The sequence below is a fragment of the Amblyomma maculatum genome, chromosome 1 (assembly GCF_055883805.1).
Source record: "Amblyomma maculatum isolate TAMU_Amacu chromosome 1, ASM5588380v1, whole genome shotgun sequence".
NCBI lineage: Eukaryota > Metazoa > Arthropoda > Arachnida > Ixodida > Ixodidae > Amblyomma > Amblyomma maculatum.
Genome location: NC_139344.1, coordinates 29580518 through 29652606, shown reverse-complemented (window position 1 = coordinate 29652606; position 72089 = coordinate 29580518). Strand labels below are relative to the sequence as shown.

General features: G+C 47.0%; 2 long non-coding RNA genes across 2 annotated transcripts; one reads left to right on the top strand and one right to left on the bottom strand.

Moving 5' to 3' along the window:
• The first annotated feature begins 34535 nt into the window (after positions 1 to 34535).
• LOC146202015 (uncharacterized) lies at positions 34536 to 58879 on the top strand. The gene is made up of 5 exons (XR_014703606.1): positions 34536 to 34789; positions 47517 to 47596; positions 48047 to 48127; positions 52227 to 52299; positions 58807 to 58879. It is a non-coding gene; the product is annotated as an uncharacterized LOC146202015 (long non-coding RNA).
• Positions 36892 to 39271, bottom strand: LOC146202016 (uncharacterized). Its single transcript, XR_014701952.1, has 4 exons — positions 38991 to 39271; positions 38831 to 38910; positions 37625 to 37811; positions 36892 to 36992 (listed from the first exon to the last, which is right to left on the bottom strand). It is a non-coding gene; the product is annotated as an uncharacterized LOC146202016 (long non-coding RNA).
• Positions 58880 to 72089: the final 13210 nt, after the last annotated feature.

The window sequence follows — 72089 nt, the reverse complement described above, 5'->3', positions numbered from 1 at the left end:
AGCGAGACACTTGGTATCAGATATTATTGACGGTTCTGCCCTGCGAGGCAGCGGAGGTTGTCGCGCAGATAAGCAAGGAGGACGCGGACAACTACGAGAAGGTCAAGGCTTGCCTTCCGAGAAAGTATAGGCTTATCGCCGAGGCATTCAGACAATGTTTTCGGAACGCTACTAAGTCCAGGGACGAGAGTTACCCTGAATTCCTGTACAATTTAAGTCAATTTGGGCGAGTAGCTAAAGAGCGCTGTTTCCTACAGTGATAGGGACACTGTATTCGAGCGAATTCTTTTGGAGCAGTTTTATAACTGCCTCCCAGAAAAAGAAAGAAATTGATTGCAGGACCGAGGCGACATTAAGTCGGCAACTGAAGCTGCCGAACTCATTGAGGAGTACGCTTCGCGCCGACAATTCAGCAACCCAGCAGTGGATAGGCCCTGCAATCCTAAGTTGAGTGTGAATAACCGTCAGGAAAGGCACTTTGCTAGAGTTGCAAACGAAGAAAGGAAGGCTTCTTCAGGCAAACTCCCTAGAAAGGATGGCAGTGAGAAAAGTGAGGAAGTGACCAACGCGCAGAACACAAAGAACAAGCTTGAGGCTAGGAAGCCGCTCACATGCTTTAGGTGTAATGAGCAGGGTCACATTGCCGTCAACTGCCGGAAAGAAAAGTTCGCTTTCTCGTTCGTATGTCAGTGACTGCGATGAAAACATGAAGCTTTTGGAACCCTACATACATGACCTAGTAGTCAACGGGAAGCCTTGCAAGGTACTGCGCGATTCGGCCGCAACGATGGATGTTGTCCATCCGGCGTATGTGTCGCCTTCCGACTATACAGTTCAGTGTGCACGGATCTGCCAGGTAGTGGAGGAACAGAGTGTGCGCTTGCCAATCGCGGACGTGGTCATCGAGGGCCCTTTCGGCGAGTTAACAACCGAGGATGCCGTTTCAGGAAAGCTTCCTAAGTGCTATCCGTATTTGTTTTCCAACAAATCGGACATGCTGCTGTTAAAGAGGGGCATCCTTTTCGGAGACAGAGTTTTGCAAGTTTTAACACGTTCAAAGGCGCGAGAACTAGCTACACTGCTCATTCCAGAAAATTCCACAGCGGAGGAAACGGCAGTTAAAACAGTGGTCGATGCGGAAGATAGCAGGTCAGAAAACTCTGAGGGCGAGGCATCTCAGATAAGTCAACTTCAAAGTGAACTTGATGAGATGCGGAATGAGGACGTTCTTGAGAGTAACCTCTTGCCGCCAGTGTCTAGTAATCTCAAGAGACTTCTAAATGGAACCCGAGAGGACTTAGCTATGGCGCAAGCCAATGATGCCAAGATACAGGAGGTAAGGGAGCACCACCGCGCCACTAAGACAGCAAAGATTATTTCTTTCAAAATGAGAAAGGGAGTGCTGTATCGCTTATTCAAGGATAAGCGTGTAGTAGAGCGGGACCAATTAGTCGTCCTCCAAAAGTACCGCGAAGACTTACTGCGACTTTCCCATGGCAGCTCGTGGTCATGTCACCTTGGAATAAGGAAATCAAAGCAGAAGCTGTTGCAAGAATACTATTGGCCTGGATGTTTTAAGGACACGAAAAATTTTGTACGGCCATGCGACACGTGCCAGCGGCTTGGAAAGGCGCAAGATAAGTGGAAAGCTCCGATGGTGTTAGTACCAATCATTACCGAGCCGTTTCACCGGTTAGTAATAGATGTAGTTGGGCCACTTCCTGTGACAGAGTCAGGGTACTGTTATATCCTCACTATGTTATGCCCAGCTACAAAGTTTCCAGAGGCTGTTCCGCCGCGCGAGGTGACGGTCGAGAGTGTAGTGGATTTGCTGCTGTCAGTGTTTGCACAAGTTGGATTCCCTTCCGAGGTCCAAAGTGATCAGAGTAGCGTTTTCACAAGTGTCCTCACCACCTCATTTCTCGAGCGATGCGGCATTAAGGTAGTGCACAGCTCGATCCACCATCCGCTGAGCAACAGCGTAGAAAGATGGCATTCTGTTCTCAAACGCGTCCTGAGGGGACTGTGCTATAAAAACAAGCGCGAATGGGATACCTGCCTGCCTGCAGCACTTTTCGCTTTGCGGTCAGTGCCGCATGAATCCACTGGATTTAGCCCAGCCGAGTTGGTGTACGGAAGGTCACTGCGCTCACCTTTGCGAAGGGTGCGCGAAGCCTGGGAGGGGCGCGGAGAAGACCCAACAGAGGTAGAATTCATTCTGAACCTCCTGAATCGCTTACATAACACTAAGGATCTCGTTGAGGTCAGCATGAAGTCCGCCCAGGCTCGTTCCAAAGGGTACTATGATAAGTCAGCCCGTCAAAGGACATTTCGTATCGGGGACCAGGTGATGTTGCTGACAGGTTCAAGGCAGAATAAGCTCGAAGTACAGTGGGAAGGACCTGCTGAAGTCATTGCAAAACTTTCTAACACTAACTACGCAGTGAAAATCCCCGGTAGGCTTAAAGAAGGGCGCATTTATCATTGCAATCTAATGAAGCCTTATGTGCAGAGGATAGCCGTGGTAAATCTAACGTTAAACTTTCCCGAGGAGATGGGCGACAACTTTATTTGCCTCAGCGGGAAGAAAACAACGCTCAGGAGCTTCTCAAAAAGACGGAGCAGAGAGGAGAACTACAGAAATCTCAGCTGTCCGATCTGGGCGAGCTAATAACAGAGTTTGAGGCCTGCTTCGTGGACAGGCCAGGCAGGACTGATTTGACTGAGCACAATATTGAGCTGACTTCAGACGTGCCAGTGCGATCAAGGTGCTACCGATTTTCTCCAAGGCAAAGAGAAATTCTGGATAGGGAAGTAACTCGCATGCTAGAATTGGGAGTAATAAAACCCTCGGAAAGCGATTATGCTTCGCCTATGTTCTTGGTAGAAGCTCCAGGTAAATACCCTAGGCCTGTGATAGACTACCGAAAGCTAAATTTTCTCACCAGGGATCCCGTGTATCCTATTCCGAATATCGAGGAGAGAGTAGAACAGGTCAGTAGAGCGGCCTATGTGACTACGCTGGACCTTACTGGAGGATACTGGCGAGTACCGCTCATTGAACGGGCCAGCAGATACGCGGCTTTCGTCACTCCGACGGGCAGCTACCAGCCAACAATGCTGAGTTGCGGGCTCAAAAATGCTCCATTTGGTTTTTCCCGACTCATGTATAGGGTTTTAAAGGGGTGTGAAACATTCGCGGTGCCCTATTTAGATGACATTGCGGTTTTTTCCAACTCATGGGAGGACCATATGGTACACCTAAGAGCTGTACTGAGCATTTTGCATCAAGCTGGGCTAACCGTAAAGACCGAGAGATGTTGCCTGGCAAGGGCGACCATGGACTACTTGGGTCACAATGTAGGTCAAGGTTTCAGGAAACCCAGCGAGATTAAGATTTCTGCGGTAGCAGACTAACGCAGAAATCTTAACCCTGAAGCAGCTTCGGAGCTTCATCGGCCTCTGCTCCTACTTTCGACGCTTCATCTTGAACTTCGTCTCTATCAATGCTCCTCTGACCCAGCTCCTTGCCGGCAGCTCCGACCTTTCCGCCTGGACTCCAACCTGCAATAAAGCCTTCGACACTTTAGCCGCCTTTTGGTTTTGCCGCCCATTCTACGCCACTTTGATCCGACTGCGCCAACGGGGATCCCCACTGATGGCAGTGGTATTGGGCTTGGTGCCGTCCTTACCCAACGTAAGCCAGGTTACAGCGAGTATGTTGCGGCATATGCTAGCCGAACATTGACGAAAGCAGAGTCCAATTATTCAGTCACAGAAAGGGAATGTTTGGCCATTATTTGGGCCATCGGAAAATTTCGTCCTTGTGTGTATGGCTGACCGTTTTATGTTGTCACCGATCACCACGCTTCGTGCTGGCATGCCTCTCTGAAAGACCAATCCGGTCGCCTTGCTCGCTGGGCTCTCCGTCTCCAGGAGTATGACATTCATGTCATTTATCGATCAGGTCTGAAGCATACGCACGCGGATGCTCTTTCCCGCTCGCCATAGCCTAGTGATACCTCGTCTGACGACGCCTGTGCTTACGATTTGTCGACTCTTGCCACTATCGACATGGCTACCGAGCAGCGGAATGACCCCTGGATCAATGCACTTTTGGATTTTCTCTCAAGTCCTACTCCCGGTCAATCATTCAAGCGCTCGTCCGGCAAGCCCACCATTTCTCCATTTGTGACGGTCTTCTCTATCGCCGCAATTATTTGCTTGATGGACGGAAGTGGCTGCTAGTCATCGCGCGTCATCTCCGTGCCGACATTGTGCTGCGTACCTTGGTGACCCACAATGTGCTCACGGTGATGTGTTCAAAAACCTACATGCGCCTACGTCTGCGATTTTACTGGCGTGGAATGTACAGCTTTGTACGGCATTTCGTGCGCGCTTGCGAATCTTGTCAACGCCGAAAAACTCCTCAGAAGTCCCCTGTTTCGTTGCAGCCGTTAGCCTGTCCTGCTCGTCCGTTTGACCGCGTTGTAATAGATCTCTATGGCCCTCTTCCTACTACTCCCGCTGGAAACCGGTGGATTATCGTGGCAGTAGACCATCTTACTCGCTACACTGAAACATCACCGTTACCCTCTGCCTCCGCAGGAGACGTTGCTTTGTTCCTTCTCAACAACTTGATTCTTCGCCACGGGACTCCGAAGGAACTGCTCAGTGACCGCGGACGCGTTTTCTTGTCCGACGCTCTTGAGGCCCTACAGGAAGAATGCCGCATCATTCATCGCACCGCTACTTCTTACCACCCTCAGACGAATGGCCTGGCAGAACGCTTCAACCGTACTCTGAGTGACATGCTGGCCATGTACGTCAACGACGCGCATTTCAAATGGGACCAGGTTCTTTCCTTCGTAACCTACGCGTACAACACTGCGATACAGACCACCAGTGGATTCTCTCCCTTCTTCCTTCTTTACGGGCGCGAGCCAACCTGCACAATGGACGTGCTTTTTCCCTACCACCCTGATGTTTCTGAATCCACGCCACTCTCGGACGCCGCCCAGTACGCAGAAGAATGCCGTCAGCTCGCTCGTTCGCTTACAAAGGAAAACCAGTGGCAACAAAAACACCATCGTGACACTGGCGAAGTGCCTTCATATGCACCCAACTCCTTGGTGTGGTTCTGGGTTCTTGCCACAACTGTCGGCCTTTCAAAGAAGCTTCTTGCTCGGTATCACGGTCCATACCGAGTCCTTCAAAAAACATCTCCTGTCAACTACGTGGTTGAGCCCGTTACGCCCTCTGCGGACGTGCGTCGCCGTGGACGCGATATAGTTTACGTGGACCGAATTAAGCCCTACTACGATCCGTCTGTACTTACGGCTCCATGAGTCGCCAGGATGGCTCCTTTTCTACGCGGGGGGAACCTGTAGTGTAGCAATATTCATCGTTATAGCCACTAACAAGCGTCGCGTGCTGGCGCTCTCAAGAACGCAGTTGGTCGTTGTCTTTGTGATTCGCTACGCCTGACGCCCCGCTGCGAGTTCTTCCCGAGCAACTGGATCCATCTGCGTCGACTGAATAAACACACCCCTACAATATATATATATATATATATATATATATATATATATATATATATATATATATATATATATATATATATAACTGTGTCTATAATAAAGTAATAGGTTACCAGAACTTGCAAGATTTCTTTTGATACACGCATTCAAACATACATTTGAAACATCGTAAAATATTGCAGGAGGTCATGTTTAGCTGCGACACCCGGTGCATTGAAAAATGAAAAAAAAAAAGAAACGGCACCTGTTGTCTCTTGTCAGCGCGCTTCGCGGGACACCAGACAGAAGCACAACCCTCAATTTTTTTTCTCTCTCTCTCTCTGTGCTCGCGCACCGCTGACTGCATGCGAGCCCGCGATTTCCGCGCAGCCGCTCCGCCGGCGCTCGCTCGGTGGCGACACGCAAGCCGTGATGTAGAGTCGCGTAAAAGAAGCGAGAGAGCGCTGATCCGTCTTTCGTGGGGCGGATTCCGTCGTTCGCCGGACCGGCGGCACCTTGAAACAAAACCCCACGGCGCCGGCCACCCGATTATTTCGGCGAGTACTGGCGAGTTCCGGCTCGACGGAGGCGACGGAGGAGAGAAAAACCGGCTGTGAGCATGAGACTTTAGCCACATTTCTAGACGTTTTCCTTACAGTGTAAAAAAAGCACCTTCTCCTTTGGCTCAAGCCGACAGCGGCCAGGGAAAATTCGCTGCTGCGGCGCTGTCATCTGAAATCAGTGACCTATCTACCTTTAACGATGGGGGTTTCTAACGACCTGGATCACAGCCGAGAAGCCGAGCCATGCCACTTTTGCGGCAGTTTCCTTTCTCCACGAGACAAAAAGCGAAGAAATGTCTGACGACTTCCTATGCAGGCGGTGACATCTCTCAACGGAAACCTTTGTCTTCCTAATTCCACAGCTACTGCAATTCCTAGTTCAGTTATCCCCTCTAGCCAGTGCGCAGTTTTGAGCTCCCGAAGCAGGATCACGTATGAGAATAGAACGAATTACGTTTATCTGTTTTATGAGACCGACTCGGTTCCGCGATGGCTGCTGCAGTACCGCAATTTAGAGAGGTGCGCGATACAAGCGGTACGAGATACCTAAAAAAAAGGGCGACAACCATTCCGCTACTATTTCTTTGCAAGTTTTGCGAATAAGCGCCGTCATTTTTTTCATTCTAGTTTTTTTTTAATATATCCTTTTTGTTGGAGCGCGACAGCAGCCAGAACCGGGCTGGAGAAGGAGAGAAATAACCGCGCGCGCGCGCGTAAACTTGCGCTGAAATGCAGCGCGGAGCAGAAGACAACATGCTTTTCCATGCAGCGGGGAGCAGACGACGCGGCCGCGCATCTCGGAGGTTTTGCCGGGGTCTCCACGGAGGGCGCTGACACACAAGCGGCGCAGAGCCCCCTGGCCCAGGTTTTCTCCCCTATTTAGAAACTATGCTTTTCATGGAACAATTGCCCTTGCCCCTTAAACTCTTTCTTTCCCTCACCCTACACTTAAGGAGGGCACAGGCGGTAAGTTGAGGTTGAGGGAAACCTGGCGTAGTATTGCTTACGCAATAATAAACGAACAGCAGTGAATTTGTGCTGAATAAATTTCGAATAAAATAATCCACAGTTCAACTGCTTATGTAATATTTGTCATGTGTTTGCAGAAACAAGCAGGATTTTCTCATCTATTTTATCATTTATCACTTTGTTGAGAATTAACAAATGCCATCATATCGTGCATTAAATATGTGCGGCAAGAAATTACAACACTTTCTCTTTTTCGTAATTTCTTAACATCAAGTTTCACTTGTTCTGTCTTCTTAAGACAGTTTTCTTCGCAAGCGTATTAATATCCATCGTTGGGGGAGTAATAGCGTGTAAACAATGAGCACAATGCCGCGAAGGAGTTGTTTCATTTTCAGTTGCTTTATTCTCAGTATCCAAAGTCCAGTGTGTTCACATTTATTGTTAACCTGTTGAAGTCCTGTACCGGACTTCAATATGATTTATTCGATTTATAGTAACCGTGCTGTAGTCAGAATAAATTCCATGCATCGTGATGCCCGACGATCGTAACGCCGTATGTTAAGACAGACTCACGCATGAGAGCGTATGACAGTGCTCAATCAGCATCTATAAATCATTGCCGAACTGGCTTTCGCGTTTGGCGCCAACTACGAAATTCCAGAGCAAGGATGCTTACAGTTTTCTCTGTCTTTCTCACACACACACACACACACACACACACACACTTACACACATTTATATATATTGCCACGTGCCTAGCGCCGCGTGACAGCCGTTTTTGGGGCCGACGACGACGAAGCGGTGGTTGGCACGAGCGGCGCGCTGGTGCTGGACTCTGTGACTCTGTGTTCGGAACGACAAGCCGACCTTATTTCTCGGGTCCTCGGCTACGTGTACTTTCACGGCTTCCTCTGACTTCAGTCGTGACACTGGTGGAGGTGCCATCGATGATCCCTTCTCCTGCGGACGACCCTACGCGGCTGCCTCTCGTGACCACTCCTGTTCACCGTACCAGCCGACGGCTCCGAGGCTTGTCCCCCGAGGCCTTCCCTCTTGACGAAGAGACTCTGGCTGTGGCAACGACACCGCCCGCCCGTACCATGACTGTCCCTTCCACCCCTTCGTCCTGTCTCATCCTTCAGACCCCACGTACCCCTAAACCATTTCACGGTGAGCAGTTTGAAGACGCCGAGGACTGGCTAGCTCACTATGAAAGGGTCGCGACGTTTAACGGCTGGGACGACGCTGCGAAAATGCGGAACGTCTACTTCAGCCTTGAAGACGCTGCTCGGACATGGTTCGAGAACCGCGAGGCCACATTCTCTACGTGGCCGGCCTTCCGAAGTCAGCTCCTCGGTACGTACGCCAACAGTGACCACCGAGAGAATGCCGAGCGTGCCCTGACCTCTCGAGTTCAGCGTCAGAACGAGGGGGTCGCAATGTACGTTGAAGACGTTATGCGCCTTTGCCATCGCGCCGACCCGTCTATGAGTGAGGAGAAGAAGGTTCGGCACCTGATGCACGGCGTCAAAGAACAGCTTTTTTCCGGCCTCGTGCGGAACCCGCCCACCACCGTCGCGGCGTTTCTGGCTGAAGCTGTGACCATGGAGAAACTGCTACAGCAGCGATGCAGCCAGTACGGTCGGCTGAATTCCATCTCCACACTACCGCCGTCTGACCGAACCGACTACAATCCCGGGGCAGATATGAGCTCCCTTCGCGACCTCATTCGCACCGTTGTTCGCGAGGAGCTCCAGAAAGTTCATGGATCATTTACTCCTGGCGTAGCTTCCCTGGCCAGCATCATCCGTGAAGAGGTCCAGAACGCACTCACGCCACCAACAAGTACAGTCGTTCCACCACCACCCCCGGGCCCCACCGAGCGGATGACTTATGCTGAGGTCACACGCCGCCCAGCCCTGCTACCTACCCCTTCGCCTTACACGCAACCTCAGGTCGCTGTGCACGCTGCGGCACCGCTGCCCCTTCGGGCAGATCCGCGCCAGGCACCCCGGAAAACTGATCTCTGGCGCGCTCCAGATAACCGCCCTCTCTGCTACCACTGTGGCGAGGCAGGTCACCTGTACCGGCAGTGCCCTTATCGTCAGATGGGCCTTAGGGGATTTTCCCCCGACAGCCCTCGTCCACGGCCTGGTCAGCGGCCTCAGGACATCGCCGAGTACGTCACCCGCCAGCGTACGTCACCCGCCAGTCCGCCACATTCTCCTCGTCGCGAGTCGCGCTCGCCTTCGCCTCGTCGCTCTTCACCCTCTGGGTCACGGTATACCGCTGGACGCCATGGTTCCTCGAGCCCTCATCGGGAAAACTAGCTCCGGCGACCTTTGGGGGCGAGGCCGCCGCACACCGATTCGCTGTAAAGCTTCCACCGCCGCACCGCTCGATTCGCCCCGACGTCGAACGCCGAATTCCTGTCCAGTTTTCGCCGCACAGACCAGATCGCCCCGACGTCGTCCGCATCGCCGACCAGTTATCACCGCCGTGTCGCTTAAATCGCCCCGACGCAGACCACACAACTGCCGCCCAGCTTCTGTCGCCGCACCGCTTGCTTCACTCCGACCTGCCGTCGACATTGAATTGTCCCGACGCCGACCACCCAACCGCCGTCCAGTTTCTCCCACCACACCGCTCACTTCACTCCGAACCGACGTCGACAGGCCCTGGTCTTGGCCGGGTCTCCCTGGACATCCCTATTATCGTCGACACGAAGGAGGTCAGCGCTTTAGTTGATACGGGAGCCGATTATTCTATCCTTAGCGGGCGGCTTACAAGGACACTGAAAAAGGTGATGACGCCATGGAACGGACCAGACATACGTACGGCAGGCGGACATGTGGTTGCACCACTGGGTATGTGTACAGCCCGGGTTACGGTGCGAGGCTGCACATTTGTTGCGACTTTTCTCGTACTACGCGAATGCTCTCGTGATGTTATTCTTGGCATCGACTTCCTTCGTGAGCACGGTGCCACTATAGATCTACCGAACCGCTTGGTAACGTTTTCCGCCAAACTGGCCACTGAAAGGCATGAGTACCGCGGGTCCCACTCCACGCTGCGAGTCGCCGATGATAGCCTCACAGTGCCGCCACGCGCCAGCATCCTCGCCAGAGTTACTTGTGACGAGACACATCACGGCCTCCGGGTTGTTGAGCCTAATGTCTCCCTCTCACTCGCCTTGGGAGTTTCTGTGGCAAGAGGTCTTTGTTTCCTTCGTGGAAGAGAGACGGAGGTACTTGTCACCAATTTCTCCAATGAACATCGACATCTGTTCCGTGGCACTGTCATTGCTTACGTCGACCATCTGCACGAAGTCGCCGAATGTTTTGCTTCAGAGGAAGCTGCACCTAGCACTGAACCGGATGATGCCGTACACGCTGTCGACATCAATTCTAGCCTTTCCTCCGTTGAAAAGAGGCAACTCCGAGATCTATTGCTGGAGTTTCGTGTGTGCTTCACGTCTTCATCTAAAGTGCAGCAAACGTCGGTCATTAAACACCGGATTATCACGCATGAAGGCACTCGACCCATCCATCAGCAGCCCTATCGTGTGTCGCCTCGGGAGAGAGACGCTATACAACAGCAAGTCAAGGAGATGCTCGCCGATGGCGTCATTCAACCTTCAAGCAGCCCATGGTCGTCGCCTGTAGTCCTCGTTAAAAAGAAAGACGGAACACTTCGTTTCTGCGTTGACTATCGGAAACTTAACAGTATGACAAAGAAGGACGTCTATCCGTTGCCACGGATTGATGACTCTCTCGACCGACTTCGCAGCGCCAAGTACTTCTCCTCCATTGACCTCAGGAGTGGTTATTGGCAAATTGAAGTTGATGAGAGGGACCGTGAAAAAAACTGCCTTCGTAACACCAGATGGGCTCTATGAATTCCGCGTCCTCCCGTTCGGGCTCTGCTGTGCTCCTGCCACCTTCCAGCGGATGATGGACACTGTGCTCACAGGTCTTAAGTGGCAGACGTGCCTTGTTTATCTCGACGACGTGATAATTTTTTCACCGACGTTCACGGAACACCTGCGCCGCCTGAGAACTGTTCTCGAAGCTGTCCGGTCTGCCAACCTTTCTCTCAAGCCTCAAAAGTGCCACTTTGGGTTCACCGAATTGAAGTTTCTTGGGCACATCGTGAGTGCTGATGGCATCCGAGCTGACCCTGAGAAACTTGCTGCCGTTGCTGCCTTTCCCGTCCCCGTCCACAAAAAAGCAGTCCGACGGTTTTTGGGGCTGTGCTCCTATTATCGTCGCTTTATCAAAAACTTTGCACAGATGGCCAGCCCTCTGACTCTCCTGACTCGAGATGACACATCATTTTCCTGGGGCGCCGAGCAGCAGATGGCTTTCGACGAGTTACGACGCCGGGTCCAGTCACCCCCGATCCTGGCGCATTTCGATGATGATGCCGACACAGAATTACACACGGATGCGAGCAACGTCGGCCTTGGTGCCGTTCTAGTTCAGCACCAAGACGGGGTCGAGAAAGTAATTGCCTACGCCAGCCGTGCACTTTCCCGCCGCTCGTGCCAACCACCGCTTCGTCGTCGTCGGCCCCAAAAACGGCTGTCACGCGGCGCTAGGCACGTGGCAATATATTGCAGTCCGCAAAATCAAGGTTGTATCAGCCTCTCTAAAAATGAAGGTATTTTAGATCACTTGTCAGCTAATTCCAAGCTTCTTAGGGTATTGCTAAAAATTACCTGAATGCCGTCGTGACAAATTCAGCCTACATGAAATGACACATAGCGTGCGTGTCTAGTTCCAAATATTGATCAATGTAAGATCTCCTTGTGAGGTGGTTGTAGGGCCGCGCCCGAGGATAATCACTTGCAGGTGCGGGTCTTTGCATGCTGTCGCCACCCGCCTGTTTGCTTCTTGTATTGTGGACGCGGTCCCGTAGGGCCGCGCCCGAGGATATTCACTTGCGGGAGCGCGTCTCTGCATGACGCAGGGCAATGCACTGTGGAAAGGATTTAGCCAGCAGCGGCAGCGTAGATGGGGCGGCGGTGGGTGGGAGACAAGTGGGAAGAAAGTCTCCCGAGAGGAGAGGGTTCGACACCCTCACCGGGGAAAGAGTTAAAAGAGTTTTCCCGTGCTTTGTCTGTTGTAATTTGTATCGCTAATGGGGCCTTGGGTTAGAATCTAAGGCCAACTCACGGGGCTGTGTCCATCTAGCATATTTCCTTATTGGAGAGTTGATGTGTGGGGCTGGCCTATGAAAATGACCGCCCCTCTTTGCGAAGGTGCAAAACGGGACGTCATCCAAGAGAGTTCAGTCCAGGCTGAGCTGGGGCTCCATGCGTAGGCATGTAAAACGCGGCTGTTCTGCTTAGGCTCTAACCAGTTAGGGTGAAGAGTAAAGTAGCACAGAGTGTTCTTTTTGTAAATTCATTTCAACTTCCAGTTTTACTCTCTGTATATATATATATGTGTCATGCTGTAAATATATGCTCTACCATCACTTTCAAGTACGCCTCCTGGTCTTCCCTATCCCGAACCACATAACATGAATGGTTTAAAGAACCTTCCGAAAAGCAACGAACGACATAAATTCTTCTGTGGTCACCTCTGTTTAAGAGGCCCTTGCCAGTGATGCTAGGAGTGTAGAGAAGCACCGCTGCAGTGAACGAGCGCAAGGTATTGCCATCCCATATTAGCATGAAGTCTCCCACTTCCTAAAAAAACGTGGCTCAGAAAGGTGATGTCCTAGTAGTCTTTACTGCACTCAGAAAACTGACTGGCATGTGCAATATGGTGCAGGGGAAGCACAAGCAGGAAGCAGCATCAAGCACGTAGGTAGGTTCGTACCTTGGGAGAGTACCATCGTTTACCAAATTCCGCTGTCCTGTGTCAAAAGCTACATAGGACCAATTGGACGTTGTAAAAATTTCACACCTCAGGAGCACCAGGAATAGGCGCACTGTCGGGGGCTGGGCAATTGACCGTCTATTGTCACCACTGCCGCGGTTCTGTTTCACAGAACCGAGGCCTGCTCCTCGGTTATGTGAAACGACAATTATGAGGAAGTTCGCGTGCTAACTCAACAGAAAAAATACACGAAGCCTATTGCTTTAAGATGGAGTTCGCCTCTTGTGCTGTAATTGAAACTTCGGTTGTCTTGCCGGATAACTTAAGGAGTTTAACTATTCGATAGAAAGCTTTCTCACGCATGCGAGTGTGCCAGTGTTCTTACTTTGCCATTATTTTGCCAAGATCGGCTTCACTGTAGAGGTCGACCTTGTCAACCTTCAACGGCTCCTTATCGAAAACATGGTTTCCTGTGCTTGGTACGTCATGATACAAAACGAAAAAGTGATGGTGGTTCAATGCTGCAGAAATAGCGTAACCGTTCACCTGGAATTTTGAACTGACGTAAAGCCGGGTTTAGATTTGAGGAAAGCTACAAAACATCACTTCACACTTGGTTATAAAGGTCTGCACGGGCCGGGCCCGGCCCTTCTACCTATTTAAATGGGAGGGTGACATCGAAATTCAACCCTGCAGAGCGCTTGGACCTTCAGTAAGACCCGCTGCCCAAATTTCATGCAAGCACTTTCGTGGGGTATGGTTAAAGCGGGCTGTAATATGGTAGGTTACGACTCTATGAGAATGTTCTGAGTGTCCCTACATTTTCTTCACACAAAGATGACCAGCTGAGATGAAGCACTTTTTTGCGTGCCGCCAAGGCGAGAATCGCACCAGAAAGTGCCTGTCCCGCATACTGTTAAAGCGTCTGCCAAGTCCGAACAAGAGGAAGACTTCGGGGAAGAAGCCATCTAGAGTTTGCGTGATACCTACACTAGAAAGCGCAACACTACCTTCAGCGCCTCACATTCACTCCAAGACTGACTCAATATTAATAAAACAGACAGTTGAGGGTAAATTGAACCCTATTCCGCGTGTTCATGATATCCCAGTCGAAAAAGACGACAGAAATATCTGTTGTACTACAGAAGTTCATATCGCGCTACAGAAATGTTTGAAGTTTGTGGGCGATTCCTCTGCCCGAGGGATGCGCACGACAAACACACAGTGGGCCGTATGATAAACATCTTTAATCTCACAGGGATCGGGGATCGTCGAAGTCGGTGTCGTCGTCCGGCTGGCTGCGGGTCGTTGAGAGCGCCGGAACGAAGAGCCAGGGACCAAGGAGCCAGAGACCAAGAGAGGGCGAGACGGCGGCGCGTGCCTTCTTTTATAGCCCCCTCGCGCGGGACCGGTTATCCCCGCGCGAGCGGGGAGAGGGAAACAGGCACGCGCGCAGGGAGCATTGGGAAGTGGCGCGGCCTTCGAATGTGCGGCGCGCCACAAGCCCTACATCTACCCCCCCCCCCCTCAGCGTCCGACCCGGGCTCCGCCAACAGCCGGGCCATGTCCATGTCCGAGCCCGGGTCGGCGTAAAATATGAAGGCTTGTCGTCTGGCTCTGGCGGGATGCCATCTCAGCTGGTCCGTGGGACGGGAGAAGCAGCAGGCATGGCGGGACTGTTCCGGCTGGTCCCTTTCCGGCAGCGGCCACATCCTCGGGATCACAGCGCAGCTGGGCTCGGCCACGGATACGACTGGCAGCGGCCCTGAGCTGCTGCTCTACATCGTTGACCCCTTTCGACGTGGCGCCGTGCTGGATGCACATTGCAGCAGGCGTTTCCGCCACGGGCACACCTGGCTTCCTGAGGCCCGTACTCCAGGCCTGGGCAGCGGGCTTCAATCCAACTCGTTGAAGACGGCCAGCATGGCCGCGCTGGTCACAATAATGGGCCACAAACTAGGGGGGTACCCCCTGTTTAAGTGGCCCCTCCTTGAACCAAGCGCTGGGTGCGGTTTCCCGCCCCAGCGACGGTGGTTCATCTGGCTGCTGCAAAACCTTATCAGAATGCATTCTGAAAGAAGCAAAGACGTTAGACAAAGTCGTGCCCTACCTTGGCCTTAGGTTATAGCGTCGGTTGCGAACCGAGTTGCTACCTGCATCGTTTTGAGCTTCCCCCGCTTCGCAGTTATCGTCCTTGCGAAGGTGGTAAGCTTTCAAGTCTGCGACGTGCACTGGACCAGCGGTTTCACCGCTCGCCAACAACCGCAGCTGGTAGGTGAGTGGCGTAGTCCGTGCCGTAACTTCGAACGGTCCAACCCACTTGTGCGCTAGCGACGCGGCGAAAACACGCGCTGCGTTACTAAGCGGGTGCGTTCTTTTCAGCACCAAGTCGCCCGTGTCGAAAACGACGTGACGACGACCTTTGTTGTACTGATCCGCTTGCTCCATGCGCGCGACATCGAGGTTTTCACGAGCCGCGCGCAGCGCTGCCTCAAGGCGCTCGCGGAGCTTTGCCGCGTACTGTGTAAGCGGAGGGGGCGCGGGCCCCGCCGCGTCAAGTAGGGCGTTCTCTAGCGGAAAAGCGATCTCTTTCCCAAAATTCAAGTAAGCAGGTGTCATACCCACCGACCTGTTCACGGTTGTTCTAGTGGCGAAAGCCAGTTCGGACAACCGTGCGTCCCAATCTCTGTGCTGCTCGGTCGTCGCAACCAGCATACTCTTAACATTCCGATTCACTCTCTCGGTTATGTTGCTCTGAGCGTGGTAGGGACTCGTTTTCCTGTGGCGGATTTGAAGCGCCCGACAGGAATCAACAAAGACTTTGCTTGTGAAATACGAAGCATTGTCTGTAATGAGGTCGGAAGGGAAACCGAAACGAGTGAATGTCTCCAACAGTTTCTCCCAAATCCGTTCTGACACAAGCTTTCTAAGGGGGAAAACCTCAACCCACTTGGAATAGTGGTCCGTTATTACCAGGATATATTGGTGTCCGCGCGCGGAGCGAGGGAGGGGTCCCATGATATCGCACGCGACCACTTGCCACGGATAGTTGCTAACTACCGGCTTCTTCATGCCAGCGGGTTTCCCCGCCCGAGGCTTGGCTACCTGTCAAACAGGACATGTACGGGCGTAACCCAGCACATCCTTTCTCATACCTGGCCAGGTCGCGACACGGCATAACTTGTCGTAAGTCTTACTGCCGCTGCCATGGCCTGCCAGCGCTGAGTCATGGAAATACTGGAGGAATCGTTTGCGCAACTTCCTCGGGACCACGACTCGGAAGGGGGATGCAATCGCCTCTTCCTCGTCAAGTTGGGGGATGTAGCGGAGCAGTAAGCCATCCTCGCCCAGCAGATACGCGTCGTACTTGCCCTCAGCGTTCCCGGTGCAAGCTGCACTACTCGCAAGCTCTGTCAGCACCCGCTGGCATAGACCATCTGCTTTCTGGGCCTCAATTAGCTCTTCCCTACTGACCGCTACTCCCCAAGACAGATTTCTCTCTGCCTCACTTCTTGGCAGGCGAGTAGTCGCCGCCACCAGCTGCTGCGCCTTCTCTCTCTCGCAGCACCGCGCGGCAACTCTGTCCGCCTCCTTTCTCTTTTTACCTACGCAGGGAGCGACACTCGCGTCCGCCCTCTCCTCCTCTCCACTAGCGGCGTCGCCGCTTTCAGCAATGCTGGTCTGCGCCTCTTCTGCGCTTCTGCCAGCCTTCAACGGTGCGCGCGATAAAGCATCGGACATGCTTCCGCGGCGGTACTCAATGGCGTACGCGTAACGTTGCAACGTCAGCGCCCATCTCGCGAGTCTGCCTGCGGGGTTTTTCAGCCTCTTTAACCACGAAAGTGCCTGGTGATCTGTCTGCACGGTGAAAACCGCTCCGTCTAGGTACATGTCGAACTTTGACAATGCGAACATTATCGCCAGGCATTCCTTTTCGGTCACGAAGTAATTCCGCTCCGCCGATGTGAGCGATCGGCTAGCGAACGCGACAGGGCGCAGTTTGCTCTCGTGTTCCTGCAACAAAACAGCTCCTACACCGGCATCACTAGCATCTGTCTGCAAGACAAACGGCTTGTTCAGGTCGGGGAGGCGCAAACTAGCGGTGTTCGCTATCGCGCGAGCCAAGGCAACAAAAGCGTCGTTCTGTTCCTTGCCCCAGACCCACTTCGAGCCTTTCCGCAACAGCTGGTTCAACGGCCTAGCGAGCTCTGAACAACTAGGGATGAATTGTCTGTAGAAGGCAACCATTCCCAAAAACCTCTGCAAGCGTTTCACGTCCGTCGGGCAGGGGTAGTTCAGAATTGCCTGCAGTTTGTCATCGTTCGGTCTCAAAGTGCCATCATCAACCACAAATCCCAAGAGGTTCACTCTCTTTGATGCCAACTGCACTTTCTTTGGGTTGATCGTTATGCCCGCACGTCTCATTCTATCAAGAACGGAATTCAGGTGAATGAGATGCTCTTCGAACGACCGTGAGAATATCACGACGTCGTCGAGGTACGCCATCGCGTAGTTGAACCTTGCATCGCCCAGCACGATGTCCATCAATCGCATGAACGTGCTCGGTGCATTAGACAAACCAAACGGGAGTCGAGTAAATTCGAAGAGCCCGCGGTGACAGGTGAATGCGGTTTTCTGAATGTCACCTTCCGCCACCTCAATCTGCAGGTACCCTCTGCTTGCATCCAGGACTGTGAAGAACCTTGCGTTCCCTAACGCGTACATTACAGCCTCGATCGACTGGAAAGGGTACGCAACCGTAGGCGTCAGTGAGTTGAGCTTGCGATAATCAACACACAGCCTGACCGAACCATCTTTCTTTGGCGCTAGAACCACTGGGGACGCCCAGGGACTTTGTGAGGGTCTCACTGCGCCGGTATCAATCATCTCGTCAAGGGCGCTGTCGAGAAGCTGTCTCTTATGTGCGCTTAACGGCCGCGGGTTACATCTGAAGGGGCGCGCATCACCCGTTTCGATCTCGTGCTGAAGCAAGTCGGTCCTGCCTGGTTTCTCTGTGAAACAATCCGAAAACGGGAGTAAAGTTTCTACGAGCCTTCGGCGCTGACTACCGGTTCCCGAGAAGGACGCGATAATTGCTTCTAATGGGCTACCATTCAGTGTCGCGGGGGAGCCCTCTGCCACAAAAGCGTGAACGCTCGCTCGCTCAGCGACGCATTCCTGTTTGGGTGCGCTAACAAAGGGTATGAGGGGGGTGAAGGGGCTGTAGCGATAGCCGTTCTCCCCCATGTCAAGCACAATGCCTTCGCTCGAAAGAAAATCTCTTCCCAGAATAACTGGTATGGCTAAGCCGGGAAGATAGACGAAGCGATGCCTCCGCTTCCTGCCGTCAAAACGCAGGACCAGACGCACCGCTCCTTCTGCTTTTGTTGTCCCTGCTGCTAAGCTCAAAGGGGTTTCTGTTGGCCTGACACGGATGTTACATCTACGGCAAGCCTCGAAAACATCATCACCGACCAATGACAGAGTTGAGCCCGTGTCAACGAGTGCCGAGTAGCTTTGACCAACTAACCGCACTAGCATAAAAGGGCTCGAGCGCGAAAACATTCTTTGCGCTCTACAGGCGAGGGGGACAAAAGCCTCTGCGCCCCCGGGGCGGTCGCCCGGTGACGCGGCGTGGGAGTACATTTCCCCTTTTCCGCCGTGGTTACCACGAAATTCTCCCGCCGACGGCGACAGACTGGTGTTACCAATTATGGCCGCCGGTGGTCCGCGTTTCCCTGCGTACGCCTCGCTTGACACTCTCGTGCCACGTGGCCCGGCTGGTTGCAATTCCAGCAAAGCCGATCGTTCACCTGCCGCGCGGTCGGGGGATGCCGCGTTCCACGAAGCGGTTGGGGACGTATTTCCCCTCTCTCTGCGCCTATGCGGACTTCGCTGGCAAGCCCAGCTCGACGCCGCTGCTCGAACGCGTACGGGTCAAGAGCGCGAGGAATATCGGAGCCTTCCGCTGTCCTTTCCTGCCCAACCGTCATTACGTCTGCGCCCCTGGCGCGCGGCGCGGAGTCTTGGCCTCCGGCCCAGGCGCATCGCGGCTCTAGCGATTCGGCTGACCTGGGGGGTGGCTGGTAGCGCAATTCAGCGAGTAAATCCGCCTGTACTACCTTCGCTTCCTGTGCTAGGGCCTCGAGGTTTGCTAAACCACGTCCCCGCAAATACGGCTTGAAGCGCGGATGGCATTGCCTCATCACGCGCGCGACCTGTTCAAGATCGGTTGCCGTGGGATCTGCCCTCTTGTAGAGCTCCTGCATTGCGCGTACATACTCGAGGTGGCTCTCCTCTGGGTGCTGTGTGCGCAACGCTAGCTCCTCAAGCATCCGGCGTTCGTAATCGGGCGGCAAGAACTCGGCGCGGAAGCGATCTGTGAAGTCTGCCATCGACTGGAAGGCCGGCTGGCAGCGTCTCCACCGCGCCGCGCTCTCAACAAGTGCCACGGGGATTACCTGCGCTAGCACCACGTCATCTGGGGAACCCAGTGCCGTCTGATAATCCTCGAGCTCTTGCAAGAACTCGTGGACTTACTTCACGTCCGTGTAGCCGGAAAAGGAGGGAACCTCTACATTTATCCACGGACGCGAGACTGTCGCCGCAGCTGTGGCTTGGTTGGCGCTAGCCACCGAACCGAGCTGACGGGTGAACACCGACAACACTTCGTTCATCTGCCTCATCAGGGCGACCGCATCGGTAACCTGCGCAGACTCTACCGCGTCCTTTACCTCACTTCCGGACGCACTAGCGTCCGAAGCGGCGGCCCTATCTGGCACGTCTTTTCTCGGAGGCATTGCACTCAACAACTAAGGCCGGCCGGGAGTCTAAACGCGCACGACTACCACCTAGCCCGCATCAAGAGGCTAGTCACAAAGGCTAAACACTTCATAAAACTAACACATGCACAAAAAAAAATTAAAACACAAACCGCCCGACACTAACAAACACACACATAACCCAAGACAAAATAAAACACGTACAAACACTACTATACTACACTCCGTGTCATCTGCACACACGATAGCCCTAAACTCAAAATGGCGTCGCGCCTAACATACAAAGGACCGGCCCGTCGTGTTGCCGTGCGCCGCCACGTTGTCAGAGAAATCGTCCACATGGGTGCTAATTCAGCCCCAGTTGGGTGTCAGTTGTGGGCGATTCCTCTGCCCGAGGGATGCGCACGACAAACACACAGTGGGCCGTATGATAAACATCTTTAATCTCACAGGGATCGGGGATCGTCGAAGTCGGTGTCGTCGTCCGGGTGGCTGCGGGTCGTTGAGAGCGCCGGAACGAAGTGCCAGGGACCAAGGAGCCAGAGACCAAGAGAGGGCGAGACGGCGGCGCGTGCCTTCTTTTATAGCCCCCTCGCGCGGGACCGGTTATCCCCGCGCTAGCGGGGAGAGGGAAACAGGCACGCGCGCAGGGAGCATTGGGAAGTGGCGCGGCCTTCGAATGCGCGGCGCGCCACGAGCCCTACAAGTTACTACAGATATTTCTGTCGTGACAACAGAACTTTTGTTGTTACGTCAGAACTTTGTGTCGTTACGACAAAACATTGTGTTATAACAACAGAACGTTGTGTTGTTACGTCAGAGCATTTTGTTGTTGCGACAGAACATTGTGTTGTTATGTCAAAACTTTGTGTTGTCGCAACAGACAATGCAAAGTTTTGACGTAACGACACAATGTTCTGTCTGTTGCGACAACAAAACTTCGTGATGTCGCCGCAAACAACACAATGTTTTGACGTAATAACACAACGTTCTGTCGCAACAACAAAATGTTCTAACGTAACACAACCTTCTGACGTAATTGTCGCGACAACCCAAGGTATGCAGGTATGTAGCGACGTCAGGTAGCGAGGTCAAAAGAAAAATACTATAATGTGTTCTGCAGTGGCAAGAAATTTTTTTTCGCGCATGTAGAACCGCCAATATTTTCTTGTCCCAAATAAAACATTAGGTTTTTCTTTGTTGCGTATAAACATGTTTATTTCTGTTCAAAATACAAACTTCGTAAAAAGACACTGAACAGTGTTAAAGAGTTCCATGTAGAGGCTAATTTTTTACCAGCCGTATTTTGTTTTCTGCACGACTACCTCTCTGCCCTCAGTCGCCTTCGAACAACCTTAAAATCAACTCATTGTGCCAAAACAGAGTGCGCCTTGAGTGTCTATCTGCTGCCGTGCATGCATACCGCTAATTGCGCCATTCGCGCGCATGTCAAGTAGCATCACGGTGGATTGCCGGCGCAATCACGACTGCAACACTCATGTTTCGTTCTATGCAGGGATTAGCTTCTCGATGAGTGCGAATGAGTTTCACAGGAGCAATCGCAAAGCTATTTCTATTTTATCTCAATCCTTAAGACAATCGGATGAATAAATCTTTCTCACCTGTGAAATCTGCTTCCAAATTCGTAGCGATCTCTTCATATGATCTATCCTTGTTCTCACGTCGATGATACATTCCATCCTTTACGCACTACAAAAGAGTTGACTCTCGTGGAGCATCCTGATATCACACTTTCTTAGCAAAAACGAGGATGGCATATGCTTGCCCAAGCAACTTCCCCGCACGTCCCCAGCACTCGCGCGCAGTCCTTGCTGGCTCGCACCCAGCTCGGCGGGACCGACGCTACTGACACAGCAGATGCATGGGCAGTCTCAGGGGAAAAAGGGGCTTTCTGTAAATTTTAGTGCGGTTGATTTTCCACTGTAACCTGCCCACCTATACGCATTAGCTCGCTACAAGGCACCCATTCCTCCGCGGTGGACAACGGGACGAAGAGACAAGTTTTGCAAACTACGTTTGGGAGTGCTTGCAGGCAAACCGCCTCTCTGGAGGATCGGATTCGGGAACTGGCCAGCAACCGGTTTCCGCCCCTCTCACGCGCGCTCCTCCCCCCACTTCTCCTTCCGACCAGAACTCATAGAAGCGCGCGTTTAGCCTCTGGTGCCAGAAGCCGTTCGGCGGCACAGCTCAATGGATCCATGAACCATCAAGGCCGCTGTACGGTTGCTTTTTAGACCCGCTCCGCACGCATGCGGGCGCACCGAGACGACCGGTTCGGAGGGGCATACAATAGCGCACACCCGCATCCTTCGTTCGCAGAAAAGTTGACTCAATCTCAACTTTTTGCCCGCACGTGCTGATTGCAGCTATTGGTTGCGCTATAGGCGACGTCTATGGCTCCTCCTCCTCGATCTTGCCAGGGCAACATGGCTGCCAGCGGTGCGAAGCGAAGCGACGAGCCATGGAGGAAAGAAATAACTTTCCTTCCTCCATGCGACGAGCGAAGCGTAGATGGTAGTTGTTGCTTTGCCGCAAAAACCAATATACTTAGCGCGCATTGCTAATACTAGTGTTCCTATCGACTGTGATTTGCCCTCAATTCGAATCATATGCGCCACTGTTATCTGCGCTGAGCTGAAGACAGTGATCTTCCAACCGACGAAGTGTACTAGGTCGCACCGGTGTCACGATGTGTTTGTGATTATCGTTACCCGCGAGGATATTCACGGCCGACGGCCAGCGACAGCAGTTTACGGTGATTTTCATGCGCACGAATCGGCTCCTCAGCGCATCGAAAAGTGCCCTTGCATGTTTTGCGAAAGTGTTTACGACTTGAGCGACTGCCTCCTAGCAAGGAAGAGGACTGTCCATGTTTGCAAAGTTTGTCACACACTGTGTTTTCCTAATGCTGAAATTAACTTGGTGACAGCTAATCTGGCACCCCTTCCGCTGGTCGCAGTGGCCGCAACAGAAACGAGCACACGGCGTTGTTTCCGCGACGTGTCGTGTCGATCACCTGTGTTGATCGTGGTCCGTGTATGTGCTACGTTTGCCGAGCCCTTCCCGTGCGAGCGCCGAGCCCTTCGACGACGTTAGCTGCACGGCTTTCAGGCTACTAATATGTCACTGTTCCGCGGTTTGCGCTTTGTGCTGATATGGGTGCTCGACGGCACTGTGTACACTGTGAAAATATCATGTACTTTCACGGCAGCTGTCACTTTGAGAGTACCTTCCTGTTTATTTTTATTTCCTGCTAGCTATGTGACCTATGTCTGCAATAAATATCTGTGCGATGAATCAGTCGACTGAACACTTCTGTATGCGATGGGCTAAATACTTTATCACCATATCAGGTCTTTAAAAAACGTTACTTAGACGCGATACCAAAAAAAGTACAGTATGGCGGGAGGTTATGCTTATGAAAAAAGGCCCACCATATGCAACTGTGTCTCATGATATGGACAGTTTGGTGTACCTAAGGCATGTTGAGCATGAAAACATATTTGGTTAAAAAGAAAGAAAACAATTGAAGAAATTATTGTGATTACAATCTGCTTTCTTCCTGCATAACATGGATGAGTTAACTTCATTGGACAACTGCTTAGACAAATGATGTATGTAGGCTTCACACTGACATGATGCTTTTATGGAGTTGCACATGTTACATCCCATACTTGTTGCTTTGACAGCTCTACTCTCGCCAGACTGCATGCCAACTCAGTTTATTTGGTATTGAGTAGCTGTTCAGCTGCACTTCTTTGCTAAGGGGCACCAATTGAGATATTTTCGATGCCATCAAAATCAAATGTCGTCGATGCTCATGTCCGTGCCCATCTGCTGCTTCCATTTTGCGGTGACGCCCATGATTACTTGCCTACTGAGTGATATCGATAATGTACGTGTGCAAATCTTACAACAATGTAGAATGCATTGGTATTTTTAGTCCTTGTTGCATTTGCTGTTCGTCTAAACTTTTTTGCACCTTGCAAAGTGATCAACTGGGTTTTCTCACATATCAGTTTACATTTGCTGTATGGCCACCACTGTGCATGGTCTCATACCACATTTGCAAAGATTAATTACTTTATCTTTTCATCGTGTTTTGAACATTATCACATAGGTATTGTTTCTATAATGCTGATGTTGATCCACTATGAAAGCTCTGAGGCATGGATGTAACACCTGACTTGTTGACACTAAGGTCACATGTAACTTAATCTGAATTCATTCCTTTTCTGCTTGGATTGGATTTGCTGTTTGCATTCACAGACTCACTACTCTGCTTTGCACCTATGCAGAGTGTTACCTTAGCTTTGCAGGATAAGGTTATATTAGAATGGTTACAATCTAAGCGGGCAGCCTAATTCATTTTGTGCAATGACTAGCAAATGAGCTGCCAAGCCTTGCAGTTGACTTACTGCTAACTATTTTAACATAAGAAAAAGTGATTTGGGAAGCAGAGTGTGTGAGCTGAAGGTCCCAGTGTGCCTCACAAATCATGAATTCACAAAACCATTGTACACAGTCCAATGAACGGTATGATGGCAGTTTTACAGAGTAACAGCCATGTAATTCAGTCTGTTTTACTTTCCTACGCAAATACAAAGAGCCTTAAAAGCCCTCACACACTATAATAGAAACCTCGGTACCACAGTGGCAGTTTTGTTTGCAAGCATTGCTGTGCGTATTAATGAAAATTACATGGGTCACAAAAATACATTTTAACGAGATGTAGCTGTATATGTGAACTTATTTATTTTTTAGTTAAGGTAGTGACACAAACAGCCAGACTGTGTGTTTTTAAACTGTGGGACTCAAGAAGGACATTTCTCTTTGGAAAGTGTGCAAGATAATTACAACACTGTCTTTCATGGAACAAAAATTTGTTCAGTGGAAAATATGCCGGCTTAACTTGTTCTTAAAACTTACACAACACATTAATATGGGTCTCGTGGAGCTGGCAAAAACACTGTAAAGGACAAGGACAGTAGGAAAGAATAAGTGCAATTGTACTATGTAGCAATTCTTGTTCTCCTTGTTTCTTCATGCACTTTCCTCTTTTCTTTTCCCACGAGCTATCCCTTAAGTGCACTAGGATCAAGCCTTTTAGAATTTACTCAAAGTCACGACAGGAAAAAAGTGCAGGAAGCAGTGTGCATGTGTACTTGTAATGCACATTATAGTTAACCATCTCATATACATTGGCTTCAAAGTCCCCGCTGGGGTGGCGCAGTGATTACGGCGCTCGACTGCTGTTCCCAAGGATATGGGATCGAATCCCGGCCTTAGCGGCCGCTTTTCGATGAAGGCGAAAAGCAAGGCACCAGTGTGCTGTGCGATATCAGTGCACGTTAAAGAACCCCAGGTGGTCTAAATTTCCGGAGTCCTCCTCTACGGTCGGTGTCTCTCATAGCCCGAGTTGCTTTGGGACGTTAAACCCCACAAACCAAACCAAACCATTGACCTCAAAGTGCTGCTTATTCTCATCATGATCCCAGAAGCATGCACCCCCTTCCAATACAAAGCATCTGATAGGAGACTACAGGACAGCTTTCACCATATCAGTTAAGACCACAGCTGCGTCATGACCGTTTCACTTGAAGCTGACCCCAAGAGATGCCAGCAAACCAAGCATACCAAGTATCCCGGCTAAATCTAATCAAACCCTAAATTAGGTAGACTGGTCTAGGCTAGTGAAACCCACCGAGAACTATTCAGAGTTGATTGCCCTAGTCTCCAGTGGCTTTCCATTTGCCATGGTTTTTCTGCAGGTAGTAAAAACTAATTAATGACTTATTTATTGGCCCCAGGAGCAAAGCATCAGTTCTAAAGTTGCAGATAGTGCTGAAAAACAGCTGCCCGCAATGGTTGCTTCATGACATAATTTCTATAGCTGGCTTCCAAATCGAGCTATCATATTACTAGCTGCTCACACATATCTCTCACCCACATCATGCAAAGCCACACCATGGAGAGCACTTCTGACAAAAGCCAATTTTGTTGTCTGAGCCACGTTTCGGGACATTGAAGAGGAATTGCTGTCATGCAGAAACTTTATTTATTGGGTTTGTTGCCGTTCAAGACAGAGAAAAATAAATTATGCAAAATAGAAGGCACCTTGGTGCAAACATTTCCGTCGGCTATTTTGGAAGACAGTTTACTACTTGCTTATTGATACTAATTGTTCTTAAAACCAATAATCTAAATGTTAACTCTATATCCTTAATCATTTTAAGGTTAAATAATGAAACACCAGCCTAGGCCAGGCAACTCTCAACAGCCCGCAGCTGGATTATTTCACTGGGCTAGGGCACATCGATTTTCTGAAAGCTGGGACACCTGGTATGTAACACACTGCATGGTCTTTTTTTTCTCTTTTAGTTGTTTTAATGTCACAACCACCTTCTGTTTTAAGTACATCACACAATACGCGAGTATTGATTTCAGGAACTCTAGGATTAAAATAATGTGCTTTATTGCACAAACATTTCTGAAATGAAAATAGACTCATTTAAAAGACATCAATGCTTTCATAAAGCAGCAGCACAAAGGGAGCCCTGTGCAACAAACATAGTAACACCATGGCAAACTGCAGCTAATGTAAATACTTTAATTGCCGTCATGGGCACTAACTACCCTGGCTCTATTCCCACATAGCAATTGCCAATAGCTGTACATGTTTCATGCCGAAATCCTCATGCTTTAGCTTGCATGTTACAGCACTGAACTGCATCCAAGAAATCAATCAGTTCTGAGTTAGCTGTTTCAGGTAACGCCTTGAGTCTCCATTTCCTTTTCACACATCTGTCTCATACTTTATTTTAATTTTCCTTTAGGGGAATGTGGTGGAAGGCAAAAGAGAGCTTGCATTGGTTTGAGGCTAATCATTGGTAGATCCTCTTCCATGATTGTTATCTTTCCCGAATTGCGCTGGTTCAGGCACCAATAGATTTTTTTTTTGTAGCTCTTTTCTGTATTGTATACATGCCCGAACCGTCATATCATTCCTTTTCGAATGTTTCTTTCAGCATTCATAATTTTAACACCTGGTGAATGTCGCCAACGCAGATTCTTGTCTTTTATCCTCACTTCACTCATACACCTTGGCATCAATGGGACCGGTGCGTGCTACTTTTGCAACTAATAGCTGAAAAACGGCTTCGTCTATAGTAGCAATCGTGCTCATCGGTCGTCGAACTATGAATGCCAGTGCTCAATTTAAATTCGACGTAGAAACATCTAGATAAATCAGCGAAGGCATACTAGAAAAGTCAGAAAAGTGGATAGACAATGTGGCGGAAGCTACGAACCATCCGAGCAAAGGCCAATTCAAATGTACGATGGTGGCCATGTAAGCACTCAAGAACTCTACTGAAGCGCTACTAAATTGTAGCTGACGAGACCCCATGAGCACAACAGAAACCAGGCCATGGTGATCCCGAGGCAAGCGAACTGTGCCTAGGTGAGAAGTGATTCGGGAGCTGACAGTGGTGATTGGAAGGATTCAATGTGCCTCACAGTTCATGGGTTCACAAAATATTGTCCACAGCGGAACGGTATGATGAGTTTCACAGAGTAACAGCCAATGTGATTCATTCTGTTTTACTTTCCTACTGAAATGAAAGAGCCTTGAAAGACCTCACACTCAACAATATAAACCTCGCTACCACAGTGCCAATTTTGTTTGCAAGCATTGCTGTGCATATTGTCACGTAGTGGTGACAAGGCCGTACACGCCAAAAAAAGACACTGCCCTTCCCCCCCCCCCCCGTAGTGGTACTGAAATAACTATTTATTGGGGCTCACTTGCGCCAGCAAAAGAACTAAGCAACTCGGCGGCGGCAATAGCAACAAACGTGATCGTCGGTCGTCGAATAAAGAATCCCCGTCACACTCGTCAATGCTCAATTTAAAGGCTGCTCAGAACAATCTAGATAACGTCGCAAACAGCTATCAGCACAAGCTGGAACATTGTAGCAAGAAACACGAGTGGCCGGAATCTTTGGGACAGATCTCGGTGCATCTTGAGCTACAAAGGTGTGACTCGCGACATCGAGCATTAAAAAACAAAGAATACAGAATTGATACGTGATCCAGAATCAGAGTGATAAGGCTGCATGCCGGTGGCTGTTAAAAAACAACAAATACAGTTTTGAAGGTTTCGCGACATTACTCCCCCCTTTAAAAAAAAAATATCGCCTGGATGTTCCAAAACAAAGCAACTTAAACACTGCAAAGTTTAAATACCACACATTCTTTAACGCGCGTAATACGGCTTCAGTCGTACAACATGTACAATTTCAGGGCGTGCGCGTCGCCGTTGTGATGCTGACACTCCGTCGGGAATGATTTCATAGTCCAGTGGTCCGATGCGGCGAATGATTTTGTACGGCCCAAAGTATCGACGCAACAACTTTTCACTTAATCCGCGACGGCGAATTGGTGTCAAAACCCACACTTGGTCTCCTGGATTGTACTCTGCGTGGCGTCGTCGTAAGTTGTGTCGTCCGCTGTCGGTGCGCTGTTAGTCTTTAATACGTAGTCGTGCGGGGCTTCTTCTGCACGCTGCAGGTAGGCGGCGACGTCAAGGTTGTCCTCGTTGGTTACGTGCGGCAGAATTGCGTCGAACGTCGTCGTGGGCTCCCTGCCGTACACAAGCTTAAACGGGGTCGCTCTGGTCGTCTCCTGGACTGCCGTGTTATACGCGAAGATCACGTACAGCAAGATGGCGTCCCAGGTCTTGTGTTCAGCATCGACGTACATGGTGATCATGTCCGCGATCGTTTTATTCGGGCGCTCCGTAAGGCCATTGGTCTGGGAATGGTACGCAGTTGTTCGTCGATGGCTTGTATTACTGTATTCCAGGATGGCTTGCGTCAACTCTGCCGTAAACGCCGTTCCCCTGTCCGTGATGAGCACTTCTGGGGTGCCATGTCGCAGGAGAATTTGGTCGAAAAAAAATTTTGACGACTTCTGCCGCGGTACTATTTGGTAGTGCTTTTGCTTCGGTAGTCAGTGGCCACGATGATCCACTTGTTACCCATAGACGAAGCTGGAAAGGGGCCGAGGAGATCCATTCCAATTTGTTGAAAGGGCAGGTATAGGGGCGAAATCGGGTTTAGTAGTCCTGCTGGTCTGATAGACGGCGTCTTGCGTCGTTGGCACTCACGACATGTCTTCACGTAGTGGGCAACTTCGGCATACAGTCGCGGCCAGTAATACTTCTGGATTCGACGCAACGTGCGCGCAAATCTGAGATGGCCTGCTGTGGGCTCATCGTGCAACGCCTGCAGAATTTCCTGCCGGAGGTTTTTAGGCACCACAAGAAGCTGCGTGGTCTTGTTGGTTGCGAAGTTCTTCTTCAGAAGGAGGCCATTGCTTAATGCGAACAATAATAAATGTCGCCTGAACACACCAGGAGGGGAAGTGGTCTTTCCTTCTAAGTAACCGGCTAGCGCTTTCAACTTAGGGTCTGATCGCTGTTGTTCTGCGAAACTGCTGGCGCTTACCGGTCCTAAAAAGGCGTCGTCGTCATCGTCCTTCGGGGAAGCGTCGACGGGAGCGCGTGATAAGCAGTCTGCGTCGGGATGCTTCCTGCCCGACTTATAGACTACAGTCAAGTCAAATTCTTGAAGTAGTAGGCTCCATCTGGCAAGGCGGCCGGAGGGATCTTTCAAATTAGCCAGCCAGCAGAGCGCATGATGGTCGCTTGCCACCTTGAATGGTCGGCCGTATAGGTATGGACGAAACTTAGAAGTGGTCCAGATGATTAAGAGGCGTCATGGAATAATTGACTTCGGCTTTTGTGAGGGACCTGCTCCCGTAGGCGATTACTTTCTCCTGTCCGGCACTCTTCTGGACGAGAACGGCTCCTAGGCCCACTCTGCTCGCGTCGGTGTGAATTTCGGTCTCGGCGTTTTCATCAAAGTGGCCAAGTACAGGAGTGCATTGCAGGCGACGCTTAAGTTCGTCGAAGGCTTCTTCTTGCGGCGCTTCCCATTTAAAAGGTACGTCAGCCTTTGTAAGCTGCGTCAACGGTTCGGCGATCAGCGAATAGTTTCTGACAAATCGTCGATAATAAGCGCACAGCCCAAGGAATCGGCGCACAGCTTTCTTGTCGGCAGGCGATAGGAATTGTGCGATTGCAGCTGTTTTCTCTGGGTCTGGGCGAATACCGTCCTTGCTAGCGATGTGACCTAGGAACCGGAGTTCTTCGTAGGCGAAGTGACACTTCTCTGCTTTTAGCGTTAGTCCCGATGACTTGATGGCTTCCAGCACTGTCTGTAGTCGTTTTAGGTGGTCTTCAAAGTATTACGGGAAGACAACAACGTCGTCCAAATATACCAAACACATTTGCCACTTGAAGCCTGCCAGAACTATGTCCATAACTCGTTGAAATGTGGCTGGTGCGAATAGAGGCCAAATGGCATTACCTTGTATTCAAAAAGACCATCCGGTGTGATGCTGTCTCCTCGCAATCTCTTTCGTCGACCTCAATTTGCCAATATCCGCTCTTCATGTCCATCGATGAGAAGTACCTTGCATTGCAGAGCCGGTCGAGAGTGTCGTCGATGCGGGGAAGCGGGTAGACATCCTTCTTAGTAATGCTATTCAAGCGGCGGTAATCAACGCAGAAGCATTTCCTCAACTTAATCGCGAATGGCTTGGCATTCTCGCGGCGGTATACGATAAGGGCTTTGGCGCAGAGGTCGGGCGTGTTCGTCCTTTATAATGCGGTGCTTGGCCAGTGGTGTTTGTCGTACCGTCGATGATGACGATAAGCACTCGCCGTAGCTTCGAAGAAGACTGAGAATCTGGTCTTTCCTGCTATCGGTCAATGCCGGGTTGATGTCAAATTTGGGCTGACGGAATCGGTCCGGTGCGTCTTCCAGAGTTTTGTCGTGGAGGGCGAATACATCTTTGAGGTCGGCTAATTCGCTGAGAAAAGCAATCGTCGTGCCCTTGTTGAGATGCCAGTATTCTTCGGTGAAGTTTGTTACCAGCACCTGAGCTTGACCTCTCTGGAATTTCGTGATGCCTCTTGCGGTTCCGACACCTCGTTCTGAAAGCAATTGGATATTTCCTTCGACGATGCCTTCAGCGGTTTCGATATTTGCACTACCTACGCAGACTGTAACCCTTGATCGGGGCGGCACGGTCAATTCTCGTTCGAGGACGGTTAGAGCGATGTGTTGCGTCGAAGTCGTCGTAGCAGGAATGACTTTGTCTGCAGAGAGCTTGATGAGCTTGGATCGCAGGTCGATGATAGCCCTATGTTCATTTAAGAACTCCATGCCTAAAATTACGTCGCGGGAGCACTGCTGCAAGACCACAAAGCTGGTGGGGTAAGTACGCCCATTTACGGTTATTCTTGCAGTGCATCGTCCCGATGGAGTAATCAGGTTGCCACCTGCGGTGCGAATCAGCGGGCCATCCCAAGCGGTGGTAACTTTCCTGAGCTGAGAGGCTAACGGTCCACTGATGACTGAATGGATCGGCTCCGGTGTCTACTAGGGCAGTGACTCTGCGGCCGTCGACATCAACTTCAAGGTCACTTGTTCGCGTCCTCGCATTGCACGTGGGCCTTGGTGTCCGATCTCGGCTCCGTCGTTTCTTCAGGTCATGGCCGGGGCATGGGGGCCGGGGTGGTCGTCAGCGGCGGAGGACCTTCGTCTTTTCGCCGTTGAGCAACCTCACCTCCAAAGGTTGCTCTGTTTAGTTTCCCCTGCGCGGGCTTGGGGACCTTCCGCGCACACTATCATCATAGTTACGTCCTGGCGACGCAAAGCGAGCCCTGTACGGCGATGGAGACCTGAATCGACGGCTTGGTGGCGCACTCTCACCGCTACGCAGATAGTTGTCAATTTCTTGCGGTCGTTCGCCTGGGCGTGGTCGTGGAGCGTCGACTGCAAATCCGCGGAGACCGATTCGTCGGTACGGGCAGTGCCGCAGAATGTGGCCGGCCTCACCGCAGTGGGAGCATAATGGCCGTTTGTTCGCTGTCCTCCATGTGTCGCACTTCCTGGGGCTTGTTGGTCGTTGGTAGGCTTGGCGGGCGGGGGCCAAGGGGCGGTTTTCAGGAACAGGACGGTAGCGGCGAGGGCTCGGAAAGCCGTCACGTCGGGGCGGAGGGCGACGTAATGCAGCAGCGTAGTTCATCGCTGTTGCCTCTTGTGCTGGAAAAGTCGCAGCCTTGAGGAACGCCCAGCGCCTGCTGGACTTCTTCACGGACGACGTCCGCGAGCGTCGCCACCTGCGGTTGTTGCGATTATGGCATCAGTCGGCGGAGCTCCTCTCGCACGATCTCCCGGATGAGGTCCCGAAGGTTCTCTCCGCTTGTAGATGCGCTGGGATAGTGGCTTGAGTAGTCCGGTTGTAGTGGTCGCTCGTAATGGCGCATCCGGTTGTCCAACGTCTTCTCGATGGTAGACGCTTCTGTTTCGAATTCCGCCACAGTTCTTGGCGGATTTCGAAAAAGACCCGCAAAGAGCGACTCTTTAACGCCTCGCAATAAAAGTTTGATTCGCTCACCTTCGGTCTATTAGGGTCAGCGCGGCGAAAGAGGCGCTTCATCTCCTCAACGTACACCAGGACAGGCTCGTTAGGGAATTGAAGTCTTGACTGAAGAAGGGCCTGGGCTCTTTCCTTTCGGACGACGAAAAGGCAGTCGGAAACGCTTCTTTGAAAGTCTCCCAATCCTTCATAGTTGCCTCATGATTTTCGAACCAAACTCGGGCATGTCCCTGAAGAACAAAGTAGACTTGCCCAAGTTTCGCGGCGTCGTTTCAGCCGTGGAATTCTGCCACACGATCGAAAAGGTCCATCCAGTCTCCCTCATCTTCATCCGGTCGTCCATGGAAGCAGGGGGGCTCACGGGGCTGGACGAAAACAACCGGTGCTGTAGGCTGGGCCATTGTCAGCGTCGATGCCTTCCGAGATCGAATGGGGCCAGGCAGCAGACCGTGTTCGGGTTGTAGGCCTTGGAGTCGGCGGCTGGCTCGGTGACCTGTAGATTGGTCCTCCAGGGCGACAGGAATAAGGCTGAAGTCTTCGCTTGAAGGATCAAGCACAGAACCTCCAGCAGATGTCACGTAGTGGTGACAAGGTCGTACACGTCAAAAGAAGACACAGGCGTAGTGGTACTGAAATTAATCTTTTATTGGGGCGGACTTGAGCCCGCAAAAAAACTCAGCAACTCGGCGGCGGCGATAGCAACAAATGTGCTCGTCGGTCGTCGAACAAAGAATGCCAGTCACACTCGTCAACGCTCAATTTAAAGGCTGCTCAGAACAATCTAGATAACATCGCAAACAGCTACCAGCACAAGCTGGAACATTGTAGAAAGAAACACGAGTGGCCGGAATCTTCTGGACAGATCTCGGTGCATCTTGCGCTACAACAAAACTGATAAAGGTGTGACTCGCGACATCGAGCATCAACAAACAAAGAATACAAAACTGATACGCGATCCAGAATCAGAGTGATAAGGCCGTATGCCGGCGGCTGTTAAAAAACAAGAAATACAGTTTTGAAGGTTTCGCGGCAATATGAATGAAGAATACATGGGTCACAGGGCTCCAATAGGCTCTTGTTTATTGTCCAAGTACCAAACTTCCATGTCAATGAAGCGTAAATGCATTGAAAGTCTCATCTGCAGGAAAGCTGCTCGTATTAAGAGTCATTCATGTCTAAATTAATAGGGTCTATGTTATCGAGGCATAGCTGTATAAGTGAACTTTCCCGATCAAAATGCGCGACAGAATTTTGTGTCGTGAATATGTCGCGCGACACATATTTTTGTCGTGCGACAAGCGTCTCAGTCGCGCTTTTGTCGTGCGACAGATACTTGTGTCGCGGGTTCTGTCGCAACGACAAAATTGCCTGTAGGGGTTTCTGTCGCAAAAAAGTCTTCTGTCTTGTCCTTTGTCTTGCGACAAAGGTATCTGTAGTGGGTTTTGTCGTGCGACAAACATTGTTCTTGTCCTTTGTCGTGCGACAAAGAGGCCTGTCGCGGGTTGTGTCGCACGGAAGAAATATCTGTCGCGGGTTCTGTCTTGCGACAGATGTCTGCGTGGGATGTGTCGCATGACTAATTTCTGTCGCGGAATGTATGCCGCGCGTCGCATTTCTTTCGAGAGATGTGTGTCGCGGGACGCATTTTTTTCGCTGATGATATGTGTCGCGCAAGAGACTTGTTTCACAAAACCATTTAACTGAGTGTCTCCGAACAGGCGCTGTCGGACTGAGACGGTCATTATACATTCAAAACTAATTTACCGCAGTGTACCCAGGATAACATAACCATTACATTCACCGCCGTTCCCAAACTCGGAGGGGAAAACTTTATTGATGAGAATTTCGTTTGTTTTTTCTTCGTGAGAGGACGCTTCCCCTCAAGCCGCCTAGGGGGTGGTCGTCGTTCGATGGCTCTCGGCGACCTCCTTGGCCCAGGCCGTGATGGCGTGTTGCCGGCCTGGATCAGAGCTAAGTAATGCAGCCTCTCACTGTTCCGAATCGGTAATCTACAGGCCCTCCGGGGGTTTCAAGGTTTCACATTTAAACAAAATGTACTATAGGTCTGCCCTCTGATCTCCGCAAAGGGAACATGATGGGCAGTACTCGCTAGGATACCATTCTGCTAATTTATGCGGACAAAAGCACGCACACTGCAACAATCCACAATTTCAAACTTCCCGCGGAAGGGCTGCCAATGCTTACCATTGGTTAAAAGTTAAAGAAAACTAAAGCTTTATTTTGGCTCTCAAAAACCTTTCAAAAACCGGTTTAATTTTTGTTTTAATAATTAAATAGCCTCAAATAATTATTGGCGCGTTTGTATTTATATATATCGTCTGCGCCTTCTCACGAGTCACTGCTCCACAGTTACCGTACTACGCAGCTGTTTGCAAATGGCGGTTTGCTTGGTTGAATCTCGGTGGGCTAGGTCGCGTTTTGTGTTCTCTGCCGTATTTTACTTCTACCTGCGTGTCAAGTCGGCATCAGCTTCTTTCCTAGTCCCAGCGAGCGTCGTTAACTAACAGCGGTGGATCCGTCGTCGTCTCGAGTGTTTCTGTGTCGTCTCGGTATACGGTCGGAGGCAGCTAGGGGTGAGCACATCGACAGGTAAGCCTTTCTCCACTTCTTTATGCATTCAAGCGGCTGTTATTTAGACATGTCACCATTGTGAATTCAGTTATTTATATTTGAGGTTTGAAAATCAGTGCAAGTAAATGTGCAGACACATATTCCACGACATGCGCGGATAAAAAAAAATTCATGACTAACTTACAGGACAAAGTGTGCAATATAAACATCGCGGACCCCAAGGGTCCATCAAGAGATTTGCGGGGTTCGTTCGCGCGATAGCTGTAAAAAAAAAATATGCGTAACTATGGCACAAAGTGTGCAATATACACACTGCGGACCCCAAGGGTCCATCTAGAGATTTGCGGGGTTCGTTCGCGCGATAGCTGTAAAAAAAAAAAAAAAATCATGCGTAACTACGGCACAAAGTGTGCAATATAAACACTGCGGACCCCAAGGGTCCATCAAGACATTTTTGCGGGGTTCGTGCGCACGATAGCTGTAAAAAAAAAATCATGCGTAACTACGGCACAAAGTGTGCAATATAAACACCGCGGACCCCAAGGGTCCATCTAGAGATTTGTGGGGCCCGTTCGCGCGATACCTCTGAAAAAAAAAAAATCATGGGCAACTACGGGACAAATTGTGCGCAGTATAAACAACCCCCTCCTCCCCCCCCCTTTTGTGAAAAACAAATCATGAGACAAAGTGCGCAATACCAAGCTATTTGCTGAGTCCGCAACCCCCCCCCCCCCCTACACACAAAGAAGGGTTGCGCGATAGCTGTGGTCTGGCTAGACGCAGTTCTACTGGGTTTTGCAGCGAGTTTCACCCAGTCGAAAAAAAACAACAGAAAATTTCTGATGGTCTGTAGTCTTGTCGTATTTTTGACCTGTTGTCTGACGTTCGTTGTTTGTAGTTCTGTATTGTGATGTTCATTGTCTGTAGTTCTGTATTGTGACGTTCACTGTCTGTAATTCTATATTGTGACGTTCATTGTTTGTAGTTCTATATTGTGACGTTCATTGTCTGTAGTTCTGTATTTTGACGTTTTGTAGTCTGTTGTTCTATACTGTGACGGCATGCAGTCTGATGTCCCGCAATCTGACATTCCGTACTCTGATGTTCTGTAGTCCGAGGGCGCATGTTCATTTCACATACTGTTGTGACTTTCTTCTCTCATATTGTGAGAATATTCACACGTGCAAAATGCAACCACAGCCAAGTGGGAAAAATTAGTCTCATGGGATCATAGTCATTAATTGGGCTATTTTGCAGGCATAGACCTAGCAGCTCTGCACAAAAAAAGTGTGCAAGCATGCCGAAGACATGCGAAACAACACCTGTGAGAAGCCGCCTTTATTTGGAATCCATAAAGCTGTATTTCCAAAAGGCGCTTGAACGGGCACACCTGAATGACAAAAAGATGCAGATATCAATTAAACACCTATTTAAAATGCATTTTTAAACAAAAAAAGTGGTTTCGATGAAGAAAAATTGATGCTGGTTATTTTGAAGGTAACTGAAAAATGAAAGAATTATTTTGTGGTTTTCCATAGAGATTGGCAATGGAGAATGTTGTAGTGACAGGCACAAGAATATTTTAAACCTCATTGTGCTCATTATGTGGACCGGAAATGGACAGCACAAGGCCATTTTTTGTATTACCATTTTATCAAATCATAGCCCGTCTCTCCTACATAAAGCCCACAACTCTAACGTAAGTGGTAGAATGCCAAAGTAGTAAGCCTTCATATCGAGCAATAAATAAATGTTTAAAGAGTTTAACAAGGCTAATTGAAAATGACTGAAAGATTATACGTGTTTAGTCTAACCATTACTGCACACAGATATCCTCAGGACAGCCAGTATGTAATGCCCTTATAACTGCGGCCCATGCAAATCTTTCTCTTCTAGAAAAATCTCCTGAAATTGCAATAGCTTTTATTGCCTACTATAAGCCTATAAGCTTTTATGTTAGAGCACTGCAACCTGTGACACCCGCTGATTAGCTACACCTTGAAAGCAAGCATAACTCCGCTGCAAAAAAAAAAAAAAAATCCTGTGCATACATTACTCTGTCACCCACCGGAAGGAATACACTATAAATCTTACCCTAGAGAAAAATGCGCAGACATTTCTGTGCCAGGTAGTGCGGCATCATCTTGTAGCGCTTGACCACATCTTCTTCGCTGCAGCTCACCTCCTTCAGCAATAGCCAGGTGTCTGCACAAATAAAATCATTAATTATTTTCTATTCAATCATTCATTTGATTTTGCAAAAACGACAAAATCACAATTCGGATGAAAACTTTACATATTTTCCAGAAAATTATTGCTCAGCTGGAAGCATTGATTTACTACTGAAATACTGTTTAGCATAAAATAGAACATTGCTAGGGTTAGCATGCTGAAATACAACTACTGCTCTGACCATGGTCAAGCAACTGCTGTATACATTTCCAAACGAGCAACACATGTTGTTTAGTGTTGTTAAATTTTGCAGCAAATATGGCTTATTTTTTCGTGCTAGCCAAGTTCAGCTATGAAAGTGACTCAAAACTGCTAGCATAATTGTTGGTTCCTAACAACCAACACGCACATTGAGCCAGTCATGCATTGATAATGATAAAACCGTTTTGTGTGATCTCATCAGCCTTCCCCTGCACTGTATTTCAAACAGCAGCCATGCTCCTTAAGCAGCATGGTTTGCAGCTTGTTGATAGCCACAGTTAAACCATCACCAGCTTCAGTTTCTGAAATACCAAAAACAATACAATTACAATTATATTGTATACAGCCACCACAAAACCAAATGAAATCTCTTCTGCAGTTCATGGAAAGATGTTTTCGTTTACCTGACAACTGATGCCACTCCAAAAGGGTAAGGTGGAGGGAACACTCTTGAGATGGCTCTGCTACGAAGGCTTCCTGTCACGCTCCTTGTACTTCAGTCCCCCCGAGGTAAACGGACATCAGCTTGCAGAAGTCGGAATCCGATCGGAGACTGAATTGGTTCATACAATTTCCATGGCCAAGGTGGACCTGTAAAAACACGAATGTAAATGTAATTGATGTGGCTGATTCTTTAAATAAATAAGACTATGCATCATTCAAAAGAAGCACACATTTTGTTATAGTTGTTGAAGAGACAAAAGCACTTGACTGGATAAAGTTTGAAGCAACCAAGTGCAAGTTATTTAGAATATACTTTAATCGTGAATCAACGGAAACGCGAAACGGCTACGACGCTCTGTGTTACTGGTATAGTACACCGCAATCTATTTGCATATGCAAGTCACAATTGCAAGAATTGAAGTGTTTTGCGATAGCATGCCATAAAATGGATTTACACTTGCGCTATAAGAGTATACTAACTTGACCTTTTATTTATTTTTTTTGTTGCGATTATACATTCGTAGAATCCTTGCCCATTCACTATTATTCGTACAAAGCGAGAAATTTACGCGGAAATGCACAACCACGATGCAACACTGCAAAAAAAAAATGAGAGAGAGAGAGAGAGCGCGTGCGAATAGAACGGCAGTAACGTATGCTTTGCGTTCATGCTGTTAGCTGATTGTGCATGCGATTGCGAGGAAGGAGCAAAATTTTCTATTTCGGCAGGGCGGAGTGACGAGCCAATCGACACATGCATTTCTGTTCGCGCGAAGGCTTCGCGCGATGTGTGTCGTCGTCGCGTTCGCGTGAGTTTTCGCGTACATGTAGCTCAGCCAAAGAAGCGCGTTTCGCGATAAGCATGAACAAAAATACAGAATCGATCCGTGCTCTACAAGGCGTTATCATTGAAGATCTGAAAGGTTGGCGACAATATTTTGCGACACATAGCACAGCTCGAGTTCTCCAGGCAAGACTAATAACGCCCGTACTTGGCTGCTGCTCGCGAACTGTAGTCTGGCGCCTTTGTGCTTTTCATGCTAGGAGGCTAGAGGCAGTGCTCAAGATCAAGGTGGTTGCTTAGGGTAAGAGTGAGGGTTTAGAAACTTCATCCGTCATCGCAGCTACTAAAAGTAGAAAAGAAAGACAAACATCACATTACGTACCTTCTTCCGCGCATCACGCTCGTCATGGCGTTTCCGGTTCAGCCTGCTAAGCTCTCTGCTCCATCCCTCCATTTCTTCGTCTGCGGTTAAGTGCAGCGTTACGATTCATTTCACGCTTCAGAATACAATTCAAAACACATCGTAGCAAAGAGACGCTTACCTGTAATATCAAAATATATGTGCAATGTGGTGGGCGCCGCGCGGATTTTCTTCGCCTTCCCAAAATCTTCAACATCGTTCTGTCGAAGTTTCCAATGTCCCGCGGTGAGGACTTTCGCACTGTGTCTTCTCAGATGATATAGCACTTGTGCTCGTTCTCGTGTTAAATGAGTACGAACAGAAACGTCGCAGATCAGCATAAAGTCACCGAAGGAGAAAGACGACTGCACGGGCAGCACTGACGTGATCCGCGGGACGAACAACGCGGCATCTTGCTAACTTGAGTGGACGAGGAGGAAGCGGAGAAAGAAACAAAAAAGGGAGGGAGGGGGGGGGGGGGGGGGGGGGGCTGTGGACTGCCGGCGGAAACGACACCGACACTGTAAGCGTGCGGATAGTGGGAGAAGGAAGAGGGGAGGAGAAAGAAGAGAATGCAGATGGTCGCTCGCGTCCCCCTGCCGCCAACGCGGCATCCATCTTGGCCAACTGGTTTTTCGTGGAGAGGGAGAGAGAGATATGAAGAGTGGAGGGGAAATGGCCGCCTTGCATTCCCAGCAACAGAAGAAGACAGGGAAGCCTCCCCCGGGCTTGTGACAATGGGAGCCGGGCACGGGCGCAACAGGCTCTCTCATGGTCGGATTCGAGAGCGGCGGCGGCGGCTCTACTGGCGGCCCATACACACTTAGCTAGCGCTGGTGAACTGTGACACATTCGAGAATATTTCCTTCCGGAGTGAATGGAGTTAAAATTGTTGTACTTTAATTATCGTAAGGAGCACGAAAGAATTGTGAAAAAGGCCAAGCTTCGCTTCTGAATACGCAATTCACTTTTATCGGGGTCTTTAAATATCACATCGTGAATGAGCTCTATTTGGAAGGTCTTAATTGTGCTTCTTTTTACTATTGCAATCATGATGCATCGCCAAGTAAACAAATCAACATATTTTAGGCAGTTGGAAAAAGTTAGGCAAGCAAAATGAGAAAGTAAAAATTGATGTTTGTCGGTAACATACACCTGTGTTGCCTTAAATCATTGAGCCGTGCATGCTCAGCCATCCTTTTATAAAGCACAAATTCCTGCGGTTTTTCGCTTGACTCGCGCGATACCTTTATTTAATGACGTGATTTTTCTAACCTGTCAATTTTACTGCGCGTGCATTTCAGAGAATTCTGCCTTTTTCCAGACGAGGGTTCATTTTTGTTCGCGTAACATCCACATACACACAGCCGCTGAAGAGCAGGGGCATAATGCAATTGTAAAGACCAAATTCGATGCGGCGTCCTTATGTACGCGAAGCAGCACAGGTAACTACATGCTGCACTGTCACGTTTTTTCTCGTGTTTAGCAGCGGCCTCCGTCACACGATTATGAGGCCAGTTTCACTTTTTGGGCAGCACGTATCTACTATCAGGAGCTTGTAAATTCTGCCGCTGGTATTGCGGTGAAGGGGCGTCACTAAACCTTCGGAATGACAGGTGCACAGCTCAGATATAAATAAAAATCAGCCACGCCTTTGCAGCACTTGTACGCAAACGTTATGTTATCGCCTGTGGTGCTAGCGCACACTCGTCTTCAACATTTTTCTCACTGTTCGTGATGTACACTTTCTACTCATAACTGCCGAAAGCTGCTAATCACCATTCTATATGGACTCTTACTTCCAACGTACCGACGCTTCAATCGATATTGTTATGCGGGAAGTTTACTCAATTTAACATTTTGGTAAAAGAGGCCGGGTCGTTTTCTTTGACAAAGATTTTGAGGTAAAACTTCGTAGTGTGCTTTTTTAACAATATCAAACACTTCGAATTCAGCGTACAACATCGTGATGTAGAGGCAAACGAATTTGACAAGAGAGCAAGATGAACTGTAGAAAACACCCGCTTATGATTCAAGGTGGTTGGAACCTACATTCACGGGAGCTCAGGACGATTCCCAAAAGGAGTCCCAGCAGAATTCAACATGCGGGAAAAATAAAGGAAAAACCCTGCTCACCGAAACTCATCGCAGTGCACAAGAAGGTCATTCAACAACATGGACGAAATTATGTCTACACAACGCCGGAATGAAAACAGCCTCAACGGTTACAAATATCGATCTTTGCATCATTTACCTATGGTCTACAGTGAGGGAATTAGCCTAGGGGAGTGTGCATAGAAGAGAAGGCGTATGCATCGGCTTCTGTACCGATCAAGTCCGCAATGATTTAGTGCTGACCTTTAACGACAGTAGGTCATTGACCACCACAGCCTGCCAGGACTCTTAGTGATTTCCGGCGTAATGATTTTTACTTGCTAATCTTAAGGAAGCGAATCGTTTCATCTGTAAATTCAAGAAAATCGAATTTTTACCGCCTGCTTTATCCTGCCTCCGCAGTACCTACAAGATGCTGGTATGCAATATTATAAGCTTTATACCTCATTGAAATCAAAAAGGAAGAGGCTTTTTATTTTTCTTTCTTTGTTTCTTTCTTTCTTCCTTTCTTTCTTTCTTTCTTTCTTTCTTTCTTTCTTTCTTTCTTTCTTTCTTTCTTTCTTTCTTTCTTTCTTTCTTTCGTTCTTTCTTTCGTTCTTTCCTTGTTCCTTTCTTTCTTTCTTTCTGCGAACTCTTAAATTGTCAAAAAGGGTCTCAGTATTGCTGTGCTTAGGAGGTCCCCCTGCAGGTCATGCTGCAATTAAATCCACCGAAGTTTAAATTGACGACTGGGAATGTGGAAAACAAATGCTATCGCGTTGTTATTTCTAGTGACTGAGACCGAAAAGAAATTCGTTAAGACTATGAGTTAGCGTCCATCTTATTTAATTTCGGCGCTAGTTCCCGCCTAGTAGCAGCCATCCTTTTATCACGCGCATCGGTTATCTCGACATTAGATCTCGATAGCGACGTTCGTCTGAGGCCATCCGCCAGCCGTGAGCATGTGCGCGTCCAGAGGAATCGGACTCCCTCCCTTTGTACCCGGCGCCGTTTAGTTTTTTTTTTTTTTTTTTTTTTTTTAGCGTGTGGTGTTTTTGAAGGTTCACGCGTAGCGTCTGCAGTGGCGATAGTGTGACCTTAATAACTAGTTGAAAGTGTGCACTGCGCCAGCGAAGTGTTGTGAAACTGCGATCCTTTCGAGTGAAGTGCGTCAATGAAAGAGTTTGTATTCTGTATTTTGTAATTTACTTTTTTGTTAAAAAGTTCATAATTCTTTTACAGTCTGTTTTTTCCGCCGTCATGTATATTCTTTAAAACCGTCTTTTTTGGAACAATCGATTCTGCAGTACTTCGGAAGCCGCACCATTCCTACTTTTGTGGGCTATGTTAATGACTCAATCAAACAACAAACCGGAGTGATAATTCTCTTCCTGGGGCAGGACTGTCACAAAGGTCTTTACAAGAAGGTAAATTTATATCAAATTCCGCTAGACCACTGCCCCCGACACATCAGAGCCCTTTGACTGACTGTGGCCTGAATGTGATCAACAGCATAACTGTAAGCTATGGCAATCTTATAATGGGGGAGCTGTATTAGGAGGCACGTGAACGATCTATTTCGCCTAAGGGTACCCGAGAAAAGCAATAAGTTAAGTTATTGCCTGAGGCTGAATTTTCAACACACGTTGCCTTGACCTTGTTGGGCGATCATTTGTTCAACAACATTTATTTTCGCATGGGCTACGCGTATCTAAAGATTCATTCTCAGGGCGACCATGATGAAGGCACAGCAGAACTTCTACATAGTGTAGCGACCATTTCATCAACCTTGCTCACAGCGATTTTATATATCTGGAAATTTGATTTCTTCCATGCCTTAGTTATAACTCCCCTTTTCTCTTCTTCCATCTTTATTTCGCTTTTCTTTTTTTTTATCTTCAGCCTAGTTCGCTCGAGCTCCGGCCAGTTTTTCTACTGCCCACTTTACCAGTAACGCTTCTTGTCGTTTAACCCCACTCACCTTTGTGGGGGTGCCCAGGTAAAGAAAATACACAGCAGAAAACAGCTTTGTCTGCCACCCCGCAACTATCCTTTTCCTTTCCTTTCTGGGGCCATCAGTCCCCTTCCATGTCCCTACCTCGTTTGTCACGTTCCCCAGCCTTCACTCGGCCGGCAGCGTCTTTTGCTTAGTGCCGCCGTCGACGCTCGTTTTGAGCAGGCCCGGAGTGTCGGGTCGGCGGGTATCTTGTGCCATTGATCACCGTGTCTGTACAGGTTTTTGGCCATTTGGCTCATTTTAAAGTTTTTCTCCTTTTTTGCTCTTTTCAGCCACCTTTTATCCCTCAAATTTTGCTCTATGCGGAATAAGCGATCAGGTTTTAGTCGGCGCATTTTGAGTCTTCTCCTGATTGCTTCGTTTGAACAAGCGGACTTTTTTTCTTTTTTTACTTTGATGCACCGCTTGAAAGGTCCTTATTTTCTTCAGAGTGCCGCGCAGACGACCGTGTCGCCTTGCTGTCTTGCAGTCCTGTCTCGTACCTCCCTGCCAGCAGTAAACGTGGCTTGGAATGCCGGTGGCTATTTTTTTTTTTTCCTATTTGAGCTGCCTCCTCTAAGCAAATATTGTAAACGCGCGAGGGGTACAGCGATGGGTGCGCACACAGCCACCGCGTCACGTGTACTGCATGCAGTTGTGGTCCTTGAGATTTGATGGTTCATGGATCCATTGAGCTGTGCCGCCGAACGGTTTCTGACACAAGAGGCTAAACGCGCGCTTCTATGAGTTCGCCTAGCATTCTTCGCAAATGTCGCAAATGGCCTTTGGACGTGAGCGCGTATGAGAGTTAGGCATGACTCGCAGATAGAGATAAAGCGATTAAGACACCCTCCCTGCTCTATTGAGTGTTTCATTTTCACGCCGTGTGGGCAAGGGTGAAATGCATCGCGTACGTGCACTTAACGCTAATTTAATACGAATCCATAGTGTAGTTTGTGCTTCGTGCTGTTTAGGGATGTAATTTCGTTACGAGATATGTGGTGCTAGGCGCTGCCTTTGGGTGGTCTATCTTCCTTGCATGCTTTCTTGTCTCTTGCATGCTGGTTGTTTCTCGTAGCGAGTAGTTTAATTTTTTCTTTCAGAATGCCGAGGTCTGCTGCCTCAACCGGCAGCGTCTCGTTGCGTGACGGATGATGATGTTAGTCAAATTTAGTGCCGTTTCTGCTGCCCTATCGATCATGGTTCGCTTTCGCCGAGTGCTAAAATCTTCGACGATCATGTATTACACCTTAATCCTAATTGACTTCTTCATATCAATACATCGTTTTATTATTTGGCCATAAAGAAAGTGTCTGACAGCGCAGTCGCGAAGTCCAATCAAATCTGAGGCTCAGAACCGATATAAAGATGCAATATCGAATCATTTTAAGTCAAAACAGACAGAGAAGGGTCCAGACAGTAAATTCGACCGAAAATGTCATAATTGTAACATCAGCGTGGTTCGACGAACACGGTAAGGTGAAGGAGCAAGCGGTTCAACGTTTCCACAGCCCCGCATGTAACCATCACACGCACTGCCTGTCGCGAGGCCGTAGTTAACTATTAAATAGTACAAAAACAAATCGACTTTTGCCAGCCACGGTATCTGCCATCAAATGCAGCGGCGCCCGAGCTGCGGTAAGGAATAGAAAGGACAACGAGAAGACAGGGATCGGAAATAAAAGAAGGGACATACGAAAGAAAGGACAGGGCAGGTTATAATGGTATAAAATCAGTCAGTCACGTGGAAAGTGTACAATAGCATGATGCCCGCCGCCCATTGTCTCAACTTATCAAAGCTTGCCAATACGGATAGGTATCAAATGGCGGCACAGCACCGCCACAAACGCCACACAGGCTGCCGCATACAAGGAACACTCAGCCGGAGCGAAGACCCACCCTCTCTCCTAGCAGCGAAGAGACCTATCCAGCCATCTGGACGGAAGGGGAAGTGGGGGGAGGCGTGCGCATGAGAGGGGCGGAAACCGGTTGCTGGCCAGTTCCCGAATCCGATCCTCCAGAGAAGCGGTTTGCCTGCAAGCACTCCCAAACGTAGTTTGCAAAACTTGTCTCTTCGTCCCGTTGTCCACCGCGGAGGAATGGGTGCCTTGTAGCGAGCTAATGCGTGTAGGTGGGCAGGCTACAGTGGAAAATCAATTCCCTTCAAACGCCGTACCATTATCGTACTGAAATTAGCGTGTCCTTCTACCGCACTAAAATATACAGAAAGCCCCATTTTTCCCTGAGACTGCCCGTGCATCTGCCATGTCTGTAGCGTCGGTCCCGCCGAGCTGGGCGCGAGCCAGCAAGGACTGCGCGCGAGTGCTGGAGACGTGCGGGGAAGTTACTTGTGCAAGCATATGCCGTCCTCGTTTTTGGCCAAGAACGTGTGATATCAGGTTGCTCCACGAGAGTCAAATCTTTTGTTGTGCATAAAGGATGGAATTTATCATCGACGTGAGAACAAGGATAGATCATTTGAAGAGATCGCTACAAATTTGGAAGCAGATTTCACAGGTGAGAAAGATTTATTCATCCGGTTGTCTTAAGGATTGAGTTAAAACAGAAGTAGCTTTGCGATTGTTCCTGTGAAACTTATTCGCACTCATCGAGAAGCTAATCCCTGCATGGAACGAAACATGAGTGTTGCGGTCGCGACTGCGCCGGCAATCGCCCGTGATGCTACTTGATGTGCGCGCGAATGGCGCAATTAGCGGTATGCATGCACGGCAGTAGATAGACACTCAAGGCGCGCTCTGTTTTGGCACAATGAGTTGATTTTAAGGTTGTTCGAAGGCGGCTGAGGGCAGAGAGGTAGTCGCGCAGAAAAAAAAATACGGCTGGTAAAAAATTAGCCTCTACATGGAACTGTCTGTAACACTGTTCAGTGTCTTATTACGAATTTTGTATTTTGAACTGAAATAAACATGTTGATACGCAACAATGAAAAACCTAATGTTTTATTTGGGACAAGAAAAATATGGGCGGTTCTACATGCGCGAAAAAAAATTGCTTGCCACTGCAGAACACATTATAGAATTTTTCTTGTAACCTCGCTACCTGACCCCGCTATCACCTACATACCTTGGGTTGTCGCGACAATTACGTCAGAAGGTTGTGTTACGTTAGAACATTTTGTTGTTGCGACAGAACGTTGTGATGGTACGTCAAAACACTGTGTTGTCTGCGGCGACATCACAAAGTTTTGTTGTCGCAACAGACAGAACGTTGTGTCGTTACGTCAAAACTTTCCGTTGTCTGTTGCGACAACACAAAGTTTTGAAGTAACAACGCAACGTTCTGTCGCAACAACAAAACGCTCTGACGTAACAACACAACGTTCTGTTGTTACAACACAATGTTTTGTCGTAACGACACAAAGTTCTGACGTAACAACAAAAGTTCTGTTGTCGCGACAGAAATATCTGTAGTAACATCAAACATTTCTGTAGCGCGATAGAAATTTCTGTAGTACTACAGAAATTTCTGTCGTCTTTTTCGACTGGGCATAGCCTACTTTAGTTTCACAAAGTCAAAGAACCGCATGTGCAGTGCAGAAGCAGGGAGTGCACGCAAGAGAGAGGAAAGATCGCCCCCACGCCCTATAGAAGCACGAGCTCTGGTTGCACTGTCACACGGGGCTGCAGTGCAAATCGTCTTGGTGGTCCGACGAGCGTGCGGCGAGGTTTTGGAGGTAGTAGAATCCCTGTAGCGGCACGCATACCAGCGGCGACCCGAAACAATTCTTTCATTAATTTTTTTTTTATCAATTGACTGGGTTTTCGCGTGACAACAATTCTTTTCAAAACACAATTCTTTCATTATTCTTTTTTAGCAACTGACTAGCCTTTTGCCTGACAATGATGCTTTCATTAATTTTTTTTTAGCAATTGACTGGCCTTTTGCCTTGCAACGATGCTTTCAATATTTTTTTTAGCAATTGACTGGCCTTTTGCCTGATAACAATGCTTTCATACGATTGTTAGGGTAACTAATCTGCAGAAGCTAAGTTGTTGTGTAACTGCTAAGCAGCAGAGAAGTGCCACTGCTTTACTTGCTTTATCAAGGTGCAGAGGTGCAAACTGAATTCTTTTCTTGAATTGCCACTCTACTGTCCTCATATTGCAATAGCTGTTTCCCACTGACAAGCTTAAAGTTGTTCCTTGCGAGCTGTCATATTTATGTCATTCATGACCGCCCTGAGAAATGTGCCTCTAATGGGGCTGCAGGTTTTTGCCTTAATACAAATATCTTGGTTATAAAGGCAAATATTTGGTACAGAGCATATTTGTTGTCATCTGATGTATGGCAATCAGTGCAACCTGACTCACCATTTCCTTTTAGTGCCCTTTTCAATTTAGTTTTCAGTCCCACTAAGGTGCCCGCTTACTTTGAAGGAGTGTAAAATTGTCCCAGTGGTTTTCAACAATTGCAAGTACTCAGCCATGGGAATTAAAAAGCAAATGTAAGAAGCCAAATAGCATACACCTAAGTTGAAAAAGAGTGAATAATTTAGAATGCTGTTTCAGAGGTAGTTGCTGGAAATGAAACCATCTTATCTGCTCCTTTAACTTTCAGTCCCAAGCCAGCCTTAGCTGATACAAGCCATAGTTCCCCCAGCAGCACTGCACTGGTCATACTTCCACTGTAGCCACCAGGTGTGAGTTTTTGCTTTTACAGATATTCTCATGTTCTTTACAAATATGCATAACGTTTGTAAAGTACCTTCCTGCTCTAAATCTAAGGATTCAAATGCATGAACCGACTGCATGCTAAACAGGGTGGTATGTACTATAAACTGTAAATGAAAGTAAATGAATAACCAATAAGGCTAGCGCAGTGGCTTTAGGGCCATGCTAGTGTAACCTGACTTTTCAGTGTCCTTTAAAACTCATTTGTCAGTGTCTGTGAAGTGTCCTCTTACAGAGGTGGAGGGTAAAATAGTACCAGTGGTCTTCAGAAATAAAAAAACTTTAGATGAGGGGAATTTTTTACTTCCTCCCCGCTTGAGTTGCATAAACATTAGTTGTAGAGTGTGGCAAAATTTCGAAAGTGTCAGAGATATCTGTTAGAAATTAAACAATTCGCTGTATTTCTTTACCTTTCAGTCCCGAACCAGCCTTCAGCTAGTACAAACCATAGGTCCCACAGCAGCACTGTACCACTTCTACCTCTGCCACAGCCATCAGGTAGGAAATGTTTATGCTTTTCAGATATTTGCATGTTCTCACAGGCACAGAATTTTTATGAATTTTGCTAAAATCATAAGAACATAAATGCTTCAGCCTTGTACATACTATCTAGTATATGGTATGTATTGTCGGCTAAAAAACTAAATTGGCCACCACTCATTGCCACAGAGAATCAGTAGTGCTACACTGTTGTATAGTGCCGCTTGCTTGTGGCCAAAGTGCCATGAGTTATAAAAAATTTCGCTCTCACTCTTGCACGGGGGATTGCCAGACAAGTTTCTAGTGTGGCATTCGGCAGCTCTGCTGTTCATGGTTGTAATGAAGAGGAGTGCATATTGCACTGTGGCGAAGCAGTGGGACGGCCGTGATCTATCAAACTGCTGAAAGAACGAGGTACTGCAGCCAGGTATGCCGGAAAACTACCCGAGATGCAGCATCGGTGGCTATCGCAATGTGCACTTCAACCCAGTACAGCAAGAGATGGCGTGCTTTGCTGCAGTGCTACTTCTTTTTGGATACTGTCTTTATTATTGCCTCTGCAAATGCGCTTGATATTCTGCTCAGTGAGTCCTCTTAGCACTGTTTAAATTAGGTGCCGTGGCATATTTTTAGCAGCATGTAGATCTCATATGGTAAGTTATAAAGTTTTTGGATGAAACCAGATAGAGAATCTTATCCGTTATAGGAGTATCCTTAGTCCAGTAAAAAGTTACCGTCAGACTCAGTGCCAAGTCTGCTGAAACAAGTCATTGTTTTTGATAGAAGCATATTGTCACACTAAGTAAACTGTTATGCCTGGTTCACACTGCAGAAACATTTGGTCAACCTTTGTCTGCCAACAGCACATTTGCATAGCTTTGGCAACCATCTCGCCACTTTAACAATAACTGTCTGGAAATATGTACCTGTCACCCAGATACACAGTGGAAATTTCTACGGGAACACTTGGCGAGCTCCTTGTCTCACTGAAAAAAAAAACTGACAGTGCTCCCTTACTGCTCCTCAAGCATAGCCACTCGTATAGTCCCATACTGCCTGCGTGCTCATTTCTGGGGTCAAATGCTGTGCATGGAGGAGAAAGGGAAACATGCGGCACCAGCACAGCTGGTTTCATCGGCAGCCTGTCTGACTGCTTGCAAGGCGCCATGCTACGTCATGCAACAAAGCGACGAAGAAGAGTTTTCTTTAAGTGCTGTCTTGATGCATGGAAACTGTTAAAAAATGGTCAGTTACCTTTAAGTGCATGCTGTGGTGGTGTGTTGTTGCCGGAAGTTTTGCTCAGCTGGCGAAAAAATCAAATAATGCTGACGGACGGTGTCTGCATTTAGTTTTCGTTGCCCGAGGCAACACCCCGGCAATGTGCCTTGTTTCTCAGCTCTTTGGAAACAAGTTTGTAGTGAAAACATTTCTGGCTTGCTGGCAAATGTGTTTTGTTCATGCCGCTGATGTGTTCCTCCAGTGTGAACTGGGTTTTTGGTAGCAGATACTATTATTTATCACCTTTCATTTTTCATAATGAAGATTATGTTTGTGATTCATATTCCTAACAATCTCCTCATGACATTTGCATAAGGAACAATGTATCCAGCCATTAAACTGAAGCTGTTGTCAGGGGACTCACTGAAAAAAATGTCGAACACATTGCAGAAACAATGCTGAAGAGAGTATTAAAGAACAAGTGAGCATGTTAATGGCTGATGCAATGCCTTAGGTCGTGTTGCCCAAACTGGCAGGATGGGATGTATGTGACTGACAATAACTTCAAGATATTAAAAAAAAATAAACAGGAAAAACATCACTTAATTTCGGCTGTCCGATAACTCTGCGACAGCACGATGCGCTTTCTCACTGGTGGTGTGCGCTCTTCGATGTCATGACCATCAACATCAGGACAGCTGGATAGCACGCTAGAAATTTATCAAGCTTGGCAGGCGGCTTTGAGAGGGAAGGGGAAGTTTGTCATCACTTTTTTTTTATCGAAAGCTTGCCAGAAGGCATATTATAGAAACTGATGTAAAATATTTTCCGCAAGGAACCGGAGCAGGTGCCCGCTCTTATTGTTGTCGGTGAGCCATTTAGAGAAGTCCTCTTCCCTTGTTGTGGTTAGTCCCACTTCCCGCAGAATCTGTGTCCTTGATGCCTTTGTCCCTGCACAAGTCCGCAGCAGGTGGCGAATGCTCACTTCTTCAGCTGGTGTGGAACACTTCGGGCATGTGGTTGGTCCAATGTCTGCTTGAGATTGCCATCGGCATGTTACCGACGGGGTAAGGGCCGCCCCAGCTCTTATCCTCCTAAGGGAAACCTCCTCCAATCTCGTTAAGTTACGAGGGAGGGGGAATGTACACGGGGTTATGAGGGCATATGTACTTCTCCTTAAAGAAGATGCTAAGATGGGAACTTGAGTACACTGTCACAAGCCAGTGGTGCGATGTAATAGTGTCGAGTTGCAGTCTCACTGCTTTGAGCAATAGTTTACTTTTCTGGCTGTTGCTACTGTTTCACCGATACACAGTCGTAAATTTGTTCAGGAGCAGCTGTTCTGGATATGGTGAAAAGAATTTTCCACAAAACGATTGAAGATTTTTCAAAATATATTCTCAATTAAAAGATACATTTTACAGGAATGCATTTGTTTCTTTTAGCACTGGCGTCTCTAGGGTCACCCGCACCTGGTGCAAAGGAGCGGCACCCTTTCTCCCTCCCCATGTTTTAAGCACCAAATCGTAACTTCCTTCTCTGTCCTCATGGTTTCCTTTGAAGTCAAGCTTGCTTTTGCACCCAACCATGCAGAGCAAGTAAAGTGTATTTTTTTTAACCCTTAGACGCAGCGATATTGTCCCAGGAATGACAATTCATTAAAACATTACGTCAAAAGAACATATTTCCAAAAAAGGCAGAAGCACTAGCATGTGTAAGTTGCGAGGAAATTCATTGACTTAACTAAGTGGCTTAATTAAGACAGGTGATTGCCCAGTATGAGAAGTATTGGAAGTCCACTTGTACCTCAAAAAGGTGCAGACTGATTTCCGCATCTAGACTGCAAAGTTACCAATGCTGATTGGTGCCATACCAACAAAAAATGTTGAGCGCCAAATGGCCTTTTGGAGCTGGGAGACAGGGGGCATCCCCAGGCTCAATTTTGTTAATGCTTTCAGTTGAATTTCTCATTTTAACGATGACTTTGCCTTTTCCAGAGAGAATAATGCACTACGTGAGCACCCTTGGGTACATTCTCAATTCTCCTTTTAAAGCACCTGGCCTTTCTAAAAGTGCCCTCCTTCTCATATTTTTTTTTGTGGTCAGCACGTCATGATCTGACTTGCCATTCCACTCAACAACAGGCATTCTGTGCCTTTCGGCGTTTTGAAATTGTGAGGCGGATGGGACTGGATCGAGGAGCGAGAAAGGCACAGGAGATAAATGAACAAGACAACTGCCTGAGAGATACTGCCAGCAATGCCCGCTTGGGAAAGGAGACTGAACTGCATATAAAGAAAAAGAGGCATGGCAGTACGGCTGCTGACTGGTGTCATCTAACATGCTTTTGTGCAGGGGTTTCTGATGGGTATCAGATTAATGCTGGTGTTTTCAGGGTGCACCCGCATGCACAGGCCCAGTTCAACATTAATTTGGCATGGAGTCTGGCATAAACTAAGGCCTGTGTTTTCAAGAACTCCAAACAGAACAATTAGTTTACGAGAAGGTCACATTCTCCAGTCAGTGTCTAAGCAGTACCAATACGCGCTTTTACACAATAATTCATTTTGCTCCCCACCACTTCCTTTCTTTCACTGCCCAGCTGCACCCTCTGAGCGCTGCACTCTGTGCGGACTACACCTCACGCACCCCTTTCATGAGCCACGTCTTTTAGTATATCATAATTGATGTTATGACGGATCTTAAATATTTCCTTCAAAGTTGTTCTGTTCATGCTAGCTGTTCTGTCACTGCTAAAATTTTCTTTTACTGTAGCTAAAGAAAAACATTTTTTTTTACTAGAATGGGCTGTGCTGTTGTTGCACATTTAAAAAACCTTTTTATGGGTAGAACATTTGTGTGTGCAAAACACTAATTGTTGTTTTTGTTTCAATAACAGTGAACCACTGTGAGTGCCAAGGCCTCTTTGGGTGATGCTGCAGTCTCACAACAGGCAGGAAAGCAGTCAAAAGGTGTGTTTCTGCTCATTATACCGAAAAAAATATTGGAGGTTTTATGGTAATCTTAGATGGTCTTCAGCACTTTTGCACCAGTATTTATTCCTTGGGAGGGAAAAATAAACATAACTCAATAAGTGTAACTTAATGAGTTTGAGCATTTATTACAAATGCAGTCTTCCTGATTTATTGAGCTTTGGCAGCCCACTGACCACAAGTCACTCCTGCTGAGAGGTAGTGTGATGGTGATGTGGGCAGCCTTTCGAGCTCCACATTCTGTCTTCAAGGCTAGCTCTCTCGGCAGTCAATGTAGTTCTCTACTGCACTGTGCAGCTGTCTCATTGTTATTTATTTTACATATTTATTTTCATTTCACAAGATTGTCAATCATATACATCCACCTTCATCATCATTATCATCAGCCTGACTACACCCACCGCAGGGCGAAGGCCTCTCCCATATTCCTCCATTTAACCCGGTCCTGTGCTAGCTGCATCCACTTGACCCCTGCGAACTTCTTAACCTCATCCACCCACCTAATTTTCTGCTGCCCCTGCTAAGCTTTCCTTCCCTTGGAATCCAGTTTGTTATGCAAAGCGTCCATTGGTTATCCTCTCCTCACACTACATGTCCTGCCCATGCTCATTTCTTCTGGGCACTTTGCTATTTGCTAAATGACTAATTTCTTATTTTCGCCTCTATCATCTGGCACATATGAATCAGCATGCAGTACTAAGCTACTGCATTGTGTGAAAGCACAAGACACAGATGTAAAGCCCTTTTAACAACCCCTCCAAATTACTCGGCTTAGGGATGGCAGCTCTGATGCCGCTCTGTTCCAAGGGTCAACTTGATGGGTTGATTGCGATCTCACCCTCCCATTCCAGATGAGCTACTCTAGGTTGCAGAAGTGCTTGGCTGCTATAATTTGTTCACAAGTAGCAGTTTATGATTCTCATCATTTGTTGAATTATTTTTGCTGTTAAACATTTCTCATATTTCTCAAGTAAGAAGCCAGCAACAGGAACACTAGCTACTGCAATGCAGTCAGCAAAGTATGTGCCTGTAGGCAGGAAAAAACTCTCAACACCTCTCGTCTATCCTTTGCACCACTGAGTTGCCGACCATTGCACTGCTCAAAGCTAGGTTTTATGAATGCCAATGTTGTATTGACTGGTGTGGAACTAAATGTCTCTATTGAACACCATTGAGTTTTATACACTTTTGCTAGAAACATGCAGAGTCCAAGTTGACTGACTTTCTGAGTTAACATGATGAGTATAAATGTGAGCTCACTACCTTACCTCAAGGAAGTGTGGTGCAACAAAGACAAACACTATGAATGAAACACAATACAGGCATACACTACCAACTGTAATACAAAACAGAATGCAAACTTCGTCTTTAATGCCCAAGCACAACTTCCTTCTCTACACACAAGTCCTTCATATTCGCACACCTCTTCTTTCCTAAGCAGATATGTCTGGCCAACAGTAAATGTTTGCAACCCTCACATCCCAGGTATCGTCCAAGCAGTGAATACAAGACCAAATCCATCACTCACATCATCCAAACAGAACTCATAACTTCCACCACTGAGACACAAACTAAAAAACCAACCACACATCTGGAGCTGCCACAAATTGCGTTCACTCACAATGCATCTAAAAGGCAAATCCAGTTTGAGTCTTAACAGGGAAAAAATGCATCAAGGCAACCCTTGCAATCACTGATCACCTTGGCCGATCTGGTCAGCTGCAGTTAATTACATACTGCGATGGCTTTTGATCTACTAGCTTTGTTCTATACAAGTACACAATTCTTAATTGCCTGGGTCACCTTCTGTTAGTATTGGGTAGCCGGAACCACTGCAAAGCCACCAGGGTTGTGTGGTGCATGAGGGGAATATTGGATGGGCTGGATTGTACCCCAAGGACTTCTCGGAAGATGGATCTAGTACTGCAGGAACATACTCTAAATAATGTTTTTAGATGATAACCTTCGTCTTCTTCAAATGGAAAAAGGGGGCTTCAAAGTGGTTCTGGCTGGCCTATATGAAAAGAAGGCTACCGTGAAGAATTTTAGGAAGAATTAAGAATTTTCTGCTTGTGCAGAAGAAAGCTATTAGAGCAAATGTCATCATGTTATGTAAAGAACTGCAGCTGAGCAGATTGGCCAAAGTGATCAGCGACTGCAAGAAGGGTTGCCTTGATGTGTTTTTTCCTTTTAAGACTCATGAACTGAACTCTCTTTTTAGATGTATTGTGAGTGAACGTGATTCATGGCAGCTGCAGATGTGTGGTGATCTTTTAGTGTGTGTCTAAGTGGCAGAAGTTGTAACTGTCTTGCGCAGACAATGTGAGGGGTGAACTTTTTTTTTATTTCGCAAACTTTATTTCAAAAATTATGTAAAGCATTTTCTATGTATGCCTTATGGCAAGTTTGGGAAATAAAAAAAAAAGTCCACCCCTCCCCTTGGAGGGGAGGGTTACTAACATCTATTGTTGGCCAGGTATATCTGAGTATTTAGGAAAGAAGAGTTGTTTTAGTGTGATGCACTTGGGTGTGAAAGTGAAAGCTGGGGTTCTGTTTTGTGTTATAATTGGTAGTGTGTGCTTGTGCAGTGTTTCTCTTTTCGTGTTTGTCGTCATTGCACTGCTGTTCTGGGTATCATGCACCATTTCGTCCCACATGCTGTTCAAGGAAGTGCATTTTGCTTATAACAAATGGTGCAGTTTTCTTCATAAGTGAACATTAGAGTAGTACAGCGCATGCGAAATGTGTTCTATCTTGTAAACTGATGGCTCCCTAATTCTACAGGGGTCTGCAGAGCTAGATGCCATTTTGCTCACACTTTTGGTACTATATAGACAAGCGTCAGCCAGTGAAATCAGTGGAGATGCGGTGGCACTGGTGACAGCAGCGACTTTTGGGGTGTAGGCAAAAACCCTAGCCGTCTGTTTGGTTTTCAAGCATAGTTCTGGGTATTCCTGCAAGCTGTGGTGCGGTCAGTTACACCACGAGGCACAAGAAAGAAAATGGCACCTGTTTTCATATGTTTCTTACTGTCTGATAAAGATGAGTGCAAAGGGCAGCATGAGCACTACAAGTAGACCCTTCAGCGACGAATTGCCTTTGCAGCTATCATGCATTGCACATCTGCACTGCAACTTGATCAGGTAGTTCACAACCCTTAATTGTCGCACCTACTTTTTGGCCGCACAGCGAAGAGCGCAATAGCAAACACCTGCAGTTTGTGGACGTTTTGTTTTATATACTGTCCATTCATAAGAAGTTTAATCAAAACTCCTTGACAACCCATTCCCCTGCAGTGCCCATGTGTTCGTACAGAAAAGGACACAAAAGCTGCTGCCAAGGTAACTGTAGTTATCTTAAGCGGACACTGCAGCCCGATATTGCCAAAACAGGCGCTGTCTTCTGATGTAGCTTTTCTGTTTTCACTTTCACGAGTTTCAATGAGTGACTTCATAACCAGCCCTATAAAGGGAGTGAGCATCATTAGTATCCCGGCAAGGTTATGCAGTGTTATTTCTCCGATCAATAAATTTTCTTTTGAAAGTCATCAGGAACCTGCAGAACGAATTCAATATTCACGTAAAACCTAACTCTGATCGAACAGTATATTTAAGTATGGTACATATGGTATATGGAGTTTAATGCCCCAAAGTGGATTCGGTTATGAGGGTTGCAAAATAAGCAGTTATAAGATGATTTGAATTTAAATAAAAATGTTCCAAGTATAATAAAAAAAGATGGCAGATTGCTCAAATTTTGCTATGCGCTCATGGAGAACATTGCAGTTGTGCTCATGCACCTCTCCTATACAGCGAAAAGAACAAAATAAGAGCACTCCTAAAAGCCTTCATGTGTATATTAACCTGTGAATGACATTGATGCATCTATACGAGGAAACAGGCGTGACACTTTTTTTATCGACCAAGATGAAAGCTTGGCAGCGCACTATAAGAAAATGTTACAAAGAACTATACGATGAATTTCTGTCTCCTCAGTGTTAGGTACATAGGGCTAGAAATATGATTCCTAGTTCCCTATTCAGTTCAGTTCAGTCGTTCAGTTGTGTCCGACTCTTCGTGACCCTATGGACCATGTCACGCCACGCTTTCCGGTCTCTCACTATCTTCCTAACATCACATAACTTCATCTGCAGTGCCTCGAGGATGCCATCTAACCATCGCGTTCACTGCCTACCCCTTCTCCGGCGACCCTCAACCTTTCCCAACATCAAATCTTTCTCCAGCGACTCCTCTCTTCTCATCAGACGACCAAAGTAGCTGAGCTTTAACTTTAGAATTTGACCCTCCAATGAGCAGTCAGGGTTTATGGTCGACAATATAGACTGATTTGATCTTCTGGCAGTCCAAGGAACTCTCAAGAGTCTTTGCAAACACCACAATTCAAACGCCTCAATTCTTCGGCGGTCAGCCTTTTTCACAGTCCAACTGTCGCATCCATACATCACAACTGGAAAGACCATAGCACGAGTTATACGGATCTTGGTTGGCAGACTAATATCTCTGCTCTTACTAGGCGGTCAAGGCTAACCACTGCTCTCTTTCCCACAAGCAGGCGGCTCCTAATGTCATGGCTGCAGTCTTTTTCCGAGGTAATCTTGTTCTTTAGAGTAAATTGGTGCTTGGAGCAGCGGAAAGTCTATCAAAAAGAGTCGTCATATGAAAAGCACACTTCAAGTCATTCATATCATTGTCCTCCTTTCATGCGCTAGCAATTGACCCAGAAGTTTAACAGTGTTGACCTTTTTGTTATACATTAAACTTTTTCGTATTCATTTTACTTAATCAGTTACTACAGCCACCCATGTACTGTAGCCACGCACTGTTGAAGTCATGGCGAAGATGCCAATGTAGCTCTTTGCCGGGTAATTCCAGCAGTAATCGGCTTCAGAAGTGCTGAACTAACACCAGTGGCAAAGTACTACTATTTCAGTTCCCGACAAATGCCCACACTGCGAAGAACCCGCTTGCGACACCACTGTCTGGCATCTAATATGGATATGCCCAGGAACTTTGCATATACGCAAGATCATTTTACGAAAAGCTGGACTTGCACCGACTAATGACTCTCATTTCCACTTATGGATAACAAACAACATTTATGCGTGCAGTTTATGTGACTTCTTGCACATGGCCGCACTCCACACATTCCTGTGACTCTACCACCACCTTTTATGCCGTGTGGCAAACTCAGCGCCATAAATAAAATAAAAAGTGCTGAACTACTCTCCAGGCATAATCCAAACCATTTCTAAGCACAAGCGGCGGTCGGCGCTTTGGTACTGAGCGACGCTTTCCTAATTGGTCTACTTATGAAACTACCTTTCTGAATCCTAATCTGCCATAGTAAAAGAATGATATGGTTAACTTTTGCAAAGCAAAAATCGCAGAGCTAGTACAAGCAGGACGGTTGAGCCCAATTTGCACTGGCGGCAGCTGGCTTTGGCTTGAGTTGAAACTTACTTGTCGCGGTTATCGCTCTTAGCAGCAATTTGCCACTGGTCAGCGATTCTCAAGAGTGATTCAATTTTGGTAATCTACTCAGTATTCCAGACACCAACAAATTTTGCTCGCTTCATTTCTGACATTGGCACTAGCGATATGCTGTTTTGTTCGCGTATGGTTTGCGGGAGGAGGGGCCACCGCAATGATGTTTACGGTGGTCGAGGAGGTGCTGCCCTTGTGTGGTGCTTGACCACGCTGTTGGCACCTCGTCGGTACGACACTCCGGGAACCATTTATAAATAGGATATTTGTAAATGCAGCTTCAATCTGCCAATCACGGCGTCACTTCAGCTGTTGTACTTAATGGGCAATAGCTGCTGTAACTGAGAACGGCAGTGAGCTGTGTAACAGCAGCGAACCGCGATTGGCAGTTAACCATGGTTAAGTTCGGTAGCCGTGATTAAGCTAGCCGAGTAACTAGGGTATAAGAGAAACTTGTGGTCAGTTTGAGTAGCAGAGCAGTTTCAGACAGGAGGAAATTGTAAGCTGTGAATAGAAAAGAATTTGGTTGGGAGATATGATTAGTATGCTTGAAGCAGGGCAGATGGCTGCAGGTAAAGCAAAACAGTGATAATTTAAAATCAGTGGAGCAGTACTTTGTCCTACAGTGGAAGTAACTAGCCTTGTGATGTCGATAATTGATGCAGACTTACCTTGCAATCCATATTGCACTAGTTTCTGTAGTATATAGTGCAAACAGTGCCACAATTTCTAATTGCATTAAATTATTTGTTGTCCAAATGGTTATTGTTCCCCATCCCCTTACGGTAATTGTGTAAATAGTCGAGTTGTATCAGTCATTGATTCTGCATGCATTGTTCTTGCTTTCACTTCGTTCCTATATTACTTTGCAGGTTGTATCTGCACTGTGGTATTATGGATGAGTGTTTGTAGTTTTGAACCTAGTCAGATTGTAATATTGATATTTAACCACACTGATATTACCTATTACCTAATTTTGCAGATTCCTTGTGGCACTACCTCAAGGCAAAGGCCTGCCCTGCCGATGAGCTGCAGAAGCGCTACATAAAGGTGGCAGGGTACCTGGCGAGAAGTGCTGTAACCTGCGGCGGTAAATATCTTCTCATGGTCATGTTTGATTCATTTGTCCAGTTTAGGCAGAATTAAGTGGTTGGCTGTTATAATTTGTTCAGCATCACAGTAGCAGGTAATGATTGTCATCATGGGTGTGGTGATCGTCTTCCTCGTCGAGCTCTTCTGATATGTTGCCAGTGAGAGGAGAGCAAAACGAACATCACCTGTTGCAATGCACGGTATAAAAAAGAACAACCCAACAAGGGTAAATAGGGTACGCCTCAGGTCGCAGATGAGCCAACGTTTCGACAAGTGGACTTGTCTTCGTCTGGGCATAGCGATCATCACTGGCAGGGGTTTAAATACGCTTTTGCTTCCGAAGAAGAAAAGCTGGGGAGGGGAAAGTGGGTGCGAAAGAGTGGGGAGGAGAGGATGGGTGAGAAGAAAGTGGGTCATGAAGTGGGGAAAAAAAAGACATCTTGAGTATGTACTTATCAGCCATGGAACCAGGGATTCTGTAGCCTGCAAAAGAAGTAAAAGCGGCAGTACCAGGAAAAAAAAAAGGACTACTATGCTGGTTAGGTGATTAGTCACCACTAAAGACTGTTTGGTGAAGATACACCTTACAAAGGGAGGCTATGCAAAGGGCCCTGATAAGGCATATATCTAGGGGGACAATTCTTAAAAGGAGGGGGTAGGGCGGGGAGTACATAGTCACAGGATAATAATCGCATAGTGAAAAATAATAATAACCTTAAGTGTGTATCTCAACCTGGAACTGGAGATCCTGTAGCCTACAAAAGAAGTAAAAGCAGCAGTACCAGGAAAAAAAAAAGAGAAAAAAATCATAGTACTGGGTAGATGATTAGTCACCACTTCCATGGGTTTGGTGCAGTTACACCTTACAAAGGGCCCTGATAAGGCATATATCAAAGGAGGACAATTCTTAAAACTTTCTGTGAAGGGGGGGGGGGGGGGGATTACAGTCATAGGATAATAAGCGCACAGGGAACCAACACTGACATGAGAAAAAAAAAGAAAAAAAATAATAATGATAATAAAAAAAATATGTGAGGACAAATTCAAGCAAAAAGTGATAAGGAGGAAAGGTGTTTAGAGGAACGTGTAGGGTTATGCTATTGCGGAAGGGAATAGGGTGTACTTGCGTTGTGAATAAACTATACAATTAAGGCTATGTGAGATTGTTTTTCCGAATAGTTATGATGGAGAGGGAATATACGTAAGGGATTCTAGCGTTTCCTTAGATATATTTATTCCCGCTGGTTCCAATGTTCTAAATTTATGAATTAGATACGCTTCTCTATATTTTCTGTCCCTTGCAGATTTAAAGCCAAACTGGAGAATATATAATTTAATTTCTTCGAACTTATGGTCTTTCTGATTGAAATGCTGGGAAACTGCTTTCGGGAGGTTTTTGCCTACGTCTGCCCGATGTCCAATAAGCCGCATGTTCATTGGTTGTCCTGTCTCTCCGATGTACTGTTTATGACAAAAGGAGCATTCTAGAAGGTAGATAATGTTTGAAAATATGCAGTTAAAGCCTGATTTTATGTGAAAAATGAAATCGCTTGCATTGCTTTTAACCGTGGTGTCTTTTTGTATATGACTGCACGTCTTACATCTAGGTCGAGAGCAAGGGTGTGGTTGTGTTGGATGCTTGTTGTCGAGTTTAGAATGTACTAGAATATCTCTGAGGTTCGCGTTACGTTTGTATGTCACCCTTGGTGACATAGAACATTTTACGAGTCATCATCCGAGACATTGTAAACAAGGAATATTTGTAGGACAGGCGACACGGCTTAGAAGAATATGTAGCAATGATAGTGACTACCTAAACGAACTACATTCATTGAAAGCAACACTAATCCTGAGGAACTATCCCCGTAACTCCCTTGATACGGCCCTCGAAAAAGCAAGCACTTTAAACCGCAACGGTGTGCTCACGAAACGACCAAAGGCCAACACCGAACGACAGCCTTCTTTTGTTAATAAATACTCCAATGCCCTTCCAAACATAAACAATATTCTGCGGAAATACCATTCCACGCTAACGTGTAATGAACGCCTCAAGAAAATATTTCCGGAGGCTACAGAATCCCTGGTTCCATGGCTGATAAGTACATACTCAAGATGTCTTTTTTTTCCCCACTTCATGACCCACTTTCTTCTCACCCATCCTCTCCTCCCCACTCTTTCGCACCCAATTTCCCCTCCCCAGCTTTTCTTCTTCGGAAGCAAAAGCGTATTTAAACCCCTGCCAGTGATGATCGCTATGCCCAGACGAAGGCATGTCCACTTGTCGAAACGTTGGCTCATCTGCGACCTGAGGCGTACCCTATTTACCCTTGTTGGGTTGTTCTTTTTTTTTATACCGTGCAAACCATCTTCTTCCTTTCGTTCTACCTGTTGCAATGCAGCCAGCAGGCAGGAAAAAACTAACGCCTCTCATCCATCTCGTGCACCACTGATCTGCCAAGCATTGCATCGCTTAAATCTAGGAGTTGCGAAAGCCTGAGATCTGTAATTATTGGTGCACAAATAAGTGCCTCCAATTAACAAGCATTGGACATCATTGGAGGTATGCACTTTTGCTAGCACTAAGTTGACTAAATTGCCAAGTTAACAAGATCAGGATAGGTGAGAGTTCACTATCTGTTATCAAGGAAGCATATTGTGGTTATAAAAATGGTGTGGTTTTCTTCATAATTGGTCATTCGAGCTATGCAGTGCATGCGAAATGTGTTGTTGCAGTCAACAGATGTCTCCCGAATTCTGCAGTGGTCTGCATAGCTAGGTGACATTTTGTTGACACGTTGTATACTTATGAGCTCTGGAATTCGTACGTATATTTCTTATGAGCATGCAGTCTCACAGTCTTTCTCTTCTTCAGCTAGGGCATGCTGAACTTGCACAAGCAGAAGAAAAAAGAAAAAGGAACGTCATCAGCCGGGAGTATTGTGCTAATAAATTGTTTTGCCCCAAGTAAGGTGTTTTTGATGTGCATGGCCATACTTAAGAATGCATGGAATGCAGAGCTAGGCTGGTGCTCCGCAGCTGTATGTTAATTTATCAATAGCAACTACTTGACGAGGCAGACTACAGAAATGCACCTCACTACACAAATACTACACACCAGGAGACAGACTACAGAAGGACAACACTACAAAACGCACTACAGACTTGCGACACACTACAAAAAACAGACTACAGACATGCGACACACTACGTAAGACAGACTACAGAATTGCTACACACTACAGAACGCAGACTACAGAAATACTACACAAGACAAACAACACAATTACGACATGCCGAAAATACGACAAACTACAAACTACAGGAATTTTTTCCGTAGTATTTCTGTAGTACGTTTTGACTGGGTTTTCTTTAGTTATGGAAATGAGATTAACAGTTAAGCTGCGTGTTTTTAAACTGTGGGACTCAAGAAGGGCATTTCTCTCTGGAAAGTCTGCAAGACGATTACAACACTGCGTTGCATGGAACAGAAATTGTTGATTGCAAAATAAGTCGACTTAACCTGCCGTGAATACTTTTACACAACGCGTTACCATATGTCCTGTGGTGCTGGCAAAAAAATACTGCTAAAGGACAAGGTCAGTAGGAAAGAATAAATGCCACTGCACAGGGAAGCAATTCTTGTTATTTTCCTTTCTCCTCACACAGTTTCCTCTTTTGTTTAGCCACCAGGTATCCCTACAGTGCACTTGCATCAAGATCTTTGAAATTTACCCAAGATGATGACAGGACAAAGTACAGGAAGCAGTGTGTATGTGTACTTGTAATGCACATTGTATAATCACCCACATCATCATACATTGGCTTGAAAGTATGTCTTGCTAATAGTCCCCCAGTTACTTGGCGAATTGAACACAGACAAGAATGCATACAGAGTTAAATAAAATGAAGAGGCAAATTTCAATAACAGCAAAGGATGCCAGTGAAAGATGAAATCCACAGCTGCCCTTTCTTTTTCCTCGGTGTTCTTTCGAACAACTTCAACAAGGCCTTTTCCAAGTTTCTGATGCTTGTTGATACATTGCATTTTGTTCTTCAAAAAGCAAACTAACGACGAAAGAGGCTATATTCGGCTGAAAATGTTACTAGTCGGCAACCAAATTCACTTCTGAAAGTTTTAGTTATTAAAGGCAATGACACCACTTAGTAATTAGCAATGTTATCTATTGCCTTGTGGTTTTGAAAAGAGAATCACCATTACATTCACCCTTACTATTTTTACTTGTCAGGAAAGGCCAGAAATATCAGTGTAAAGCTATGTGCGAACGTATGCATGCATGCTGCGCACACACTTACACGGCTTACCATTTCATCGTATTCTTTGACATCATAGGTTTCATCCCGGAAATGGGCTTTTGCAAATTCTGTTCGGCATTACAGGTTTACTTGCAGTAACCACAAAGCACGGCTACTGTATATTCTAAACGCTTGTCACCCATATGCCATATTTCTTAGTGCTAAAATGAACTTGTGCTAGTCGTGCCTCGTTCCTATGGCTGCAGTGATTGCTGCCAATGTTAGCACAGAACACTATGTGTAAGCAAAGGTTGCTGACCTCCTCAACTTTTTTTTTTTTCATTATACATTACTCACTTCCTCCTGTGCAGAGTAAAAAATTAGATAATAAATATTTCCACATAATCTGTGCTTTTATACCTATTTTATTGATACCGGTTATAATGCCAGCGAGGCTTTTAGTTGCAATCGCAGCTATGCAGTATACAGTTTTGTTTTATACTGTACTGTCTACATGCAGTTTCTTAAAGGGGTCGTGAAACGAAAATGTAGCAGCCCAGTTGCAATTTTCCTTGCTTCAGTAAACATTAGGTATGCCTATTCCAAAATATCTCGTCGAAATATTGCTTCTGCATTTAATAATACCATTCTGAAATCAAAGCATTTTTGCGTTCCTGAAGCGACCATGCGACCCTGTAGGCCGGAATTAGAAGTACTCGCCTACGTCATGTTTAGCCGTTTGGAAACGCAGATATAATCATTATTTCCCATACAATAATAGGTTGCTGTTAAAGGTAGCAAATAAAAATATATTATATCAATTATTCGCTCACGCAAACGCATTTCTTCAACAATACTGTCACGTGACGCGCGGTTGGCGGCGGCGGCGGAGCAGGACGGGTGGTAAAGCTCACTTTACGGGTGGTGTCTGCTTCTCGCTGCGCTCTGGAACAGAGCGAGAGGTGACGCTCAAGTTCAGATTTTCGGTAACGACGGCTATACCTCGCTCCGCCGGGTACTCCAAACGACAATGGTTCCAATTTAATTTGTTGTTGTTATTTTCTTTTTCTTTTTTTGTGAACATTCGTGATGGAGCACAACGTCTTGAGCAGTCTCATACCACCGGTACAACTTGGTTGTGCGGCCGCTGCTGTAATTTTTATTATTATTATTATTCTTGGCGTCATTAAAGATACGATCTAAATACGGTTCCAGGTCAAAGAAATCGACAAGTGCGTTCAATCCGAGTGGTGGGTGGAGTGTTTCAGGAGCGGGCGCCGCGGCGCGTACTCGTATATTAGTTGCTCGCCTCCGCGCTGCATCACTGAGAATAGCGTGTCGAGCTTCGCCTCCTTTATTTCGGCCGGATGACCTGAACTATGGCACTACAAGGAAAGCCGGAAACCGAAAAAAAAAAAAAAGGTTGCTACAATGTACTTGGGTGGCCCTTTCACGCTACGCGTTGTCGCAGCTTTGCTCCCCCACCTTCCCGACGCCTCTCTCGTAACCTTTCTCAAAAAAAAAAAAAAAAAAAAAGGAGGAAGCATACTTCCTACAACGTCTACAGTGCTCAGACTTCACCTATTTTTCCTGTCACCGTTAGGTTCTGGGTTTAGGCGTGTTGTGCGGGTTTGAGTTCTCGCTATGCCAACCGTGTACGTCGCGATCGATTGCAGCACGGCTTCTCCGAGTGGAAGTAACGTTCGCTTTCACAAGTTTGGCACACCGATTGGGTTCATGTGTTCGTACTACTTTCTACTGGAAGTCCTAAATGAACCTCGGCGTCATTCGAAGCCTCGGCATGGACCGGAAACGAAGAAAGCTCACCTCAAACGATGCGTCGTACCGACGCAAAACCGCTGGCCCAGTGCATTGGCAAAAAAAAGTGTAGGTCGCGTGATAAAGGCAGTAAACGTAGTTGCGATTTGTAGCCTTACAGATATGCTTATTTGAGAACTACTCGGCTCGCAGAAGCCACCAGTTCTATTTGATTGTTTCCTGCCAGATTGCCCTCATAGCAGTAATATGCGCATTTTGGATTTTTTTTTTTGAACGATACCGTGAGGCCAGCACAACAGGTGCCCCTACCAGCATATCGTACCACCCAGAACAGGCCCCTTGGTTCCACTTCGATCACGTTCTTTCCACAGCACTCATCTAGTCCCATAGAACCTGATGAAGACTCCAAAGAGGAGGATCATGTTGAGCAGAGCTCAGAATCCTTCACATCATTTAAAAGACATTTCTAGGGTAAAAATTGTTCACCTCAAAAGCTCATACGCCCCATGTCCTTGCATTACGATGGTGTGATTACCAGATCAACCATCCAGGAGAAATGCATTCACGCAAGTGTTATTGATTGGAAAGGCGGATAGATTGGCTTAAAAGTTTAATATCTGACCTGCTACAGAAAGAGAAGAACAAAGAGGGTCGTGACTTGATTAAAATATATACAGAATCCTTCACATCATTTAAAAGACATTTCTAGAGTAAAAATTGTTCACCTCAAAAGCTCATACGCCCCATGTTCTTGCATTACGATGGTGTGATTACCAGATCAACCATCCAGGAGAAATGCATTCACGCAAGTGTTATTGATTGGAAAGGCGGATAGATTGGCTTAAAAGTTTAATATCTGACCTGCTACAGAAAGAGAAGAACAAAGAGGGTCATGACTTGATTAAAATATATACAGGAATAGTAACTTGCACCACAGTCACGAGTCAAGTCCCGTGTCATGCAAGAAGCAGCAGAAAGCCTGCACTGTCTGTAGAGCTTTCCATTTCTGGCCAACCGGCCAATAAGTCCTCTGAGAGAGGCCTGTTGCCAAAACACTTCAAAGAAGTAACTCGAGTTATTGTTTTGCACGCATATACTGGGACACACCACTAGTACACGCTCCAGAGTCTCCGTAATGTCACATGTGGAACATTCTGGGCAGTCCGCCTGTCCAATTAAGTATTAATATTTGTGTGAAACCACATTTAGATGCAGTCTATGAAGAAAGCATGCATAATGGCATATAATTGGCAAGTGGGTATGGATCCACTAAAGCACTACCTTGTGGCCTTGAGCACAAGTAGTTATAAGGAACTCAGTGATGTGTAGTGCCAAAGGCTGGTAAGGGTGTGGTGTTGAAAACTTCCAAAAATTTGTAATGCAGACTTTGAAACTGTGAATTCACACCACTTCTAAAGTGGTTTCCCACAGATGTGGAAAGCCTCTTACCAAGGGGCCACAAGCTCAGCAGCGGTTTGTGGAGAATTATGCCCTTAATAAAAAGATGAGTCATGTTCTGAGCGGCATCACCACAATTGTAGGCGACGCTTGTGGTGATACAGATCTGTGTATACATGGATAGAGTTGTAATATCCTCACCAGATGTATGTCAGATTAAGTTGCTTGAATCTACTAATTGATATCTTGGATTTCTCCAGTATCCCGAGAACATGCAAACGCACCAAAGGTTGAGTCATTACACACAGAGGTTGGGTGGGGTGGTATGGGAAGTCGTAGCGTGATAGCATTTGTAATTAATGGCAGCGGAGTGTACGTGAAAAACTGCTGTTCAGCTGCTCATCATCAGTGGGTGGCAATGGTGTTGTGCAAGTAGTCGTAAATACACACAAAGTGGTTCGTGTGACAATTATGTAGATATTGGGCAGGCACGTGACATTCTGAAGTAACAGCACAAAACGTGGATGGGAGCACAAGACGAGAAGACGACACAATGTCTCATCGTCTTCTCGTCTTGTGCTCCCGTCCACATTTTGCGCTGTTACCTCAGGATGGAAAACCAACAAGCCCAACCTCCTATTCTGGCTAACATGCCATTTTTTGAGGTGCATTGCGGCAGCCAAGGTTTATCCCAAGCACCTGCACTTCTTTGTACATGTTAAAGAGTACTGGGAGTGGTTCTCATATGGGTGTGTACCATTTTCCTGGCTCGGGCAATCAGATTGCAGGCGGGCTAGCACAGCCCAAAGCACATGTAGTAGAAGTTTGGACTGTCGAACCGCGAAGTCTTCAGTTCAATTCCTTCCCTTATATTTTTCAATTTGTATGAGTATCATACAGTCTGTGCTTGTATGGTTAAATTGCGAGGGTGTACATATCACCTGCGCTCCTGACCAACCTCACTCTGCATAAGTATTCACCAAGCAGTTTTCGTTCCATCAAATGGCTTTCACAATATTCAGCGACACAAGCAGCTACTCAGACAGCATCAGTGTAGCATTCTTGGAGCTTCGCAAATCTGTGGTTACATTGTTTACTAGCAAAACATGCACGATATGTAGATATGTGTACTAGGACGCATAAGATGCCGTGACAATGTGGACTGCCCTTACGTCTACAGCTGCCCTTTAATCCTGTTACATTCTAGCCTGCAGTGAATTCAGCAGCAAGGTTTCACAATTAAATCATCCCAACTTTATATTTCTAGACTTGACCACAGCACCGACAAAGTTCACTGTATTACCAGCATTTTGGTGGCATATTCAACCAGCAGGCCAATTAACTCAACGTCATGCAGGTTCCAGTGCAGATGTTTTCATGCAAACTACGGGTATCATCAACGAAGGAGGCTTTACTATACATACCTTTTCAGCACGCTGTTTTATGACTGGTTAAAGTCTGGTACATTTCAAAGTATAAGGCACATATTATTGTATGCATGTCTACAGATTGCAGATTATGCTGGCTTGCTTCTGAATGAGACTGCAAAATGCTGAAAACAGTGGCCACCTTTCAAAGCAGCTTTTGCAGAAAACGGTTTGATTTTTCTATTCCCCATGAGCCACTATTTTTCGAGGTCGTGTAAAGGTGAACGCGGCAACTAGAAAATCTAGGTTTGTCAGTGCCACAAGGACCACCACTTTGTAGTACATTTGGGCATTATCTAATGTTACCAAATGAGTGTTAGAGACATGTTGCTTTCAAAATAATTTATTGGTTGGCCGCAGGTTCATCAGTGCATACAAAATTTTTAGGCTAGAAGGAAGTTGACCTAGAGCAAGACATCTTTTTTCACGCTTCTTTGCTGTCTTCCTCTCTCCTAAATATACAAATGTGTATATACAGCTTCACAATCATGATGTGTTGAGATCAGTGCTAAATAAAAAAAATGCATCCGACAAAGGTATAGTTAGAGATTGAGTACACAAAATTCATTCTAAGTGAGCCTATATATGTCTTGTAGATTCCAAGGGAAGGCAAGTATAGCAGGGGGCAGCAGAAACTCAGGCAGGCAGATAAAAAGTTTGCGGGGATCAGATGGATGCAGCTGACAGAGGATCGGGTTATTTGGATAGATATGGGAGAGACATCTATACAAGCAGGTATATACACAACTGCACAATTATGATGCATTTGCGGTCAGTGCTAAAAAAAATTCCACCCATCAAAGGTATAGGTGGGGAGTGAGCACACAAAATTCATTCTAAGTGAGCCTATATATGTCTTGTAGATTCCAGGGGAAGGCAAGCGTAGCAGGGGGCGGCAGAAATTCGGGCAGACAGATCAGATTAGGAAGTCTGCGGGGATCATATGGATGCAGCTGATGTATCTGCGGTCAGTTCCAAAAGAAGAAAAATTCTACCCGTCAAAGGTAAAGGAAGGGAGTGAGTACACAAAATTCATTCTAAGTGAGCCTATATATGTCTTTTAGATTCCAAGGGAAGGCAAGTTTAGCAGGGGGCGGCAGAAACTCGGGCAAGCAGATGAAATTAGGAAGTTTGCGAGAATCATGCACCTGGCACAGGATCGGGTTATTCGGATGGATATGGGAGAAGCATTTGCCCAGCAGTGGGTGCAGTCAGGCTAGTGATATCAACAAGACTAACAACTGGATGAGTTGGTACTGATTCATCTTAAAACCAGCCAGAAGACGAAACACGTGAGAGGAGCACAAGACAAAGTTTGACTAACAACTGAAATGTTACTGAAGGAAAGAGGCAAAAGAAGATTCGCACAGAAATGCCCGTACACGAAAAACCCCCAAAGCAATGAAAGCGTGGAAAGCAGAAAGGGTCTAAAAAATCAAAATCTAAAAAAACCAAATTCCTTATGGTCAAGAACCACTCGTTACAAAAGGGAAGCCACAGATCCAAGTCCAAAGGCACACTATACTGCAAAGGCTAAGGACGTGCGTGTGGCTAAGAAATCGGTCAACAGTCTTTTGGGGCCTTTTTTACATGTGCATCTCTGTGCAAGTCTTCTTTTGCCTCTATCCTTTAGTAAAATTCCAGTTATTAGTCCAGCTGTCCTGCAATTCTCTCTTCTCATATTTTCCGGCTTGTTTCAGAATGAATAAGGTGATGACTCTACAAACCTTGCACAAACTGGAAACCAGTGTAACTGTCAGATGGAAACCTTTCCCTTATTTGGCTTGCATTACAAATAGGGAGGACTTTACTGTGATGTCTGCCGAGGCATCCCCAAAGCCAGTGCGCAAGCTGGCTGTAGCAGATGTAGTGGTGCCTCCTGTTGACAAGAGAAAAAGCAATATTCACTTTTCAGCATAGCAAAATGAAAATATGATTTAGGTCTTTTACAAATTTGAAAGTTATTCATGCATCTGTACAATGAATTCCCGTCTAACAGAAGCTGTACAGTGTAACTTTCACTGTCAATTTATTCTCCCTGGAAGTATGGCAAACTTTGAATTCTGCTGCAGGTGATTGAGAGAGAATGAGACCCACCCAATATTAGAACTCCAGTGCAATCACAATTTGCTACTGCAGCAAAATAATGCCTGAAGGCAATGCAGCTTTTGACTGACAAAACCTGGTAGTCGTCTTACACCCTCTATACTAGTGTTGTGGCCGATGTCAATGTCCACGCTGATATCATCCGCATAGCACGAAGATGTTAAGTATGCGACTTATGCATTAAGCAGCTCTGTGCATGGAGTCATTCTATTCGAAGGAGCCATAAACTACAAGTGCACTTCTGTCAACAGCTCTCAGTTGTTTTCCCACAACACGGCACGTGCCAAACTTTCTGCAAGTGCCGCAAAACTACTCTATAACTTCATTTGCTAACTGTAAAATTTCCAACGCTTACTCAAACTGTGGAAGTTTCGGTGTACTGGCCTTTGGGAGAACGTCTTTTTTTTTTTTTTTTTTTTGGTTGTTGCATTTCAGCACATGTAAAATGTCAGTGTCAAAGCATTTTGGAGAGGTTTACTGTGTGCAGGTGTTGATGATGGTATCAGTGAAGTCAATTTTTTAAATTATATTTGCACACTATACAACACTCACCTAATGCAAGTGGGTAAAAAAAAACTAGCAAATAAAACTTTGAGTGCTGGTATGGTGATTGTTCTGGCAGCAAGTGGGGACAGGCTATAACAAGAGTTGTCGGGCTAGTTAGTGATCGTCTGCAGAAGCCAGTCCTGCTCTGTGTGTTTTTCTTTTCTGTGTCGTTTTTTAGTGCATTTTCCCACGGCTTCCGCAGGAGACAGGCTACTTCACTGCATGCAATTTCACTTAGCACAGAGTCCTCCGAAATGAGATTGCTTTTGTACTTATTTACTGCATTTCTTGTGGCATTTCTTATGTATTTATGTTTTGAAGTGCTGCACTTGCTGAAGGTCATACCTGGCTAATAAAACAAGCAAATGTGTCCGGACAGCGTCCCCCCCCCCCCTCGTTACTTCACATCAATGTGCATGCCCTTTCCATTTAGCAAGTTCACACTATCAGATGATGCGTGTTTTCTCATTTACTCGTGCATGGAATTAAGCAAACCAGTAATTTGCATGGTGAAACGTCATGCTCATGCGCTTCTACGAAAACAAGAAAAATATAAAAACCAGCGATGTGTTCGCGCTAACGTGGCGCAATATCAACACTGTAGACAGTGTAGATGATCGCAGGTAAGTAACGTTAAAGGGGAAGCTTTATTTTATTAACACTGCCTTCCGCAATAGATTTCATTACAGCATTTCTTGCTCGAGAAAATGAAAAACAGGTGCCGCTTGTTCAAGTTATGTCGCCTTTCGCTCAAGGTTCTTACCTTGTGTTCTCGACTAGCAGTCCACGATCAAGAAGGATTTGGAGTAAATGCGGATGATCTGTAACACCCAGACGGCTGCTTCAACTACGTAGTCGCCGCCGGGATCTCGCCAGATGCTCTCAAGAGCAGTCGGCATCGGCACGCACCGCCCGCATCTGCACCTGTTCGAAAGCTTCGGTTAGCGATTGCGCACTCTCGCAACGGTCAAACGTAGGCTAGGCTGCAAGACTCGGACATACATACCAATGCGTAGTTCCGAAACGGCTGGGATCGGGAGGCTGACGGTCGGGGCTTCTGCAAGCCGGAGTTGTGCCGCGGTTACCGCGGCCTCTCGACACAAGTGTTACTGTACCGGTCGCTCGCAGGGTCCATCTTCGCCGACCTGGCACCCGAAAAGTTGCGTCGGCGTAAGGCTCAAAGCCCACGATGTAACCATGTTTTAACAGTAGCGACTATATCCTAGTTCACTATAGCAGCACAGCGACGCTGGAACCCACGGAGGAACCTAGGCGTCGGCCATATTAAAAAAACCCTGTGTGAGCGTAGAGTAGGGCACAATTAGAACCTCTAAAATACACCGAGCTTGGTCAACTTTGGCTCAGCAGGCTCCGGCAACGGGAGCTTCTCATTGGCTTAGCGCTATGACGTGTCTGTTGAGTTGAGGAGGACGCGCGCTAGGAAACCGAAATTCTGTTTTTGTCGCTATTAAATCAACGCGGGCGATGAAACGAATCGAGGTATATTATATGATGCAGGACAATGATTCCATTTAACTAAGCCGTGCAAAATTTCCGGAAAACGTTTCACGACCCCTTTAAGGATGCATCTGTGTTTTGCCTCTTTTCATAGCTGTTTGCATACATTGTTTACTATTCATTAGAGTTAGTCTTCTTTTATGCC